At 42.9% G+C, this 61537-nt stretch overlaps 1 protein-coding gene across 1 annotated transcript; it reads left to right on the top strand.

Moving 5' to 3' along the window:
- Positions 1–808: 808 nt before the first annotated feature.
- On the top strand, positions 809–49715 carry HDX (highly divergent homeobox). The gene is made up of 10 exons (XM_082323178.1): positions 809–900; positions 9411–9557; positions 14131–15255; positions 20573–20626; positions 31870–32016; positions 37971–38178; positions 41570–41649; positions 44546–44629; positions 47207–47329; positions 48362–49715. The coding sequence occupies exons 2-10, from the start codon at positions 9411–9413 to the stop codon at positions 48485–48487; spliced, it is 2094 nt and encodes a 697-aa protein (XP_082179304.1). The 5' UTR covers positions 809–900; the 3' UTR covers positions 48488–49715.
- The last annotated feature ends 11822 nt before the right edge of the window (positions 49716–61537 follow it).

Here is a 61537-nt window from a genome sequence, read left to right as displayed (position 1 = left end):
TCGACGCAGCTGGTCGTACCGCGGACCCCCGCACCACCACCGCCTTAGGAGCGCGTGTAGTTTGTGCGGCAGTGCTCGTACAACCACCAGCGCCCACCGCCACACGGGCGAGGTGCCCGGCCGCTGCCCACCTGCGCAGACCGACCCTTCCTTGCGTCCCAGGCCAAACGCCTTCACCCCGCCCAACAAAAAGTTTATTTCTTGACCGCCATAGCGTTCACGGAATTTAAATCCCGGTGCTTCGTGGAGCTTTTCAGATTTTACCAGGCACACCGACTCGTCTGCCCAGAGCAGCACAACACACGGAGGTTGTAAAACACGGTGAATTTTATTTAGCCGGTCGTTCGCTGTTTATTTCTCTCTGGAAGCGCTGGGCTCGCGGTACAGGCGCACCGCCGCCACCCCCATGGCGCCCACCGCTGCCTGCCCCGGGCGGGGGCGCCGGACGGGCCGACGAACGGGGGGCAGCCCGGGCAGGTGGGCGGCTGGGAGGGAGGGAGGGAGGGCGCCGCCGGAGAGGCCGAGGGCGGCGCGGCCGGGCCGCTGCCGGGGCACGGGCCGGGCGGCGGGAGGGAGGCCGGGGCTGCGGGAGCGGGGCGGCCCGGGTGAGGCGGCCCCCGCGTGAGGCGGCCCCCGCGTGAGGCGGCCGCTCCCCGGCGCGGCCCCCGGGCCCGGCGGCGCCTGCACCGCGCGCCCCCCCGGGCGAGGGGCGGGGGCGAGCACTGTCCCGGCCGGCGCTGATCTTACGCTGCCATTGGCCGCTGTCTGCGCTGACGTCACGATCATGATGAGAATTAATGATCGGAGGCGCTGATTTCATTGTGTGACGCCGGGACCGACCCAGCCGAAACCGGCTGAATCCGGAGCCCCGCGCCCCCCGGACCAGCCCCGCGCAGCACGGTAAGCCCCGCGCGCCGCGCAGGGGCGGTGGGCGGGCGCCAGCGAGTCCCGGGGGGAGCAGCCGGGTCCCCTCCGGGAGGGGCGCGGCGGGCGGGCGGGGAGGAGGGGGAGGAGGAGGAGGAGGAGGAGGAGGAGGATGGTGGTGATGATGATGATGGTGATGATGATGATGGTGATGCCCCTGGGCCGGCGGCCGGGCGGGGGGGGAGGGCGGCCGCGCGGGCTCGCGCTCGCCGCCGCCGCTGGGGCGCGCAGGCGCAGGGCGCCTCCCCCGGCGGCCCCGCGGAGGCAGCGCGGGGCGCTGGGCGCCCTCCGCCGGGGGCAGCGCGCATGCGCACGGCCGCTCGCCGCCCGCGCCTGCGCCTGCGCCGCCTGGGCCGCGCCGCGCCTGCGCAGGGCGGGGGGGGCCTGCGGGCGCCTGCCCTGCCCGGGCCGGGCCCGGCCCTGCCGCCTCCTCCCTCTTCCCCGGGCTCCGGGCCCCCGCCCGGCCCCTCCTGTCAGGGCAGGGGCAGCTCCCGGAGGCTGGGCTGGTCCCGTTGAAGGCTTTGGGGCGGCGGCTGGGCAGGGGCAGGAGGAAGGCTTGTCATTGCCTCATGGCCTGAGGCCTGTGGCGAGCACAGGGGCAGGCGGGCGGCCAGGCACGAGCGGGGAGGAGGTGGCCAGCAGTAGCGCATTCTCACGGAACAACTCAAACCTTGTTTCCCCTCAGGAGTTCTACCTCTTCGAGGCCACATCGGCCCTGTTTTGGTGCCAGACACAGCCAGCCGTGGCGGCAGCTGAGCAGGGCGTCCTTTTGCTGGCGCGCCTTCGCCCTGCGGTGTTTGGAAGGGAATGAGGAGGAAGGTTTGCGCTGGCTGTGTGGCGGCCTGGAGGGGTGGCGGTGCCGGGGAGGCCTCGCCTCTGGCAGCACCTGTGTCCCACGTAGGCTTGCCCCGCTCTCGGGAACCCCCACCCTCTCCCCCTCCACTCTGTTAGCCTAGAGCTTCTGATCTTATAGGTAAGATCGTATATAACTAACCAAAAGCAGTTCTGTGTTCTCTGAGCTGGAGTCCTTGAAGCAGCTCACATCTTCAGAGTAAAACTGCATTTTAGTATTCCTTTCCTTTTTTCTGACCTAGATCTTACAAACACTTGCATACATGCTTAATTTAAAACATGTGGCTAGTCCAGTTGAAGTCAGAAGTCTCATTTGTATGAATAAAGTGGGATGGGATGCGTAAACCTGCAGAATTGTGGTCATAGGTTGTTGTGTTATTAAGTTACTGAGAGCTGTCTTAATTTGTCCCTAATAAAGGGCTGAATTTTATAGGTAGAACTGTAATACAATGTTAGAAATGCTGTGCTTAGTGGAGAGGGAAGCAGTTGTGCTGCGAGTTGTGGATGTTTAAATGTAGTTTAACGAGCTGGTCTGTATACTACACTTACCCAACCATAAGCATCGTATGCTGCACTTAGAGTTGTGTAGTTGTAACTATTTTGGCCTGTGTAGGGAGGAGTCCGCAACCTGCAAATTCAGGTTATTAAACGTTGCTTGATGTACATCCAGTGTCTCCACACATGGTGTGTAAGCTGGGGGGTTGCTTGGTTGGTTTCTTTCCATTTGGGGGGGTGCAAAAAATTGGGAGCTTTTGGCACCTGTGGAAAGTGAATTAGGTGAGCGGTGATACAGTTCAGGTTTCGAAAGCTGTGGTAATAGTGTCACTGCTGCAGTCTTGTTTTGTTTATATATGTGGTAGCTTTCTTATTAGAGTTGCAGTTTTGTCTCAGATTTATATTGGCGCTGAGTCTTGTTATTTTGTACCGCTGGAGATCTGTGGAAGGAAAGAAAAAAAGAAATAAATTGAGGAGTGTGCCGATTTTCTCATTGTACCTGTTATGGATGGACCAACTAAAACAGTAATAGGCTTACAGGCTTTTATAAGATGACTTTTTTCCCAAACAAATGCTTGGTTGGTGCTGAGGTTAAAAAAAAAAAAAACAAAACCCTCTCAGAAATTGCTTGTTCCCTTTTATCACTATGTTTTAAATCCTTGACAGTTTTGTAATGTTTTATACCATAAAGATTTTTATACTTAGTTACTTTGTGGTGGCTTGTATTCTGAGTGAATTTTTTTATTAATTATAATTTCACATCCAAGGCTGGTTTCTGTTACTGTTTGAAATGAGAGGAGTATCATTAAGTTTTTATTTCCTATTTTTCAAGCTAATTAGTATTAACATAGTATTCTATAAAGACTTACCTTGTAAGTAAGTTTACTTGGTTCAGCGATCTTAATATTTAGAGACTTTTTGACACTAAGACTATAATGCTATACACTGTAGGCAGACTTCTGACTACAGAATTTTTTTTCCCTTCTTATGCTGCCTTTTTTTTTTTTTTTCTTCCTTTTTTTTTGCCTCCAGGTCTTTCAAGTAGTCATTGCAGAACTGCTAAGTAACTTTTGAATATTTTTTTGTTTTTAACCAGGGGATTATTGATACAGGACTATTCACAGTTTCTTATTTTTGCTCGCTCTTTTGTGGTACTCCTTGACACCAAGTTGTTTTTGTTGGTTTCTGAAATCACATCTCTGGGCTTCACCAGGTCTCCCTGGAGAGATTCTTAATTTTCGATGTTGAATAAAGTAACTAGAGTGGAAGGACTAGGCATTTGCAGTAAACCGTGTGGGATAATTGTTACATTAATTAGCTGTTTCATGAAGCAATCGCACTACTACTTCAGAAGCAAACTTGGCTTTAGTTCTTCCATGTTCTCGCCTCTCCACTTGTTCTCGCTCTTGCCACAGAAAGGGAAAGAAGGTGGATACTGTGGAAAAAGTTGCTCAAGCAGCTAAAGAAGCCTAAAGAAGTTCAGCCGTAAGAATAACCTTAATTGCATCTGACGAGGAGCCAACGTGACGGGTCGCAGTGTGTTAGGAGGATCGTCCTTCGCGAGGCTCGTACTCAGCAGTCTTGGAGCAATTGAAGGGCATGGAGTTCCCCTCTGCGTTCTTACCACTTAACCAGCCTTAGATCTCTCACGTGTCCCCAGGGCCTGACTTAGCACTTGGACCGCATTGATGGCTCCTGAACCACCGCATACAGCGAAGGGATTCTTCTGCTACTGTAATTTTTTTTAATTCAGTTTAGAAAGGGAATGAAGAACAATATCTTGATGGGTTTGCAGAAGGTTGAGGAGTGGGAGACCACCAAAGTGGGAAGCTGAATGATGTTAGTTGGCCTAGTACACATAGCAGGGGTGGAAGGAACTACTTACAGGAAACCTGCTTTTTCATTTGCCAAAAATTGTTCTCTGCACTGCCACACAGACAGCAACATGCTTGGCCAAAGCTACCTTATTTTATTAGCAGAACAGGCAGGTGCTGAATCCTTAAAAAATCCTGCTTTGCCACCTCTATCTTTTATTGAAGTGAAAAAAAAGACTTACGTTCATGGAATTTCAGTTTGCATATTACTTTGCCTGAATTGAATTAATTTCAGAGTTCTTGTCTGTAACAAATTCTCTTTTCGGTGCCAATGTGTTGCCAACCAGCTGGACACCTGGCTTCCCAAAAGCTCAGGTGAATGTTTTCTAAGCTTGGCAAGTCAAGATTAAAACGAAATTATGATAAAAATCCATGTGGATTTCTAACGTGGAGTCTGAGGTTCACGGCAAAGGTGAGAAATCCTGATGAAACTGGAGTGCTTCGTAGGTACACGTATTGGGAAAAGGAGTTTATTTCCTTTGAAGTTACTGCGATTGTTCTGAATAATACTGAGACCACTAGGAAGGCGTACGACCTGCTGATTCCCTCGATACTAATGCGGCTGCCTTACTGCTTAGTAGTGGCAGCACTTTGTAAGTTATCTCTAGTTTGTATATGTTTCCACTGACTGTCAGGGATCTCCCCTATTAGAGAAAATGTAAGAATATCTTGTTTTGTATAACCTGTTTAGCATCAATTTTCATAGTTACACTTCTCAAAAAACAAAAAACAAACAAACAAACAAAACCACCAAAAAACCAACCAAACAAAAAACCAGTGTAATCCTTTGATGAATCTAGTATTAATCTGTATTAATCTAGTAACATCTAGTACTGTCTCTAGTAACAGAGGCAGTAACGTTATGCTCTCATAGATGTTTGAATGCTCAAGGTACTTAGTATAGATAAATTGCTAGGTCTGACGGGTGTGGAAAGTGAGCAAAACTTGTGACCTGTGAAGATGGGATATGCAGAGTCAGAGCTTCATGAATGGCTTTGGACTTTGTGGCTTTCTAGTGGAGCTTCCAAACATCCAGTAATTGGTTTATTCAACATAGGGTACTGGTTTAAATATTCTAAGTTGGCACTTAGGAACTGCTTATAGCAAACTGATTTCCATCTGGACTTTACAGATGACAGACTATCAGCGGGCTTTTAACCTGCAAGAGAAGGAATGTTGCCAAATGTCTTGCACACTAGTGTGCAATCGGTATGCCAGTTAGCGTTTAGTCCTACGGTATTGAGATCGAATGCTCGGAGATTGCGATCAGTAGTAGAAACAGTAGTAATAATCTTGTCATCTTTTATATCTAGTTAGAAATCGTTATGTAGGCAGTTAAAAAGCAAAAAAAAATCCTTATGATTCTTAATTTCCTTTCTCTTGTTCCGTGTAATCTAAGATCTTCATGCGAAGTCGTACCTCCTGCCCAGCCGCGGCCAGAGCACGCGTCCTGCGAAGCTGGGCTACATCTGCGACCCAGACAGCAAAGCCCACCCTGCAGCTTCCTGGGGGCCGGGGGGCTTCGTGGGAGTCCAGCTGTTGGTGCTGTACGTTGAGGTTAACTCTCGCTTCTGTGCTCTCCGGAGCTTGGCGTCTACTTGTTAATAACCGTTACACCAAGCAACTGTAGTGTAGTTCAAAGTATTATGGGATGTAATAGAATGGCTTGTTGTAGCGCACCTGTGGATCCAGTGGTTTGGTTAGTTTGCTTTGAGTTTAATATTTTGAGTATCATTTGGAGCAAGTTTTCTGATGGGGCAGATGTCGCTGCCTGCACAGCCCTGCTGAACATTACGTGTGCGCTCTGATTCATTCTGCAATTTACCCCTAGATTTCTGTCGCCTCTGGTAAAAGGCAGTTTCAAAAAAAACCATGGATAAACTAATTAGCAGAGCAGAATGAATAAGATTGATTTACATAGCAGGATAGCTAATGAAATTTTAAGAATATTTGAATGTCCCTTCTGTAGTTTTGGTAAATATACGTGTAGATAGGTGGGGCAGTGGGAAAGGGTACAGAACTGTATATTGACTTAGGATTCAGTATATTTAAAACACAGAAAGCATTAGTAAATTCTCACCTGCTTATTTGAAAGTTTAGATGTTGGAATGTAAACTCAAGTTACGGCACAGCTTCCATAACTGTGCGTTTGTAGAGTCTTGCGATCTGTTTATTTAAATCAGCTTCTGATGGCCTCTGCACAGATCCTCTGAGCTGTACTTTACTGGATTCAAGGCAGAAGTTCCTAAGGAATCTTACCAGTATTTTGGTTGGCAGGTGTAGTTTACAAGTGATTAAAATAAACTGCAAAAATGAGTTGTTTATTAAGCCAGACCATGTCCTTTCTTGAGCTTAGCTAGGCAGTCTGTCATGCAATGCATATAGCTTTATCTGAAGATGAAGAGATTTTGTCAAGATGCTCCATCCTGTCCTTATCTAAACTACAGATGTCAGATACAACAATGGAGGTATTTTGACACAGAAATGACTTTGGATACAGAAATCCACATAATTAAAAAATGTGTCAAGGACCTGACACGTCTTCATTTGCAGGTCATCAGGTTTGATTCTAAAAATTTGTCTTGCAATTGGAGGAGTCCTCATTGCAGCTGATGAACTATTTGGAGAGCATGCTTCTTTTTGATGAGCCTATGTATAGAAATGCTGGAGCTATTGGATGACAGACTTCATCTGGATCTGGAAAGATAGAAGGTTCATAACTATTTCTGATGAGGTCATTTGTGGGACCTGATCTCAACTAAATAAAACAGGACTACTGGTACTGAAAGAGTAGGAGACACAGGAGCGTAAGGTGGGTCCTGCCAACCGTGCAGGAGGAAAAAGAATCACAAAATCAACTCTTACATATTCTTTAAAAGTAACGTAAATCAGTTGGTGGCTGCATCATCGTGCATATCCACATGGAGATCTGAAGACAGTTCTTAACTTTATAAAGTAGATTTTTATGAACTTTATTGATTTGTTAATGGGCTAGTAATTGTCTCCTCTGTTGCTTGCTATAAATTTCCTTCAACAGCGGAGCATTCAGAGCAGGAGTCTCCTTTGCCCGGCTCTGACTGTGACTGAGTACACGTTCTGGGGGAGGCGTAACTCGGGCAAAGCCTGACTTGTAATGCAGCTGGTAGGGCTGCATTTAATAATGCACCAGATTGAGAGGGTAAAGAAGAATTGGGAACAGAGGTACAAACGTGACTGAAAAATCACCTTCTCTTTTAAGTATTATTTAAAAGAAAACAGTAGTTTTTACAAATTGGTAGTTAGTGATTTTTCTGTTGTCTGTTGACATATAGAGGAAAGTAAACTCTGAAGTCAAAGCTCTGGCCTACAAGCCTTTTACTCCAAATTCTAGATATTAATCTTTTTCTTTATAGAGGCCTGTCGAACTCTAATATCCATTACATAGTATAATCATCTTGATTAATAATATGAAAGGCGTTGAGTGTCTGCTCATGCTTTTGAGCCCTTAATTTCATTTGCTCTAAATTAGAAGCAGTTCTTGTGCACAGATTAAGTGCATTGCTCCTCTCCTCCTTTTCATCCAAAACTTCCAAAACCAGTCACTGAAACCTTGGTAGCTACAAAGGGTTCCCTCATCCCCTCTATGTTCCTACAAGGTGATGGTATGTTTTCTTATTCTTTAGTGTGTTCTGCATTATTTTGGTGCATGTACTGAAAGTATTAAAAACTTGTGGCTGGGGACTTTTTTGCTTTCCGAGACACAAAGTTGGAGGCAGGTTGTGCCTGGCCAGTGCTTGCAGTGTCTCGGCTGGCGGCCTCCTGTTTGGGACAAAATAAAGGCCCCGTTCTGGAAATCCTGTGATATTGGGGCTCTTCTTTTCTTACATATAACCAGAGGATTATATTCTTTGCCTGTATAGACCATATAACGAGAGCATAAAACTTCAGTTTGCCATTAGGGAGTCTGTTCTGTACTTAGTAATATTCAGCTGTTTGCCTTTTCCAAGCTAGGGCATGAATTTTCATGCGTCACAAAGCTGTGTCTGGTTTAACTTGTTCATCAAACTGCTGCTGAAGAGGCTGCCTCGTCCCTGGCCACCTCCTGCCTCTGCCGTGGCCCGGCGGTGAAGGGTCCGTCTTATGGCCTGCCGTGGGGCGATGCTGCTCGCCACGGAGGCCGCACCATCAGGTGCCCGGTGGCCTGGACGCCCAGCGGCCTGGACCGCAGTGGAGCGGCTGCCCCAGCTTGGGCTGCCCAGTCCCTGTCTGCCCTGTCCCCACACAGCGAAGCTCTCTCGTGGGGGAACCCAACGCTGAGCTGGCTCAGCAGGCTGAAAACAAGACCCGAAGAGTTGCTCTTAGCCTGGGAGGAGTGCGGGTCTCCTCACTCTGGTTGAGCGTGCGGAAAAACTCAGCGCTGCTTCGGACAAATCAAAGGGGCAGGAATGCATCCTGAGGTCCTGTAGCCAGCACTGGCTTGTACCCCTGTAAAACAACCCTTAAGTGTTCTTAAAAAGCCTGATTTATAGCCTCAGGGTACAGTTTCACAGTAGCTTGAACCCTTCTAAAGGCAGGCTATGATTTGGGTGATCCCTCCTTGCGTTATTATTAGAGCATTAGTGTTGCAGTGGGCTGGACCAGAGCTGCCCAGAGGCCTTCTCTTTGATTTCCCCCCCCCGCCCCGAGTTGGTCTTCAGTTCTGGTCCTTGATCTTCGTGACTTTGCAGCTGGGAAGTGCCGGTGCTGACACAGCAGAAGGAGTACCATGACCAGCCATAACAGAGTGTAGGATTTGCTGAAGTTGGAGATGGTGGAAACTTTAGTCCTGCCAAACAGTCACCTTTATTTTATCTCAGATTTTGTCTCCTTTTTCTGTTAGGGGAGGGGAAACAGACCTGCCAATATTGTTGGAGCTGCTGGTGTTACTCTGTTTTGCCTAATGCCTTTATTTTTTATTTTTTTTTTTTTTTTAAGGGAGAAACTTTTTCTTTGAAACTACAGGCTCTTGGACTTAGCAACACAACGTAATATTTATTTATTAAAGGCTGTCAGTGTTGTTCCAAACATGTAGTTCACCTGTTCAAGTTGAGTCTTATCACAAAGGAATCACTAATGCTGACTGTAACAGGTTTTCTTGGAAAGTAAGTAAAAGTGTTGGTAAAGCACTCTGTAAAGAAAACATGTCAACACTTAGCGTTATCACCACAAGCATAAATGAGAGCCTGTGCATTCTGCAAGTATTACACTTTTTATTCCAACTTTCAGAGTATCTTCTTTTATTTTTAGATGAATCTGCGTTCTGTATTTACTGTAGAACAACAAAGGATATTACAGCGTTATTATGAAAATGGAATGACAAATCAAAGTAAAAATTGCTTTCAGCTCATATTACAGTGTGCACAAGAAACTAAACTGGACTTCAGTGTAGTCAGGGTAAGTACTGAGGCCTTCCAAATTTGTATGTTAAAGTTATACACGTTCATTTCTTTACGTAAAATATCTGTGGAGGACTGGAGTCTCTAACTTCATACTTGTCTTAAATCAGACTTCAGTACGCGTGTGTGACATGTTCGTTTTTATTCAGTGAGCCTGTTTATAGTTTGTTTTCGCTGAAATGTCTTCACATGATTGCTGTATTTAGCAGGGGCCTGGATTGCACAAGGAGTGATTTTGTTTGTTTGTTTTGGGTTTTTTGGTTGTTGTTTGTCTTTCGCTGATGGTGTTTTCATTTGGGTTTTGGGTTTTTTTATTTATTAAATTGCAGATTAGATTGCCCTATAGAAATCTTGTGCAATGTATTGTATCAAAGAAAGGTCATGTTATTAGGAAATTATTCTTAAGTTAAACAAATTTCTATAACCTAATGTATTTGGGGGAACAAGTTTGGAAGTATTTCTTCTGACACACTCTGTTACGCTTGTATTCCATGTCACAATCATAAATATTGTGGTCCCTTATGGTTATTTACAGGGAGTACATTCTTTTCTTGTAAAAGAAGAATGTCACTGGTGCTAACAGGAGCTCTTCCAAAGTCTATGAATTCCATGGGAAAGGAATTAATAATCCCTTTGTGAAACAGTAGACAACAAAATGGCTGTTGTCTCAGAGCAGAAATAGAAATCACGAAGCATTAGCTGAAAAAATAACAACAGTAGTGGAGCTACTAGGAGTTGCTGCAACACTGAACAGGAAAAAATAAAACCAGTCTAGGTTTTTTTTAAGTGGTGTATCAGTGGTACTTTGACAGTGACAACCCCCCCCCCCGCTCCCTAATTCTTACCTGGATTCTCTCCTTCAAAATACTCTGGAAATATTAAAACTTACTTTCTCAGCTCGAGGTGGTGGGAAGGTCTGAAAGTCAGCCAGACATTCAGACTCCCTGGAACAGCCAAACAGTTGTAACAGGAATCTGGATGCTGCTGATGCAGTCAGGGCCTGGTTTTTCTATTTTTATTCTGATTGAAGGACCTAGAGGAGGCAGCCAGTCTCTCCTTTACTTGCAGTCCGCATTCACTCTCCGTCTTCATATTTTCCTTTCCCTCTCAGTTTCCCTTACAGCAATAAGGTATCATGGTTTTCTTCCCTTACTGAGCCCTTATTTGCAATACTTAAAACTCTCTTCCTACTTGTGAAGTGCAATGGAAACAGACCCAGCATTTGTTCTGCATCTGTCATGTTTTTTCATGATGTTACCTTTCTCTTCTTTACACCTCTCCTAATCCCCTCCTTTTTTCTTTTTTTCTTTTTTCTCCTATAAAACTCTTGGACAAAGATTAGTACTTCGCACAATGTCTAGCAAAATGATACTTGCGTTGCAGCTGGCACTTGTAGATATGACTATAATAGGAACACGAATTCCCTAAATGTAACTCTTATAATTCAGATGTCATAACTCTATGAATACAATCTTTCTCCAAATCAGGATTTCTATAGCCTCGTCCCATAGAACTACATCCAGTCTTTCCAATCTTGAACTGGGTTGGAAAAAAACAGAACTCCTATTTATGATTTGATGTAAACCTCTACAGATTATATTACTGCAATACATAAAAATACGTTCTCCCTTTCAAAATTAGGAAATGTGGTAGAGTTACTCCTGGGGAAAAAACCTGGCCCTCTTCAAATTTGAGAGATGTATTCTAGCTACGTCAGGTTTGCATGGCCTGGTTTTGTTCATTAATATTGGCATGCTTCTGCTGGTTCCTTTTTGTCTGCACGTGAAATGTGAGCAACGTGACTTGATAAAGTGCAAAACTTCTCCGAGTCTGATTTTCACAGTATCACTGAGTGCCGGAGCGCTGATCAGGGAGGTGGTGTGGGCTCTCCCCATAGTACAGCAGCAGATGTCAGAACAGTTACAGCTTCGTTATTCTTTGACACCTCTTGAAAGATTTCCTGAGGACGCTTTATTTTCAGATTTCGCGTGGAACTCCTGGTCGAAACTAATGGCCGAGCGCCACTGACCGTCCCTCTGTGGTGTGTATCTGGATTGTGGGACAGTCTGAAGTTCCAGCTCTGCCTGATTCAAACTGGGAATGTAAAATCGGGCTCTCTTAAATCCTAGTTAAATTTCTTAGCATCTGGATTTTTGATTTGTCATATCTTCTGGGAACTTCTTTTCATCCTAAATAAAAGTTAAGAATTTCAGTAATGCTTCCAGTGTTAGCGAGAGTGCTCCCCAAACTTACCCGTTGGGGAGCTTGATTGAAACCAAAGATTTGTGGCCCTTTTCTTAGGATATTTTGTGCTTAATGGCTGCTCTGTCACATCCCAAATTAATAGTATAACTATCAAGCTAGTAACAATGTGGAGCTTCCCTTTCAGTCTAAGAATATAATTTCACATAATTCTTCTCTGGGATAATGTCTCACAGTGCTAAAAATGGGAGGTTTTGTACTCTTTCCCTTCTGCCAGCTGTGCAATTCTTTCTCTTCTTTCTTTCTTTCTTCTTGTGCTGATCATCTCTCACATGTATTCAGAGGAACGCGGTTCAATTTGCTAACCTCACCAAAAGCTTTGTCTTTCCCCAGTTCAGTTTTATGCCTTTTGGGGGAGTTGCGCTCACTGATCCTTCAGGTGGGTGCTTTTGGTTAAATGGTGGGCGTAAGAAGCTGGGGATGTGATCAGAGAATGGGACTTTTTCAGCAGCGGCAAATCTAACTTGGGCTGTCTCATGAAACTGTACTTCAATCCCAACTGAACAGCAGTGCTAGTAAGTTGTTCGCATTTCTTTGAATGCATTTCTTTTCAGGAAAACCATGAGAAAAACTTCAGATTTTAGTATTACACAGTTGGTAAAGTTGGGGGTGAAATCTCTTTTCCTGGCCCAAAATTTGCAATGTCTCTATTAATTGTAATTTCTATCTTGAAAGTTTACTGACTGAGCAGAAATTAAAAAAAGCAAATTTGATGTTCTAAATTTGTTTTATGCAATAAAGGAAAGTAACTTGAGACCTGTGGCTGTAATTTGTGTATTTAAACTTGCTCTTGAGAAGAAAAAATTTATTGCTAGTAACAAGCTCTATTGCATGCAATAAATCATGCCTTGATGTAGGCATTTTATAAAATTTGACAACAAAAATGAGTAGAATGGAATGGAGATTTCAGCATACTTCTGTGTGGCAGGGATGTGTATTTTCCTGTAGAGAAATCTGTTTACTTCCTTGGCAGGTATCGGTATGTGAAGAAAACTTTCCTTTTTCCATGTGATGAGATGGAAATGCAAGATAGGTACTCAGTGCAGTTTGCTTGTTGTGGGGTGAGGGATTTTATTGATTAAATCAACCGGTTTGGGTTGCTGAATGAGATCTTGCTTTGATTTGGTTTTAGATGTGCAGCAGATGATATCCAGAGCGCTGCAGAAAACTGTTTCACCGTATCTCTATATGCGTATCTGATCCTTCTCATAACCCAGCATAAGCAGATGCAAAAGCTTATTTTTCGTTCTTTGGCACTTGTATCCTGCTCGCTTATGCCCTCACGTTCAGTACAGACATACTGTGGTGACATACTTGAGCAAGTCTTGTCTCTCTGATCGTGAAAATTGCCAGGAATATTTAGGTGGTGCTTACACCTCCAGTGTTAGAGCTGATGCTCCCACCAGATTAACTCTCTTTATCTTGAAATACTGAAGTTAATGTTTCCCCTTCGGATCTTTTAGGTATATCTGAACGTGTTGCTTGCAGGACAGGCTTCCCTGTGTGTTGAAAACAGCAGCACATTTTAACCTCTGCGCAATTGCCATAGTACCTGCATTTTTGAAATATTTTTTCCTCTACTGTCTTTTACACAAAACCATATACTGTCATTGTCACTTTCGGAAATGTCCATAGTAGCAAGCTTCTGTTGGAGTCTAATCCCGGTAGTCCTAATCTTGTCTATCAGTGTCTTTCAAAAGCAGGTTTTGACATCAAATCTTGACTTGTGCAGCTGGCAGGGGAGAAATGAGTCTGGGGGTCTAAATACTTCACAAAATTATTTTGTAATTGTCTAACAGAAAGAGTTCTTCGTTTTCTTCCTCTCATCTAAATTCAAGAATTGGCAATTTCTGTTCAAGGCCGTTTTGAAGGTCATATCTCTCAGTTATTTCGTTATAAAAGTTTAGCTACATACTTCAGTGATGGTTCTGCATCCCAAGGTGCTAAATATTAAAAACTTAATTTGGGGGGAATCAGTCACAGCGGTGTCAATGAAATACATCTTAAGGGTAACTTTGGGGCAGGAGGCATGATACAGTCTCAGGATTTTTGAGCAACTGGGGATTTGGAATGGAGACTGGGGTTCTCGTGTATTAGTGTGCGATTCCAAAGCACGAGAGACATAGATTTCCACCCTGTGTTGTTCAGACGCTGCATAATCAGTAAATGATTTACGTATTTGTAAACTTAGGTCTAAACTTGAACACTTAACATTTCATCAGATCTGCTTAAAAATGGAATTGCCTAATTTTTCTGCTTATTTAATGCTTTGTTTTGTGTTTGTTGTCATTGTTGTTTGTTGTTTGCAGACGTGGGTTGGCAATAAGCGAAGGAAGATGAGCAGCAAGAGTGCTGTAGAATCTGGAGGCACGCCCCCAGGGACTGTCCCTACTACTCCCTCAGTACCTCCAGAAGCAGCAGTTAGAAATGTGGTAAATATTGCTCGATCCCAAAGTCAGCAGTCTTCTTGGACCTCTTCTAATAACGATGTAATAGTTACTGGTATATACAGTCCTGCTAGTTCATCCGGTAGGCAAGGATCCGCCAAACAGACGAGTGCTTCAGTGGCAGAAATACATAAAACCTCTATTCCACGACTACCAGGAAAAAGCGATACAGAGTTTCGGCAGCAGCACATCCCTATAGGACGACAAGTACCACATTGTAAAAATGCTTCCCTATTGGTAGGGGAAAAGACTATTATTTTATCTAGGCAAACAAGCGTACTGAATTCTGCGAACTCCATATATAGTCACACTAAAAAAAGCTATGGTGGTTCGTCAGTCCAGACCGCAGAGTTGGTGTTACCTCAGAAACCGATGATATGCCACAGACCCTGTAAAGCTGAACCCGTGGGATGTCAGAGGTTACAAAAACCGGAACATGCAGCTCTCGTATCGCACGTGCCCCCTGGACAAAGGGCTAATACCAGGGACCCTTCTTGTAGCACGCAAAACCTGGAAATCCGCGAAGTGTTTTCTCTGGCGGTTACCGATCAACCTCAAAGAATTGTGGGAGGAAGTGCAACGCAGAAGCATTGCTCGGTGGAAGGCAGCTGTCTCTCCATCGCAATGGAAACTGGAGACGTGGTTGACGAATATGCTAGAGAAGAAGAACTAGCATCCATGGGAGCACAAATACAAAGCTATTCAAGATACTGTGAAAGCAGCAGTTCTATTCGAGTAGAGAACCAAAGTGCAGCCTTGTCTGGGCCGGGAAGAAATGTGAGCTGTAGTTCACAGATGGTGAATGCCAGGGACGTGCCTGACAATATTCTGTATCATAACAGAGACTACCACTTGCCTGCACGGACCTCATTACATACAACATCCAGTACATTATATAGCAGTGCTAATCCATCAAGAAGTACCTTTTCTCCTCATTTTACATCTTCAAGTCAACTGAGGCTGTCACAAAACCAAAATAATTACCAGGTAATCCGTCAATTTATCTCTGTCTTCAAACCTTGAAGACAAGGTTGTAGATAAGTACTGTTTTCTTTGAAAGGTGGTAGCTAGGAAGCGATAGGTTCACCTCCCTGCAGGCTGGGCTCCATTTACATCTTTCAGTAGAGGTAATTCAGTCTTAAACAAAAGTGCAGGTAGGACTGTAGCGTGGTAGCACTCCTAATCTGAGCCCGTGACTGCAGTGGGTAGTTGTATATTAAAGATCAGCGTGGGCTTCATAGCTTCACTACATAAATTTTGGTTACAAGAGGATCATCCCTACAACTGCTGATGCCTGCTCAAGCCTGTGTTGTCCTGACGTGGCTTGCCAGCGCATGTCACAGCGAGACCCTTGGTTGTTCCTCTGCAGACATACTTCGCATGTGGCACAGGGCAGAACATGGGATCGTGCCGTCCGTCATCATTTGTGTGCTGTGCAGTTGCTTGCCCTTATTAATGTCAGCTTGGATTAGCTCTTCCATCAGCGCTGCCTGTACCCCCTGTGCGGTTGCCAATCTCGTGGACCTGTTTTCTGTTAGGGATTAGGATCTCCTGCGAGGTAGTTAAGATGATGGGAGACGCTAAGTGAGCAAATATTCTTCCTCTCCCACAGCATCTAATTCAAATCTCGGTTTTACGTTCAATCCCATTATTTCCTCATCCTGTAATAGAGTCCCTTCAGTCATACTGAGAGGGGAAAATGAAATGCAGATCACTGAAGAACTAAGTTCAGAAGAAGCTACAACACTGACACACTTTTTAAAATTTTTTTGTTGTAACTAGAGGGGAGAGAGTTGTGCAGGAAACATCCAGATTGATTTTTTTTCATGGATTTTTATGCCTTCTGGCACGACATAGTCTGGAGACACTGAGATAAAAGTCTGAAGACTGACAGGATGTGATACTGCGTGTGTTACCTTTGTGCATTTGCCTGTTATTACCTTTTTAATTTATCCTGAAAGTGAACCATGTAAACAACACACCATCTTTTCTGTGCGTTGTTCGCTAGTATAGGGAACAATACTTTGTGAAGCGTTTCTTTTTCTTTTTTCTGCCTTGTTTCTATCTCCTGTGAGGATTTGGAAGAAAGCTTTTGAGTCTGAGTAAGTGCCACTTTTCACTAGAATTATTGCTTTTCTTGGTAAACCTGAGGTTTGAGGATCATACGTACTCTGGAGTAGATTCTATGCAGTAGATGGGACGTCTGCAATTCTTATTTATGGCCTTTCCTAAGCGGAGCACTTCAGATGAGCTGTTCTTTCCCTTTCTCCCTTCTCTTACATAGTCTGTCAGTATTTGCTATTACTGTTCTTTAAAATTCATTAAATGCTGCCTACTTTTGACATCCCACTTTCATAGGAGAAGCAAAGCTGTAAAGGTGCACATCTGTTCAATAAAGGGCTGGTAAAGCTGCAAAAGTGCATACGATAGAGTTAAGGAAATTTTTCTTAAGTTTCATGAAGTGAAATATATTATTGATACCTGCAGCTGTGTGCTCTCGGTACTTTATTGCACTCTTGAAAAAGCATCAGTGAGATTTATTTCTTACTGCTTTTTTGAATTTTTAAATGAAATTTGAAATAAGTTTGATGTGGGATTTTTTGGGGTAGGGAATGGTTCATGGTAGGTGACATTTTATCTGTCCTTGTGGTGTGATATGGATCAGAACAAGGAGATCTCTGTAACTTTGTTTTGTTTGGTTTTTTTTTTTTTTTCATTTTTTTACCCTGTTGCAATAACGTACCTATTTTTTTTTTTTTTTATAAATGAGGAATTAATCTATACCCCGTTTGAATTCCATGCCTGTCTCTCAGAGCCCTTGTTCTTTGGATTTGGGAATGCACCATGGATTGAGGCAGCTCCTGTTTCCTGTGGTACCCCTTGCCCTTCCACAGTTTTAAACCTTGGAAAACCTGGGCAGGTTGCTATTAATTCACTTATTGCTGTATTCATTATTCATGCTGTGAACCCCTGAGATGACACTCTTCGGTATCAGAGAATTTGTAAGGGAAGGCAAAAGCTGTGGGGTCGATGCATGTAGCGTCCTGCCTCTGTGGAAGCTGCAGAGGAATAGCGTCCTACAGCCTGGCCAGATGCCGTAGTACCTTGAAGAAACGACGGTGCTGATTTCTCCAGGTCGCTGCGTTCCTTGCTGAGAGGTTTTAGCGCGTTCCAGAACAATGCAGAAGTAAGTTCTGTATCTGAAGAGGTGTTAGCGTCTGACGGTGACACTTCCAACACTCATTTATCACAGTGACAAAAAAACTTCCCTTACTGCCTTCGAAGTCTTGGGTAACAAATAGCGTACCCTGCTAGGCTGGGAACGTATTTTGTCAAAATCATCAGTTCTGCACTAGTTTAACCCCCTCCTCCTAGTCCTCCCCTTAAAATTCAGCCCAGTATGACTGCTATTTCATGTAGACACTCCCCTTATATCTTAATAATCTTCATATATTAAACTTCAGAGACACAGATTTTGTAACAGGTGCTGTCTGAATTCTTGTAGACTTAGGCAGGATGACGCTTCTTTCGTATGCAGTCTGTTTCTGTTAATTTTATTGCCCGTGTTTAGCTAATTTGTCCATCAGCGTAGGAATGAAAATCCTTAAACTTAGGGAAATCTTCCTAAATTTAAAAGTAGATTAAACCTGAGCTACATGATTATTGGAGTAGTTAAACATCCAAGCAGATGCTTCTTCAAAGTCAGGACTGTGTGATTTGTGTTTTGATGGAGTAATTACTGTTGTACATTGGTGGGGTATCTAATTAGCGATTAGTTATAGCTTCCTTACTGGTTCAGTTAATCAAATTCATGTTAGTGTAACTTAAGAGTAAATTTAATAAAGTGACCAATTTTAATGCCTGAGCAGTTTCAGTAAACAAATTGTTCAACCTGCTTACTTTTCTTAGTTTGGCTTTAAGCGTATTGAACTAGAGAGGCTGTTCTTGCTGGTCCTTAAGGCTGAATAGTGATTTAGTCTTGGTTTCCTCCCCCCAACCCTAAGGGACGAAAATACTGTTGAAAGTATGTGTATTTTTAATGACTTTGTTACACACACTGAAGCACAGTTATCTAATTTAGCCCTGTCTTCTTCAAGGGAAAATCCTGAGCCTTGCAGCTAGTACGTCAGAATAGGATATGGATATAATATATATTTATTTAAGATTCACTTTAAGGGTACTGCTTTATATGAATGAGCTGCGAGTTTGCTTTATTTAAGGAAACGGGACTCCTTTTTTTTTTTTTTAATGCATCAAAGTGATTTGTTTGCTTCCCTAGAGACTTTTGAAGACAAGAGGAGGACTTCCTTGTTAACTTTGGGCAGCACAGCTTTTTGCTAGGGCAAGCCACATGGTCTTCTCTGAAGAGACTTGAACATTTCCTGACACTCATTCTTGTAACAGAAGCGGAGCTACCTTTGTCCCAGGAGTTCCTCCACTTTATTTCTGGGATGAAATGCTTCCAGCTGCGTGAGCGGGGAGAACCTGGGGGGCCCTGGGGAGGACGGCAGCTGTGAGCAGGCTGCAAAAACACTGCGTATGGCCTCGAGTAACGCCGGGACACACCGCAGCCGGGACTGGGTGGGGGCTCTTGGTTGCACTGAATTTGGGACAGTAATCTACAGGTGAATTGGGAAAAGATTACGTAGGGACCTCGTATAGTGTAACCACTTTAATTAAGGTACAGCGTTGGCAGTACGCAAGTGTTGCAGTACCTTTGAACTTTCTCGAGCGTCTGCCAGAGTTGCCGTTTCCGAGACAAGCATTTCAGGTTGTTATTTTTGCAACTCACGGTAGCTGTACCAGTTGGACTAGGCCTGGAGTTACACCTGTGGATGCAGGATTACTATCCATCTCACTCAAAAAATAACCCCCCAAAAAAGCCCCAGCCCTTGTGCCTTTGTCATAGAGCCAGTTTAGAATACTCCCATGCATGTTGTCTTTCAAGTAGTTATGTTGAGATAAACTTAATTGTATGTGGCATCGTACCTGTCAGAACTTGTGTGCATTTGTCTTCCAAGTCACCGTTAATGCTCTGCCAGACTGATTGCTTTATTCACACAGAAAAGCACTTTTTTCTGTAGCCCCACTTTAAATTTGTGAAGAGAAGCCATCTGGGCGGATACTGAGGACGCATTTACAGCGGATTCTGTGGTGTGAAGCTGTTGTGTGGGATATAGAATTGTAATAGATGTAACTCGTTTATACAGAATTTCTAAAATGTGTGTGTGCAACTGAGAAATTAATATTTTAACGCAAAAGCTGATGTAGACTTGCTCTTAGGAGGGGAGGGTGTTCATTTCTAGCTCCCCTCAACCTGCCCCGTCCTGTAATGAGAAAGTGTCTGACCTTAGGTAACCTCCAAGCGCTTCCAGCTAAAAGCTTGAAGAATAAAAGTATCTTATGTCCTTGTACACTAGGCATACTGTACCAGGTATTCTATATTTGGTTATGCTCATGCTGCAAGATTCATTAGTAGAGCACTTCGCAAATACAAAAATTATTAGCGGAGTTTGATACAGTCAGCAGAAGCGCGTAGATTTTTCTTCCTCACATATATAGTGTGTGTAATGACTTGGGATTGATTAATCTCTCAAGAGCTATGTTTAGTCTCTCAAGCATTGCTTGTCTGCAGGAGCAGATGAACATGGAATCCTAAATAAGCCTAAAACATTCCAGGCTGTGACACATTTCAGATGGCCAGGGAAAACAGTCCAAGATTATTATTTAATAAAGTCTGACCTCTGGGAATGGTGGCGAAGCAATGGGGATCAAGGCAGCTAACCTTTGCCTTCACACCCCTTCCCCTTCCTTCTCCCACCTGATGTCCCTAGTTTTTCTGCAAATCCCTAACATCCGACATTGAATAGCTCAGTTACTAACATGATTGTATTTTGTTCTGAAAGTTTAACCGACGTAATTGAAAAATATGTAATGGCAATTCTGTCAGGCATTGGCCCTTGTCTAACTCCAGGTTGCTGAACCTTACCAGTTTTGGGACAGATAGAAAGTGAAAACTTGTGTTCTGAAATGCAAGGTTTGAGATAGCAAAAGTACAGAAACACCCAAGTTGCCATCATGTTATCTTACCCTCACCCAAAGAAACCGTGTTTTGGTTTTAGTCGTACAACGGTAAGGCTAAGTGTGACTTTGTTTTGCTTTTAAATCTTAACCTGTTTTAAAGACATTCTTATCAGAATTGAATGCACAGTACTGAAGTCTTGTGAAAGCTGCTCAGAATTAGCTATCATAGCAACCTAAGCTGCTGTTGTTTTCTGTTCTGTTTCCTCTTTCCCCTCTACAGATTTCAGGAAACCTTACTGTGCCTTGGATTACAGGTTGTTCCAGAAAAAGAGCAGTAAGTATATTTCCATTTAAGTATCTAATGCATCAAGTGAAGGAATGAAAAGTTTATAAAAATGCATTTTTGAAAATGTCAGTTCTGTTTACCTTCTGTGGGGTTTTCTTCCCTTTATACTTGGACTAATACAAACATTATCTACAGATACAACGTTTCAGTTAGCGTAAAGCTGATGTATATCATCAAAAGCCAGTCAGGGTCATAATCCTGTGGCAAGTAATGTGATGCCCAGGTATGTGAATTGTGCTATTAGCTGAAATATAACATCTGAATTGATAAGGACTGAGAGTTTAGAGCTCAGAATATGTTTTTTATATTGAAAGTGAAATGGTTGTTAATTGAGGCAACTGAATGCTTAAAAGAATAACTCCCTCTTTGTCTACTCTGCGCACGCACAGAATTAGTCCATGCTATCTGTAGTAACTTTATCAAGTCTAATTTTATCCACATATATGTCATTTCACATTAGGCAGAATCAGCCAGGTTGGTGTCCTCAATTCACAAATGACTCCAAACCATAACACGAGGTATGAAACAGCTTTTGTCAGGAAAATACCTCTATCCAACTCTTTTTTGTTCGATTACTGTTCAGCATTTCCATTCAGGAGTAGTCTGCTAGCTTCTCTTTGAAGAGCACGTCGATTCTGCTTGCTTATCACGAAAATACACCCTAAACCTGCAGGTCGATGGTACAACCAAGCTTTCAAGAGGCTGTTACGTATGAGTCCAGCTGTATCAGAAGCAGTAACTAGGGAGATGGCTATCCCGATAACCAAACTTATCCCATCAAACCTCCCAAACCCTTGAGCTGTCCGTGTCCTGTGTGCTGCTTTGGCAATGATGTCTAGGTAATGGAAGATCCTTTCCTTGCCTTCTCCTCCCTGCTGTACCCAGTACTTCTTTCTTTTTTTAATATTTTCAGTTCTTCTGTTTAGTCTTCAAAAGATGCGAGTTTGGTAGCATTTTCTGTATAAGTAGGAATCTCAGGACCATCACATTAATTGTGTTTCTCTCAGACTTTTGCTAGGTCTCAACTGTAGCACACTTCTAGTTTCTGCAGGCTTTGGCAGTATCACTTATTTCTGTTTATAATAGAGAGCACTTTATAAGAGCATGTCCCAGAGGAACCAGTACTTTTATACAAATCCTGTTGTTGTTCGTTCCATCTTTTTTTCTTTTGTCCTAAGTCCTAGTTCTCTCGAATAGGCTTTTTTAAGTGTAGCCCTTTTCTGGAAGGCACCTTCCCTCTATCACTTAATGACCTTTTAAAACATCAAGCAGCTGGTGAGCGTCCTAGGGTACAGTTTCACTCTGAGCTGATCTCACAGCACATCGCTGTTGAAAGGGGGAGGCTTTTCCCCCCTCTCCCGCTGGTGCACTGCCACCCCATCCGCAGCAGCGGTGCTAGTATCTAATTGCAAGGTAATCCAGGTCAAGCGTCTGACCTGTCAGGTACATTTTCTTCTCCTGAGATTGTCTTTCTCCTGTCTTTGGTGAGTCGAACGTAGGGATCAGCTGAGTGCCAGCACCAGCGCAAAGGAGGCAGCAGGAGCATGTGGCTGGGCGCAATGAAGAGAGGGGGGCGTGATGCTGTCCCCTCCTTTCCAGCGCTGGATGGGTTGTTGAGGCATGGTCATGCTAGATACATGCCACAAGCTGTAGAAGAAATTTCCGCAATAAGTTTAAAACCTTCAAGGATATGGAAATGCCTGTTTATTAAGGGTGATTATTAGGCGTTTCGTTTTCCTTAGACCTTTACTAGTGTGTCTCTTTAATTAAATAAAATGCATAAATCCCATTAATACAGTCCAGTTCGACAACATCTCTTTCCAGCTTTGTGGATGCACTTTCTCCCGTGTGAATGCATAATTAGCCTTCTTAAGGAGACAAGTTTAGGAGCTGGCACTCTAAAAATGCTGCATACGCACAGGTGTAAGACAACAAAAAGAGAGAAAAAGCTCCTACTTCCTAGGAAACTTCAGTTTCAAATGTGAAATTCTTTTGAAGAAAGAGCGTGAGGGAACAGAAATAGAATGGATAGATTTGTAGAACTGCGATTATGGCAATTACTGCCATTCAAACAGTAAAAAGGCTAATCTGTATTTTGTTTAAAATGGAGAAGATCGTCTTTTAGATGCTCTGAATTTTTAATCTTTTGCCTTGATGTTTTGTTTTCCTTGCCCTGTCCTTCAACTGCATCAAGAGAGAAATAAAAACTGTGCAGTTCTGCAGAAACTCTTTCTAGTCCGCTCAGCTATGCTGTAAGATGACGTAATCCAGACTGCTAATGAATATTAGTCTAGAAATATCACCCTCTCAGTTATTCATGAGAATGCCTTTGGAAATTACAGAGTTCTGTATTCTGCCATGGTGCGTGTGCAATGCATCGGCCTTTACGAATGCATTGATTTTTGTTTTTTCACAGGGTGGTAAAAGGATAACAAGTGTTCAAAAATAGCAGTGAAGATACTGGTTAAAGAGAATTAAAGGGGGAAAAAATATCTTCGCTTTTGTCATTGCATTTAAGTCTTGAGTGTAGTAACTGTGCTTATGTCGTGTCATCTGATGTCTTAGAATGGTTGGTGTTTATAGTACATATAACTTAGCATGCTAACTATGAAAAATGTTTGTCACATAGGTGTTGCCTCTAGGTAAGCTGTCCCTGGCTTAGTTGTGAAGTTTTATTTTTTGAGGAGAGCAGGGATTTGCTTTCCATTCTTGTTTTTGTTTGGGTTTTTTTTGTTTTGTTTTTAGTTTTTAATTAGAAATAGTTTTAGTGGTCTTAATATCAAGTCTGAAACACAAAGTCATTAAGATAAGAGATTAAGGTCTTAGAATTATTTCTGCCCCTTGCCCTTCAGAAGCGCGCATAGTAAATCACAGGGTATGTAGCCTGCGTATTTTGGATGGGATTTGAAACGAAACTTAAGTTGTCTTTCCTGTTAACATCTGGGCTAGTTCATGCGAGGTTTCAAGGGAACGCTGCCCTCAGTGGTAAAACTCCCAGGGGAGCTGGTCTTGTTTTTTCCCTCACCTGGAGCAACGCTGCATTGTAGCGAGGGCTTTGGTACCTTCTTGAATTCTGTACTTCTGCGCTGTGGTGGAACCTCTACCATAGGTAGGTTAGCTGAGTCTGCCCAGAGCTTCAGCTTGGCGTCTCTGGCCTCTCAGTCTGGCGTGTATGTTTTAGGAGAAAATACCCGAAATAAGTGAAGGGTTCCTGTGGTAGATTTTGATTTTTTAAATTGCTCTTTCAGCATTGCCAATTTCAATAAAATTCTGGAGACAGTGGCATTAAAGCGTTGTCCTCAGAGTCCTGCCCGTCGCAGAAAGAGTACAGTAGACGCGCTTTGACTCAGGTGAAGGAGCTGATCCAAGCCCAGGTCGGTGCAAGATCTGCCACCAGTGGGGCTGGCACATCTGCGGGCACAGGGGAGACAGCTGGGTTGTGTGGAGGAGACTAGGTGGGGGAGATACATCAGTGTAACTACTAAAGAAAAACCTTGTCGGAGTGTGGCCTAAAAATCATATGAAAACTGTCTGCTGCCACAGTAAGCCTACGTGCGCTGGAGAAAAAGATGTTTAGAGTGGCTTTTAAAGTAAAAAGAGCACCCACAGGGATTAAAACTACCTAGAGTCAAACGGCACTTCAGTTGTACCTTTTGTTTTAAAACTATACCAATATTAACTTGTGAAGTTCCCTTCACCTGTGCACATTCCTCTCCTCTCCTAGAAGGGCAGAGGGATGAAAACTGTGTATTTTAGTCAAGTTGGTTAGAGCCCGTCTGAGTAAGAAAGTCAGAGTCTTCAGCAAGAGAGACAGACGAGCCAACCTGCAGATCTCCTCAGGACCGAATTGTGAATGCTGTCCTTGTTCATACCTTTTCTTCCATGTAATTTGGATAACCGGTTAATGTTTTTCTTCCTTCTGTGAAATATTTCACCACATACCTCAAGGTATTTCACTTTGTTAATATTTACATTAGATGATAATAACATGCATGTATGTCGTGACCTTCTTGCTGTGAAGAGCACTTCTTCACTACTGCCAGCACCAATCAGTTAATGCAAAGGGAAGGCAAGTCTTATCATCATTTCAGACAAAATACATCTTTTTCTTTATATGGCACGCTGCACCAAAGTTTCACAAATCACCTAGGCTTATTGTATGCTGTGAACCTGCAGGCTGGAAAGAATGTCATATCTGGCCAGGAATTGGAAAAGCAGATTTTCTGGTCAAATATGAGGAAGACGTTAATAGATCAGGTAAGAATCATGATAATTACAGTCTAAAAATCAGTTTACTTTGAGGCTGAACGTTCACTATTTAACAAACTAGTTTGAAGTCTCAAGAAGAAGGGTGAGTTGTCAGTTTGTGTGGATTTGGAGGTTGGTTTTAGAAATTGTGGAGTGAGATGACTGGAGTTTAGAGTGTAATTTTTGGCTAGACTATTGCACTGATCTCTCTTTTCTTTTTTCTCTCTTTTTTTTTTTTTTTTTTTCCTTCTTCTTAGCTGTGTTTGGTTTAGAAACACATATTAACAGAATATATGTAATCTTGGCTGAGTGTTGAAGCAGTTGCAGCTCTTTTCCAGCTGTGGTACTATGAAATATTTATCAGTCCTGCTTCCATCTGAGCAAACTTCAAGCTTACCCAACCAGTGGGAAAAGGTGCAAAAAGTCTCTCTTCCAGAAATCTAACAGCTTGTGCACTAATAGTGTGTTGGCAGTAATAGCTGAAGGGTGCCTTCAGATGCCGTGTGGCTTGCAGTCCATTTCCAAACACCTTTTTGCTTGAAGGCTGTGCAGCTTGCTGCTGTATCTTCTGCTCTATGAGTGAAGCTGGCAGTAGCAACCCACCCCTAACCTTTTTCTTTACTAGGGGCCTTCAGGTGCATTTTTTCATCCTAAGAACATTGAGGTTATCTTGTGGTGGGTACTTACCTGCTCATGTGACGAGAAGGGAACTGTCAAGACTTGGGGAAAGGCAGTGTCTAGATACCAGCTCTGAATCGCTCCGGTAGTTACAGGTTCCAGCTGCCTTTTATTTTTTTTCCTTGGGGAGAATCAGGTATGGCCTGGGAATCTTTGGGGCTTTACTGGGTGGAAGTGCGTGCAGCATACCTGTCTGCAGAAAGTACGGTTCTTGCAAAATGCTTCTGACTGCACTGTTCCTACGCGGGCAACCACCCTGTGTGTGCGCGTCTCCGTGCCTGGCCAAAGCAGCAGGGTGGGTTCTGTAGCAGGAGATGGGGTGTCACTGAAATGGGGGACAGCTTTGTGACAGTTGTGAAACCTGAACTTAAAACCTCAAACTGAAGGAACGTGTAATCTGGCGTAGCTTTACTGAGGCTAAATATTCTGGTAGTGTTCAGGGAAAATACAGACCTTCAGAATTTTGGAGTGAAATAAAGTGACAATAAAGCAAATTCCGTACTCGAGTCATGTGTATGACTGAAGACTGACCTGTCCTTTCTATAAAGAAGTAAACTGTATTAATCATTGGACAAGAAGATACAAAGTTTGCTAAGGAGTAAGAGACCTCATGTGGATTGGGCAGTGAAATCGAGAAATAATAAACCGAAGAGTAAGAATAATATTAAATGGTGCAGATGGGAAACGGGGAACATATGTAAAATAATTGATTCAGAAATAACTGTTATTACATACAAATAAGATCTTGAGATATGAATTGATAATCCTCTGAAAAAATCAGTTAGACATGTAGTAGTGTCAAAAGTTCAGAGCACTGCATGCTGGCACCATTAGGAATGGGGAACAAAGCAAAATAACTCTGCTCGTGTAGAAGAATCTAGGATTCGTTCATACCTTGGATGCTGTGTGCACTTGTGATCTTCCCATTCCTCCCAAAATACAACAGAGAAGCAGTAACAGTGATGAAAGGCACGGAGCAGCCAACGACCGAATGGGCTGTATCTCTGCAGACTTGAAACGAGATGACTGGGAGGGAGTGGAGGATTGTGATTGAGATCTTAAAAAGGATGTAAAGTGTGGAGAAGCAGATACGGACTCATTTGTTCCAGTGTAAGAGTGGGTATCAAATGAAGCTAGCCTTAGACAGGCTCAAAAGGGGATTGGATGTGTGTATTTAGAGTAACTTAAAGTAAGAAGTGTGTCCAGTTTCTAAGATACTGGGGTTGCTAGAGAGTATTGGAGGGAAGTGTCACCGTTTGTCCCATTCTACTTTTTACTAAACTTTAAATAACCTTTAAAATGTGCAAAAGAAGTATTACTCTGTGAGATGTCTTGCTGTTTCTCCATGATGGAGTATCTGATGGTAGTGACTAAAATTTGTTGCGAGGGGTTTGTTTGCTAGAAATAACCATTACCTTAGAACGTTTCATCAGAGCATCCGAACCGAACTGTTGATTTAATATGATTTCAGTGCAATTGAAATAAACATAACTTATTAACAACGTACAGCGTTTAGCTGCAGCATAAATGCAATAGCTAATACATTTATATTAAAGCTCTAGTTCTGTCATTTTTTAACATGTCTTCTATTAATAGTCTGAAGATTGTGTATAGCTTTCGTGCATGTGGCCTGAAACATTTTCAACTGATGCATAAAAACCGATCTAAAAAAGCAGGCTCTAATAAAAGGCAGGATAAGGACACTCGACTGCAATGCAATTATTCATACCCATTATAGACACTAGATTTGCACCACAAATATTGCATGCAGAGTGCGTATTATGAGGGGCTGGGCAAAGTGCCAGGAATGTCTATAATAAACTGGGTCATCTCCTATAAGAATGTTGTTATTACACTTGAGAGGTCAGGGGATAAGCAGGGTTTAACCTGCGCTCGGCAGAACTGCTGATTCAGTTTGCTCGCAAGGATTGCCTTTCATTGCGAGTTGATAGTCTGTTTTCTGCTGGGAGAAGCTTCTCTCTGCTTTTCAAACCATGGACAACAGAACTGGTAAATGTAAAGAATTCAGCAAACAGTTAATACTGCCGAGGATGGAGCCGAGCCTCGACTCAGCAAGCAGTGCATCTGAAGATAGGAAATGAGAATTGTATTCATAATAGTTGTTATAATGAAGTAAAAATACGAACTGAATTACTGGCTTGTCTTCAGCTGTGGAAAGTATTGTCCTAAATAGGAAGCTTTCCAATATTCTCTTTTGATATTTTTTTCCTATGCCAACTGATGCATAGCCATCAATGTTATGATATTTGTAGGACTGTAGTTTTTTTTCTCGTTTCCTCAGTTCCTCTGATGATAAAGTTATTAACTGAATTGATGGAAGTGTAGTTATATGTTCGGTGTAGAAATTCTACCCTTTATTTTTCTCACAAAAGACATTGGCTTTTATAAAAGCATTATGTAATTTTTGAGCAGCTTATAATGCAGGAGTCAAAGTTACGTATAATCTTTGTCAGGAGGGTGATCCTGTAATTGAATGTAGTTCGTGATTCCTCTAAGAAATTCATGAACAGGCATATGGCACGGTCAGTTATACAAAGGTAGTTAGTCTGGATCTAAATTTTGGACAAGCTGAAGTGTTAGTTACACCTAGTGAGTGTGAGGGTTGAGACCGCTCCCGTTGCGGCGGTGCAGCAGGCGAGAGCAGTGTAAACGATCCTCCTTTGCCCGCTCGGAGATGGCGTAAAGCGGCTCACATCCACCGCGCGGGCAGGCAGCTCCCGCCGTTCACTTGGCATGCGGTGACCTGCTGCCCTCTTAGCAGCTTCTTCGCGAATCGAGAATCTTTTCTTTCGGGGCACTGGTAAAATTTCAAGTCCAGTAACCTGATCGGTTCTGTCTTTCATTGCTGCAAAGACCGACCAGCTGTATCGCAGTCATTACTTACGCTGCCAAAACGTACCTTTCTGTGCTTTCCGCTTTCCCGGGGCTCAATTCCTGCCTGCTTGGCTGTGTTCAGTAGGTTACTCAGTGCTGATCTTGGTGGGAAAAAATGGCAAAAACAAGATACAGACTCCAAAGTAGAAAAGTTGAAGTGGGATGAGAAGTACTAATGGGAGAACACGCTGCGTTTGAGCCAGGCATCTCGGTAAGGCTGCTCTCCTCAGCCCTGGGGGGGACTTGACTTTTCATGCCATCTTCTATTTACATGCACCTGTTTTTCCCCTCGGTTTTGTTCCTGCTTTCTGGACTCTTCCATGTGGTGTGTGTTGTGGGTTTTTTGTTTTTTCTTTTGTATCAGTTGACTGAAAAAACTTGTTCTCCATTTCCTTCTCTGACCTGCGGTCGGTATCAGCGTGATTCATGTGCTGCTGCGCGAGCTCTCCAGGAGCGAGTGAAAGAATAAAGTATCTGGTGTGGCAGTAACTTCAACTGCGACAGCAACAAAAAAGCAAAAATATGTATTGCCATCTGAAACACTAGGGATTATTTTTGACAAGGAGGTAAAACAAAAATTTTAAGTTCTTTTTTCTTCCCCTCTCCATTTCCACAGTCAGTGGTTGCAGAAGACTTCTTTGGCAATGTAGCTACAGGAGAGTTCCCATAACTTTAAGACATCGACTTTGATCTAAGCTGTTGAGACTGACTCTACAACCCTGGTCTTGTAGCAAAATTATATAGCAGTTGTGAGGTGAAAACCGTTGAATAGTGATTTATCTAATAAGAATTTTATTGAAACATTCATAGTAGATCATCAGAATTAGCATACATCCCCCTAAAATAGAAAAGATATGACATTGCTTTCTTACGTAAATTTTGGAAGGCCAAGTGGTTTTGCTAAACACTGCTTTCTCCACTTAAAATCCTTGTATTTAGTAATAAAAGCTGAGCAGCCTCTGCACCCTTCCCGCAGTACCATCCCTTTGGTAACTCTGCCTATAGTCAGTTATTCTGCGTCTTTTGCCTAACGTGGGATCCATTTGCGTATCGCATTTTCTATTAGTGAGTATTCTTGCCCTGCATTCTTTCAGTAGAAGAAACATTTTCTTAGATAACTGGAAAATCATATGGCAAGCAGAAATCTGAACTTACTCCAGCATCAGCTGTACTTTTTTGGGGTTTTGTTCTAATTTGGCCGTTGCAACGAACCAGGTGAGAGGAGACAGCGCTAACCGGGATCGCTCCCGTGCCTTTGCAGTAACGTTAGGCAGCTTGCCTTTTGCTTCTCTCATTTCAGGCCTCTGCTGGGGAGGGGGAATTTCCACAGCATGTTCCGGGGGTTTCTTTAAGCTGTGCATATTAAATATGAAGAGATTTTCTGTTTTATTTTCCTGATAAGTGCAGATCGCAGGAAGCTGTGTGAGCGGTGGATTGCTGCAGCAGTGTAGTCAGTGTGAACTCCCCAGAACCAACAGCGAATGCTACTAATTTATTTATGTTTGAAAAACGCTCAGTATACTTTAGAAGCTGAAGCTGCCGTGAGCGTTCAGGAAAGTAGGATAGACCAGAGTGACTTGTTTCTCCGTGTAGTTTGAGTGTTGCTGTCACGCTCCTTTCTGCCTTCCCTTTCCTCGGCGCTTGGCTGCCGGTCGCCGACTGCAGAGCAAGCTCTTCCCATCACTTCCAGAAGTTACAATCTATTTTGCCAACAGCTATAAAAGGAGATATTGCTGCAGCGATTCAGGAGATAACTATAGTTTTGTTCTTTGAAAATGGCTTGTAGGTAGGAGCTGCTCAGGTCAGGCGTACCGGGAGAACTGGCATCCGTTAAGGGTGAATGGGCATCAGGGATTTAGCTTTGCTCAGCAGGGTGCTCTTGAGGTGAAGTCCGCTTACTGCACTTTGCTGCTCATCCTAGAGCAGCCTTGAAATGTGCCAGCTGGATTCCTTTTAGATTAAAATAGACTGCAGCGTGCCGTCTGGGAGTGCATCTCGTGTGCCGCGGCTGCTAATAGCCGCTTGGCGTGCGGGAGCGGAGGAGAGCCGCTCCCGGGCAGCGTGCGTGGCGTGCCCGCGGGCTCTCCGCACCGCCTGCCCCGCTCCGCAGGGAGCTCCTGGGGTCCAGCTTCTCCGATTCTGTTCTTGAATGTATGAAATGACAGCCAAGGAAAAAAATCCAAGTGCCTGGTGACAGTTAATAATGGACCGTATTTGAATATAACTGGTACATTTATTTTTTTTTTTACTGGACCACCTGGGATTATTTTAAGGAGACAAGGTTTTGATGCCCCTATTTTATATTCATATATTAAGGAGACTTAATTGCTGCTAACATTTTGAGAAATAGTAATTTTTAAAAGAAGAAAATTGAAAGGATTACCATATTCTGAAGATTAACAAAAGATAAAATTGGTAACTGTGCAAGATTGTCAAATGATTCTAGTTCTGCAGAATTTCTTTTTACTCCATTTTAATGTTATTTCATTCTAACTTTTAACAGTTTTTAAACGAGCAAACCCAGATTTCAGCTGTTGAAATCATGATTACGTCTTACAAAAGTCAACTGTTTGAAATGACAGATTTGGCACACGTGGCTACAGCTTACTAGTGCAGACTTTATCGTTGCATTTATGTACTCCTGATAGCAGGAGAGATGACAAACATGGGTTGGTAAAAAGCAACTGGAGATTTTAGTTAAAATTCTGGGCTAAAAGCTTTTGATAAAGCTTGTAAGTTCCATTAGCGAATGATACCGTATGCCCGCAACAGTGCAAGAAGTGGTAGGATGTCTAGGATTTGCTTTTCAGTGTTACTCCTTTTATCAGTAATCCACTATGAGATATATCGATAAATGTACAGAAAGAGTTAGGGAACTCACAAATAAACAGTGGAACCAATTTAAACTCTGAAGCTTACCAAATAAACATTAAAGTATTCCCTTAGGAACTCAGAATCCTTTGCATTATGCATGTATTGTAGTTTGCAGTAAGATAAAAGAACTTTAGGTGGGGGAGGGTGAGAAACTTGAAAAGCCTTAAGGAATAATTTGCATAAATTGGGTGGAGAGAGTAAACAGCAGAAGGGGAAAAAAGTTATTTTCAGTAAAGCCTTATAGAACGAGATAAAACAAATTAAAAAAATCAGGTGGAGTTGAAACAAAGCTGAAGTGCTTTAAACGTGCGTTAGCACTGCCATTGCCTCTAAAGCAAATCCCAGGGAACTCTGTACTGCCCTGGATAAAAAACCAAACTTTAAAAAAATAAATTCTGAAGGGAGAGTTAAAAGAGAAGAAAAGCCATGGAGACAGTATAACATGTGTGTCTTACTGTATGCAAGACCTCTGGAAATTAAATGAACAGCATAAGCAGGATTTTTTAAAATCTAACAGTATTTTTTTTATCTTACAGTTACAGGACCGCACACAATTTAGTGACCGAGACTTAGCTACCCTAAAGAAATACTGGGACAATGGCATGACCAGCCTGGGCTCAGTCTGCAGAGAGAAAATTGAAGCTGTGGCTGCAGAATTAAATGTTGACTGTGAAATAGTGCGGGTAAGAAATCTAGAGTCTTCCCCTGTCTTGTCGCAGAAGCAAAAATAGGACAGATGAAAGCCTTTAAAAATTTCATGAGGAAGCTTGAAATAGATTTCACGTGTTACATAATGAATGACCACGTTGGGAGGTGCTCTCTTGCTCTTTCTGCAGTCTATATATAGAAAAAAGCCTTCAGGTAAAAGAGTCTTATTGATCAGCAGCAGGAGTAGCACTACGAGCCGTTTGACGTTCTCTTTAGACTCAAGTAACATTTCAAGTAAAAGCCTGACATTTTTTAGGGATATCCTAGAAGACTGAAAAGTGCTATTTATATTGCTATTAAGAAACAAAAAGCCTTTCTAAAGATCCAGGGAAAATATTTCTCATTAATGCTTATAGGAAAAAATCATTGTAAACATATGAAAGAAAATGCTCAAAATTAGGAAAAAGTATTTTTCGAGACTGTCTTGAAGCCAGGTTGAGATGTGGTAGAGGGCAAAGGGTACTGCGAAGAATTCTGGGTCACTTCACTGTGATAGTCCGTATAGGTGTCGTTGAGGAAGGATTGCTTCAGAAAGGGCAGGTTTGGGGTAGATAACCTGATTCCCGAGAGCCACTCCACGTCATCTCTTCCAGAGGTCGGGAAGTTTGGTACAGCATCAGTTGTTGCCACTGTATTCCCAATTGTCAGACATACATCATCACTCTCAAACTGTGGGTGTCTCATTCGCTCTCTGTGTTTCCATTCTTCAGAAAATAGTCCGACTGTCTTTGCAGTCAGTACGAAAACATGATGAGAGTCTTCCTTTCCCTCATGACAGGCATGACAATTGTGACTAGTCCTTTCAGCCTTCATCCTTTTTCCACTTCTTTCTTAAAATTCTGACATCGCTACGGAAGCGGAACTAGGAGCCCTTGCTTGAAACTCTTCTTTTGTGGAGATCTCTCTTGGGTTGGTGCATCAAAATGGTACCAGAGCTACTTTCAGTTTTGAACACTAATCTGGTTATTTACTTGCTTGTTTTCCTGAGCACATGTGAATTATAAAAAATTAAATTCTACTTTTGGAGGCTGAAAAGAGTTACTCTGTTCTCTGTAGAGAACAAAGCTGCTCCATATTTTCCAAGCTCTTCAGTCTGCTTTCTGAAAGGTGAAGCTGTTTGCACTGACAGCATCTCAAAGTGGACTCCTGGGTATGAAATAGCATGTTCACAGGACAGTAAGACCGATACTCATGCTTCGTCTCCCTTACTTTGTTCCCTTAAGAACATCCTTATTGGCATGCACAGGCGGACAGTATGAAGTTCTGTACACGTCTTTCAATAGCATCTGCTAGAAATGCTTTTGTCTTCAGGGCAGATGTACTGGGCTCTGATCAACTCCAGAAGACTCTGGCATAACCTGTAGCAGAACATACACACGCAAATGAACAAAAAGATTTCTTTTCTTCATAGCAGCTGGAGGTGTTACCAGTATCTGTCCTGCCTCTGCCTCTGGTTCCTCTATATGGCAGGCTTGAGAGTTGTAACAGGAATTAGGTGGAGGTCGGTCCTGCACCATGCTCCACTATTTCTTTTGTTTGTAAGGGCTGAATTAATGCTGCAGGACGTGAGCGCGCTGCAGTGCTTCCTGTTGGCCTTTCTCTAAGGCGCGCTGTGCGTGTCCCAGCTGTAGGACAGGTATTTTCCATCATGTGCTTTAGAGGATCTGTCCTCTGTTTTGGGATCGCTATAGGCCCATCCTATCGTGCCTCTCTCCTTACCTGCCAGCCTGCATTTTCTTCAGTAGGCAGCACCGATGTTTGGAGGTCAGTGTGCAGCACGGTCTCTTTCTCCTAAGGAGTCAGGACACAGCAATGATGCAGTCAGCTGTAAGGCATGAGAGAACCACAGCATCGCTACCCTGTACTGCATGCGCAGCCCAGAGGAGTTGGACTGAGGGACCCTTCTGGGAAAGGCTTCCCACTTTCAGTACTTGTACTTCGTTGCCTTTGTATTTCACTGTACCTTGAACTCTAGGTAGTGTGCAACTAGCGACTGTTTCTCCATTTGTGATGTTAAAAAAAAAAAAAAAAAAGTAGCATATGTAAAATAGTAATAATTATATATATAAAAACCAAGTAAATATATATACATCAAATGATACACACAACAAATATAAATAATATAAAATAGTATAATTTTATGTAAATATAAGCATATACAATTGTAAAATATCTTCATATACATATCACTTTTTTAAATTCAATTAAATACATGTCCCCATTTTTCCCTTTTAATAGCTTTTTTTAATGGAAATTCATGATTTGTCCAGATAAACGTTGCTTTTCCAGAAGTACAAATGATTGATCCTTATGACGTCATACTGGCTTGAAAGATCTCCGCTACAAAGAAAGTATCAAATCTGTTCTCCAGTACAAGGAAAGATAATGTTTGCCACTGTGCATAGTTCAACTGGATTTGATCTTTTAAGGTTGAACAGGGCATTTTATTCCATAGTTTTTGTACTTCTGGTAGGAGAGTGGACTTGCAAAGTGACTGCTGGTCGTACCTTAGCATCATGCACATTTGCACCCTCAAATGTCTTTTGTATGTTCCCAAGACACCAAAAAAAAGTTATGTCATATTTAAATATGTGAACTCTGGCCAATGCTTCATTAAACTTACAATATGTCTTTTGCTTACGTTATAATTATTGCTGATTACATTTGTTTGGGGTTTTTTTGTAGTTACTTACACATTTTTGTTTGTATTTCTTGTGACTAATTTTATTCATTCATACCAAAATAGCATCTGAAAGCAGAATAGCCTTCTTGGCAGCGAGGCGTTAGATATTTGAGAAAGATGGATGACAACTATCAAACTCCTCAGAAATATATGAGGAATATAAGAAAAATGCATGACAATTTTTAATTTTTTTATTAATCGAACATAAAGCTTTCATACGTAGGAGGGCAAAAGCTGCTTCTAAGCACCTACCATGGGCTTAAGACGCCTCCTCCTGTTTCCCAGCAGCTCATCAGATAAAAGCTGGGTTACTGAAGGCAGTGCTTCAGTCTGAGTTTAGCAGCAAAATCAAGCAGCAGAAAGGCCACTCATTCTTCCCAGCTGACTAACGGCTCTTCTTGTTGGGGGCTCTAGGCCTGGTCTGGATCCAGCTTACGATTGAGAGAGACATTGGAAAAACAACTCTGAATATTCCATCTTGATTTTTTTCAGCTACGTCCGATTTCTGACATTCCAACCTAGAATCTTTCCAGCACGTTGACACCCTAACCTCAATATCTGGAGAGCTGTAACCATGCTTTTTAAGTGGCTCCCTGCCAGTCCACTTGCTTATAAGCTGCCTGAGGGCAGACATATGCTGGCTCCTTCTGTCTGGGCTCGAGCCTTTCTTCCCTCGCGCTTGCTGGTCACCTCTTCAGTTGAAGCTCGGGAGGTTGCTGCTGAGTTTGATAAGTAGGCTTAATGACTCCGATGACACGTGCTTTACAGATGTTGTTTGAAGTTGTTAAGGAGGTAATATTTTAGGGATATAATGAGAATTACTAAGCTGGATTCCTACGTAGAAATACTAGTCTGCTCTTACAGTCATCATTGTACTCTTCCAGAATACTCACTGTTAAATGTAGCATGCAGGTGATACTATAAAAATATGTTCATCTTCTATGACATATTCAGTATGTTGAATGAAAGATTTTCTGCTTTGAAAGGTACGTAAAAAGACAAGTGGGATCTACCTTTCCCAAGTGCCTCAATTTTTTGCTGAATTTTTTAGTAAAAAAGAAGCAGATTCACTTTTAAATTTTGCAGTTGTTAACACTACTTATTACCATCATAAGATTATGAGAAAATTTAATGAATGGCAATATACTGTTTGGGAAAAAGAGACATAGGTCTGAAAGGGGACGCTTGCGTGAGTTTTTCTCCCTTTTTTTTCCCCAACTGTATATAATATACAAAAATATCTAGGTAGCTCTCTGTGTACCTGTTTTGCATTCTTCAAAGAGGGAAATCAGGAAGCTGGGGAAGCAAGTATCGCCCAACAAAAATGATTTGTCAAAAATAGCGTTAAGTATGTCATCCTTTAGCTAGTTAAAGACATCAGCTGTAAAAAATAATTTTTTCCAAGGCTGGCAGAGCACGGAACTATCTTTAGTAGTTGGGACTGCTGTTAATATTTCTTAATTTTTCTATTTGATAATCAAGGTATTATAAGCAAAAAGTTTTTTACTAAACTTTTTCATGCTATGTATCAGAACTGTAGTTAAAGAAAGTGTGACAGGGAAGAGGAGCAATGCAGGTATTTCTGAAATAAGGCCAGAGTAATGTTTAGTGTACCTTTTAAAGAAAAAATCCTATAATGTTTTAATGTGTTTGGTAATCTCTGTTGGGACATAGACCTTACGGAAAGGATGTGCATTTTGCCATGCCCTGATCATATGTTTTCAAAAATAGGAACTACCCATGCTTTCTAGAGGTATATTTGATTTTTAGGAATCCAGAAAGTCCAGCACTAACCGCGATTCACAACCTAGTAACGGCCATGCTGTGCGTACATCATCATCACGGTAATCAAGCACACTGTATGGTGACAGCTTACATGGCCGAACTCCACCGTTATCCATCCTGGGCCAGCATGTGGTCAGGTCCTGGAACAATGAGGACGGTCCCACTAGTGCTGTCCGCGCTGCTGCTATTTATTGTGTTTTAGATGGTGTGGAAGGGGGAGGAGAGCCAGGTCAAGAAAACTGGAAGTTAGCAGTTGGCAAAGAAATTTATTCCTGGCTCTGAGAAGATTTTTGGATGCCAGTGGAGAACTGACTTGGATGGAACGAAGTGTCTGGGAACAAGAGCTGTTAAGTAGAATTGAAATTGGATGAGAAGCCAAAAGCCCGAGTAATGCAAGGGAAGGGAGAGAGTTAAGAGGTGAAGAGTTGCAGACAATTCTTACTACGGCATGCTAAACTCTATTTTGAGTCTTTAATAATTTTTAGCATAGACTTTATCAGAGAAAGCAAGTTAATTAACAGTTACACAGATCCACCTGGAGAATTTGGAATGTGATTGTTTTGTTTTTTTTTTTTTTCTTTTTTGAAACTGTCAGTTTTATTGATGTAAAATGAACTTCAAGCATCCATACCCATCTGATCACAAATGGGTTTCCAAGTTCCTTGGTCCTGGACCTGTTTCATCGGTTTCATTTCCCACCACTGTTTACAGTATGCTCTTATATACCTTACTGCAAGCAATGTTTCTTAAAGACTTGTCTTCCAACCAAAGAGGACTGAGGGATAATATTGCTCTGAACTTAGTTCTGCCAAGTTATGTTCTGTCATCCAAGTGGAGTGATGTAGAGCTACCACCTTGGACATTTTCTTCCGTGCTGTAGGAAATCCTAGAACAGGTGGGCCGTTTGGGTCATTGGATGCTTTAGTCCTCTGGTGGAAGTTGCAGAATGGAGAACCTGGATCACAGATCTTATGTTAAGTTCATTGGATAATTTAGGTGGGGAGAGACCTTTGCAAAGTCACCTAGTCCTACTCTTCATTCAGAGCAGGACTGACTGCAGAGTTAGGTCAGGTTTCTCAGGCTGTTGTACAGTAAAATGTTGAGTACCTCCAAGGTTGGAAATGTCAAAACTCCTATGGACAAACTGTTCCAGTGCCTCACTGTAAAGCATTTTTTTTCCTTAATTCAAGTCAGAGCTTCCCTTGCTGCCACTTGTGACTGTTGCTTCATTTCCTTTTGCTGTGCACCTTCCTTCCCTTTTCCCTTGTATTGGAGGACTGAGCCTGGGCACTGTGTTCCAGGAGGCGGCCTCACGAGGGTCAGATACGGGGTAATAATCACCTCCCGTGAATTGCTGGCTACACGCTTGTTCCTATCGTATAGATGTGCTAATTTCACTTGGTTGTGGGCCTGTTGCTTTTGTTATAGTTTCTGATAGCATTTGTTTATTTCTCTTACAAGACTTGGATTGGGAATCGAAGACGGAAATATCGTTTAATGGGGATTGAGGTCCCACCCCCTAGAGGAGGTCCTGCTGATTTCTCTGATCAATCTGAATTTGTTTCTAAATCAGCACTTAATCCAGGAGAGGAAACTGCTACTGAAGTGGGGGATGATAATGATAGGAATGATGAAGTATCAATCTGCTTATCTGAAGGAAGCTCACAAGGTATTTGAAAATGCAGTTACTACTGTGCATATATTTTAATTTTGTGCAGTGTGCATGCTTTGGATTCTCTGTTGTACACATTCAAAAATGTCTGAAAGAGTGTCTAACAGTCGCAAGTTATCTACCTTGGCCATACTGAAGGTACCGTTCGGTCTCTTTCTTCTACCTCTGTGAATTTTGTTGGGTTTGTTATCACAAAGCTTGCAGAAACCTTTTATCGTAAGACCTCTGTTTCTGCCAGATTCATTCAGAAGTTAAATGACAAGTTCATAATTTGCTGGTGCAACTGAGAGAGAGACAGGCAGTACAAACGTCTATGTCTCGCTTCCCTAGGAAGCCAGGTTTTAAAAAACGCTCTCTGTTAACTGGCCAGCTCTACACAGCCAGCTCGAGTATCCATTCCTGTTCGCCTGAATCGCACCAACAATTCCCATCTAAGCAAGCACTAATGCATGCGAACCTGCTCACTTTGAGCTGACCAGAGATACGTACTTAGAGTTTTCCTGATATTAAACTCACGCTGATGAGATACGTTCAGAAGATACGTTAGCTCAAACTTGGTCTTGAACTGAAAGAGCTTCACAGTATGTCAAAGCGTAGCAGACCTTCCGCCATTAGGCTGTCTGCGGTGCACATATCGTCTCCGACAGGCAGATACAAACCAACAGAAAAGATCAAAGTCAGTAGCAGGGGACTGCTCGGAGAGCCTTAGAACTGCACGTACGTTCTCAGTAAATGGCGTGATCTTGAGTGATAAGTGTCTCGAACTTAATTCCCTTTTACTCCACCTCCCAGAACCGCATGACCACATTAAATCAATCTCTCCCTTTCCCTCTTGTACGTTAGGACGCTGGGCCTAGGGCAGATGAACTGCCGCTCGGCACAGTCACTGGCTTCACAACCTCAACTAATTGCTCCCACTGCTTCTGATTAGAAGAGATCAATAAAGCCTTTGCTCTCTAAACTAAAAGAAAGTCGGATCTAGTGCATGCTATTGCAGCTTAATGTGTCAAACCTCATCTTGTCATTTTGTCTGAACAATTTAAAGGAAAGAACTAGAAAAATGGAGAACTGCTGGGAATGAATTTGTGATAGCTTTGTCATATTCTACTGTAGAGAGAATAAGATGATAGAGAAATGAGTCAAGTGACTGAAAGCCAAGGGAGATGCAGAATCGAAGAGTCCTTGATTTGCCCGAGGTGTGGAAGGAACTGGTTTAGTCAGATCTGCTTGAAAGAAAATGGTGACAGGGGAAGAGTGAATTCTCTGTAGCTTAAAGTGAGGAATAACACCACATTTATTGAACGAGGCTTTCATAAAGCAGGATAAGGCTGTAAGACTATGTGTAGATTAGTAGAGTCAAAGCTTAAGGAAGTGCAAGAAAACTATAGGATTTCCACAGCATCCAGGAATCCCACTTTCCTTCCTTTATTCCACCACAAGAATTATTTCTTTTCATTTCTCCAGTTGAAAGGAGCCGGTTTCACTGCTGCGGCTCAGCTTATTGCGAACATCCTGGAAAACATTTCCACCAATAATCATGTGTACTATTCGGTCACAGATATGGGATTGTTCTAATGTTTGAGAACTGTAACTTTTGGTCCCGATTTATAAAAACAAAGCAAACAAACAAACCAACAAACCAAAACAAACAAACAAAAAAAAACCAAACAAAAAATCCCACCCCCAAAAACCCCACAAAAACAGAACAAAAAAAACTTCTAAAAGACAGGAAAAAGATCTTTTTAGTCACCTGATTAGAGCGAAAATGTTGATGGCACTTGCTTTTAAAATGCAGTTTGTAAATATTTAAAAAAAAAAAAAAAAGGTGTACGCTGATGCAAAATGAAGCATTAAAGTTCTTATGATGCCTTACCTTTTTTAAATGTATGTTAATTGAATCCATACTTTGTGTAAAGGACCACAGCTCTGTGGAGGCCATTATAGCTGTGCCAGTTTATATTAGCTGAGGATGAATATTTAAAGAGTTGAAATTGCTGTAGGGAGTTGCTTCGCTTGACTGTTGAATCCAGGCGGTGACCGCCAGGGTTACCGAGCGGCGGGTGCTTCCGAGTCCCTGGGGTGCATCTTCAGCGACCGTCATTGCTCTAACGACGGGCTCGTGTATTGCTCCCCGCTTTACCGGTCTCCCATTTGGACCCATTTGCTTTTGCTGCCAGCAGAAATTTTCCTCTGAAGTTGTGGCCAGTGGCAGATTAAATTTATTTGAAACGACTTCAAACAAAATTTGCTCAGTTTAGCACTATTTTACTGGTAGAAAAGTTACTGAAAACAATAATTATCTCTGCACAGTCTGGCCTAAATATTACGCTCTCTTTGCAACTGTTGGTAATCTCCAGTTAAATCCTGTTACCCCTGTGTTTGTGTGGAAGTGATGAACCCGTGCATCATTATCTGCCCTCTCTTTCAGTATCCCACCCCGACATCTGCTGCCGTTCGCTCACCGTGCCTCCCTTCCTCTTTAGGTGCCACAGCTGGACTGTTTGACCCCTGTAACGCAAGCTCGGCCCTCAGCAGAACTGGGTCGTTTCACTGGCTCTCGGAAGCAGTGTATTTCCAATTCATAGCCTAGCTGTTAATGACATCATTCAAGTTTTTTATCATAGCTGGCTTGCCTCTGTGTTTCGGTTTATTTTCTGATTTGCTGTTTCTATCAACCATTTTCTTCTTGATAGTATGTTAAATGTGGAGAATTAAAGTAAATCTGAGAAACATACTTAATCATAGGGATGATTATGCTTATCTTGTTTTTTTCACACTGGCCATAGTCAGGGCTGACAGAATCACCTAGGGCTTGTGGTTGAAATCTAAGGGTAAGATTTGCTCTGTGTTCAAGTGTGTACTTTGCTTATACGTAAGAAAGCAGCTTAGATTCACTAGCAATAAACATTTCCGTACAGGAATGAAAGAATCTGCTTGATCAATTTTTAGTTCAAAACTAGTCAGTGCCTGCAAGGAGGAGGTGGGATTCCGATGATGTACCCTATCATTTCAGGGCATACAGGATTTTTCACATATTAATTTATTTTAATAAATAAAAACAGAGTTCTGGGCACCCCTGATGTGAAACTCTTCATCACCTTTGAATATTACAACCTGAACCTAAAAACAGGAAGGTTTTGGTACGTTGCAAGAGAGTAACTGATAGTTTTCCTGTTGTTTCAAGTAGCGATCGGCATGACTTTGCCCTGAAATACTTGTGATATCATGCCTTTTTTAATAAGACATACAGTATTTTTTATGACTAGACATTGATAATATGACTTTGCTTTTGTATCTAGCAGATGTGACATATTTAGTGGTAAAGACTACTAATGTTCCTTCAGCATAAAATTTGAATGAAATCTGAAAAACTAATTTATTTCTGCAGAAGAGACAAATGAAGCTCTTCAAAGCGAAGAAATCGGTCATAAAGATGATGACCAGAATCCAGTATCTACTGATAACGTGGTATGTATACCTTTCTTTTTCCACTAACGTGACCTCCTTAATGGCTAATGTTGAGGTTGTTGTCCAACACTAGTGTTTTTCACTAGGGGAAGACTTCAGTAGTGTGTGCTAAGAGTCCTTCCTAGTTGGTTGAGCACGAAAAGAAACTACTAAAAGTACTAAAACACAGAGCTATGCATGTTCAGTAGAAATTGCATTATATGGCTTTTTCTGTGTTATAACGATCTGGTGTTCTTTTTTTGGAGTGCAAAGCACAACGCTTGGGTAGTGCTCTAGAAGAACCTAGTATAGTAAAACAGTAAGAACAAAAAACCCAGAATAATAATTGAAAATGGTTTGCAGTAGCTTTATGAGAGCCAGATATCTCTAGTGCTTCCTCTCCATAGCTGACCTTGAATATGTGAGCTCAGACTGGGGTGGGTATGTACACTTCATTCCCATACCCTTGACAGGGCGTTATTCAGATGTTTCTTGTTTTCTCCCTTGCATTCACTTTGAGTCAAACACAGTTGTTCTTGCTGGTTTTAATTGACTGCAGTGAGACAAGGAAGGAAAGACAGAGGGAGGAGTCATGGCAAATAATGCAATGTATCCCCTTTGTTTAGCCTGCCTTCTCTCAAATTAGAAGAAAGGAGAGGAGGAAGAGGAGAGAAGACCCCAAGTGGTAGGGTAATTTTTATCTTAAAAGTTATCTGCAGAATGAACAGGTGATGGTTCCAGTTCCCCGTTGCCCTCTTATTGCAGTCAGAGATTAAACGACAGTAGCTCAGAACATGACGAGAACATTTCTGTTGCATTAATCACACAGAACCTGAAGTGGGGAAGCGAGCAGGAGATTCCCTTCCCTCTCCCTCTATATATAGAGGAGAGAACATTTTCTTTCTTTGGTTAATATATGATCATCTTTTGCGTAAACTGAAATCCCACGGCTGTATTTTCTGTGGTTGCCTGAATCGAAACAGCTGCCTTTTTCCTTTCTGTTTACCTTAATGGCCTGCTGTGACCTTAGATATAATCACTCTGAGTTTCAGGCTGATGGGTTGACCGTGGAGATGCAGAATGTAAAATGACGAAGGTAAAAGGCTTGCAGTGATGATGTCCGGGAGACTCAGTTCTCCGGTCTACCTGAACTCCAGCATTACAGAATTTGATATAATAAGAGGGGGGAAAAAGAGGAGCATTTTTTTCATACACTATTCTGAAAACACTGTAAAGAAAAATTTTTAGACTATATGCAGTTAAAATTGGACTAACATACATTGGACTTGCATAAGAGAGATGATTTTCTTATTTGAAATTCTAATCTGTTCTTTCCCCTACTATCTTAAAATGTATAATTATAAGAAAGATGGTGTGAATGTTTGGCATTTATTTAGAGACTCTTTCCTCAAGCTGAGTCTAAAAGCAAAAATATTGGAATCACAGTGTTACTCAGGGTATGATATAGCAGCAGATCTTTGTGACATTAAGCCTTTGAAATCTTATCACTTCAGCTGGGTTGTCAGACACTGAAGCACAGAAAATGTGGTTTACCCTCCCTGCCTTCAACACATAGTTGGGAGCTTGGTGGGTACTACTAGTGAGAGACTGTTAACCTCTCTTGAAGGATTTCTCCTTGCTGATTAGAAGGAAATTTCTGGCGACTGGTCTGCAGGCAGACAGAAGACACACACACATGCTGCAGAGAAGAAACCTCCTCTAAAATAACAGCTCACGACCTAATCGTTAGTGTATTGTGCCAGCGTGGGCCCTTGCCTACATTGTGTTAAACAGGATACCGAAAAACGTAGTAAAATTGCTTTAACTTACTATATTCAGTCTCATAAATGCTTACAACTGTCAGAACAATGAAAAATAGTAAAAAAACCCAAACCCCTCTTCTTACACTATCACTGCTTCCCTCTCAAAAATATACTGAAATTTATAGTTTCATCTGGGCAGTTAATCCTTCTGAGTTCTTGTTGGAAAATGCCATTCTTATCACTATCTAATTAAAATTCATTCTATCTGTTTGAGATCTAGCTTAGATATGAGTAAAAATTAAAATCTCATAGGTGCACTAGAAATGTGTACATTTTGTGTTTTCTCCTATTGAAATAACCTTTGAGTGCAATTTTCTTACATAAGAAGGTTTTCTGTTGGGAAGGAAAACAGAACATGCAAGTGGTAAATAATGTAAAAGTGAATCTTTTAAAACTTGAGATACGACTGGAATGTATTTCTAAGTCCTAAACAGCATTAAGCGTGGCCGTTATCATTGTACTTTAGCTATCTTTAGAAAGCCAATATAAAAAGCTCCCGAGAATTTTTGTGAGTTAAGTGAAAACGTCCACGTGTAATGCGTTTGGAACTGTCCTTTGTATCAACATCCCCTGCTGTTGCGGGCATTTGACTTGCACTCTGGCCGAAGAAGGCCAGAGGAGAGCTCTTCATTTTTTTTTAGGCAAGAAGTAGGTCAGTTAGGACTCGCCTGCCGCTTACCATAATGTCTGTTTTGCTCCAGAGGAATAAGCTTTCATAACCTTCTTCACCCCGCAGGAGGTCTTCAACCAAAGGCTTACAGAATAAAATGCAGGCTTTTGCAGGCGGTAAGGAGATGTAGTATGCAACTTAATGCCAAAAGCAGGGTGACACAGAGCTCCTCCTCTGTAAACAGCCCGAGTCACCATGGCAGCAGCTCTGAGTGCCGCAGTTTCGCTTTGGATTCCTCCTGGCTCTTGTGGCTGAGGTGCATGATTGCCATCTAATGGGGGCTCCGCAATCCAGAATTCCTCAGGAGCAAGGAAAAGGTCCTGTTACCTTCATCCTTTCGTGGCAGTTTGAGATACGGATTGTTGTTTCTGTGTCTAATCTATGCATTTGAATATTCGGAATGAACCGTTTACTTCTGTTTCAGAAAATAGAAATTATAGATGATGAAGAAAGTGATATGATAAGTAATTCTGAAGTGGATCAGATGAGTTCTCTTCTGGATTATAAGGTGAGTAACTAGACTGTGAAATGTGAAGCAGGACAGTCCTTCACAGGACGTTCAGATGGGTATATCCGTAAGGAATTCAGCGAAGGCATGTGGGAGCCTGGGACTCCTCTGCTCTGCACGTCATCCCCTCAGTCACGTCTTCCCATCCCATTTACAGCCAGATTACCCGTATTTCAACCCAGAGGGAGGCAGGAAAAATCCCATTTCCACTGAGCAGTTACATTACTCTAGCTGTAGCCATCTGCAGCTCCCACCACGTGTCCCAAAACAAAGCAATTTATTCAGCCTCTCAACCAAAACTTTCTTTTTGTGCGAGAATTGCTCTTTGGAGTGTTACGGCACGCTTTTACATGCAGCGTGATGCTGCCAGCTCTGGAAAGGGACATAACAGCTGGAATCTAATAAAACGGGGGGATCGGAGAAGAAGTCGTTCTCACAATGTAGCGCAGAACACGTCTGGAAGCAGTAGTTGTGGGAGGGAGGAAAAGCAGTTGGATACCCGACAGCCGCTCTCCTCTGCCAAATGGTAAAGGTTACGCGTGTGTTACTGCTCTCGTAAGAGTTGCCACAGTTCTGTGTTGTATATTGAGCTCGTTTTTACTTATGTAGCTGATTTTTTTTTACGTCGAAAACAGGTATGTTCTACTAATGATAATCAATTACCAAAATAATAAATAGATCACCTTTTCAGAACAAAAATTACCCCTTCAAGCAGTGTTTTGCTGGTAAGGGCAGTGGAAAATGAATATGGAGAGGGAATGACCTTTTCTTAATGTCACTTGTCACCACAGTGAAAGGCTTGTTGTGACAGCATGCCCTACAGAACCTTGTTTGTTGGTTTGTTGTTTGACATTAGTGATAGTCTTTGTGCCCGTGTGTTTTCTGCATAAATCTGAATTCCTTCTTTGGCTGGGCAAAATCCATTGCTAAATAGGCAACTTCTAAGTTTCCAGCTGAAGGAAATGCGTTCAGCTAATTGTCTTATGAAAGCCTCAAAATCGCAGCCCAAGTATTTCTCTCTCATTCTCAGAGCTGTTATAACCTGAAACAGTAAGGTAAGCAATGTTTTTACTGAAGAAATGTGAATTTTCTGGGGAAATAAACAAAACAAAACCAACAACCATTTTTAAAGGCTTGATACAAACCTTCCAGTCCATCACATAGTCTCACCTTTTCATGTCAGCTAAAGGTGAATTACAGCCAGCCTAGCACACGTAAGCGTGAATATCAGAGCACGGTTCTATGTTATTGTTAAAAAAGATATTTTCATCATTAAAACAAAATGCCAGCTTATAAGTTCACTATTGAAATTTGCTTATGTAATTATTGGCTGCCACCAAAGCCAGCCATCAGGGAACGTTTTGTATGCAAGCCTGCCAACCTAATTAATCATATGGTTGCATACGCAAGGGTGGGTTTTTTCTTGCCTCCGGTATCCCTCGGTAGATGCAACACTTAGCATGAATTATCGGTGAACCTAAGTGCTTACTTTCTGTGTGTATGGTGCATTGCTAACTATTTCTGTGTGCGTATTTTTGTCATTATTACCTTATGGAGGATGTACATTTGGCGCTAGTATGCACACCTTTTGCAAAAATGCACAGTGCCTTTGATCTTGAAAAGTGAACTGTTTATTTAGGTTACGTGATCTTAGCAAAGGTAAATAGCCAGAGAAAATGAATTTTAGCTCTACAGTGATCAACAGATTTAGCATTTTGATCATGCGTACCAATCAGTTGGTAAGTTTGAAGGAGAAGAGAAATTTGGAATAAACTGAAGTACTTATGAAATCTGAATTTTTAGTTAAGAAGTTTGTTATTTTTGTATTAAGTGATGCAAGTGTAGTAGCACATAGTTATGCAAAGGTTGGAAAAATGCCTTTTTAGCCACAGCATGCACATTAGGGACATTTCTCCCGTTTTGTAAATACATTCCTATTTATTCTGTAACCCGAGAGATCTTTTTAATTTGTGGGAGCTTTGAGGAATTTTGAGGTTGTTTTCTCTGCTCTTTGTGTCAAATCTCCTGCTGTAATAACGGAATTTAGTTGCTGTCTCTTCTCACAGTCAGCCTGCCTTTTCAGGATCACTTCTAGGAAGAGACCTGGGCTTTGTTTTTCTTTATTTTAAAATTGATTTAGAGGTCATCCTTACAAAATAAAAAGCAGTGCTTCTTTAAAAGGTTCATGTAAACTTTGGCTCAAGTCGTTAATGCTTTAATGATAGTCAGTAATCCTGAAATGCCTTGTCTGCATGTAACATGGTTGGCTATCGGGCGTCTCTTGTGGAGGATGATGAGAAATGAAATGGGGTGGGCGCTTGCAGGTTTAGTGTGACGCTGCTGGTCCTTCATCAGAAACTTCTGTTTCTATCCAAAGTTTGTGTGCATTCTTCTGTAATTCTATAATTTAGAACTTTTGGCTGTACGTAATACTGGTTTTGGCAGGAATCACGATGAACACATTTTCACTCGTTTTCACTAAAAGCATTTTGTTTTAACACAAGTATGTTTAGCTGTCATTAAAGAGATGCAGTACTATTTATTATTTCCAGAACTCTATGTAATTTTCCCCCACAGAATGAAGAAGTCAGATTTATTGAGAATGAGTTGGAGAATCACAAACAGAAGTATTTTGAACTACAGACATTTACTCGGAGTTTGATACTTGCTATTAAATCCGATGATAAAGAACAGCAGCAGGTAAGTCTTGAAGTAGGATTTAGCAACGGAAGGCGTTTGTCGCTTTGTGTTCTGTCACTCCCTCGGTTTTATTCCGTAGTGCCCAGAGGCTCAAATTATGATTAGGGCAGCGTTGTGCTGAACGTCTTACAGGCAAAGAAAAGCCGAACTTTAAACAAAGATCTTGCAGTCTACCCAAGCAATGACATAGACAAAGAAGGGTGCCTTTGACAAAGGGACAACCAGTGCAGCAGGACACACGATGGACTGGGATTTGTCCTGTGTGAGATCTAAGATGCGAGACCTAGGAAAAAAAGCCAGGCTTCTTCAGTTTTCCTGCACCGCATTTAATACATAGCACTTCTTTTAATGCTTGGTTGGATCATGTCTTGTATGAGTAACATTCTGTGCTTTATTTAGGAAGAGGTTTTGTTGCTTTTATTTTTTTCCCTTTGCCTTGACAATCTGCACTTTCGCAGGTATAAAAATAGAAACTGTAACTTGCAAGAAAAAAACTTGGAACACTTTTACATCCAAAATAAATTTGGCTTATGGTTGTTATCCATAATTTTTTCATGAAACCATGTGAACTGAATATAAAGAGTGAATATAAAACTTGAAATCTTTGAGATAAATCAATAAATCACTGTAACAGTTACGATCTTGTATGCAGCATCTACTTATGTCACCTGCGTGATCACAGTATAGCATGGTTATATATGTTTTAAAGCTTTTGCATGTTAAAAATATATGAATGAAATAAATGAATATAAATCATTGGTTTTGGGCGGTTTGGGGAAAAAAAAATCGTCTTTAGCTGTTTCCACAATAACTTCAGTAACTTCTGGGATTGTTGTGATAAGGTACATCATCTTACAACAATGTTTTTTCTTTTAATATCTAGCAATACTGACCTTTTTTTTTTTTTTACCCATCCAATATCGACACTGACCAAAAAGCTCAACAAATTTCTTTCACTACATGTTTAACAGACATTTAATGCTGACATGAAACACATAGCTAATATTGTATTGTAATATTTTTTACCTACAGGCACTGCTCTCAGACTTACCTCCTGAACTAGAAGAAATGGATTTCAATCATGCATCCCCAGAGCCTGATGATACCTCATTCAGCTTGTCGTCTTTATCAGAGAAAAATGCCTCAGACAGTTTGTGATTTATTTTTTTTAATTGACAAAAAAGGAACCCTGCGTAACGGGTAGGTTTCAAGAGAACGGCATTTTGCTATCCAGTGTTCTTCAGTCCAAAAAAGAAAGCCCAAGGTGAAGTAGACCTTCCTGAAGGACGACTGTAGTATGGCATGGCTACAGTTTGCAGTGTCGAGAAATTGCGAATGGTGTTTTTGGTAAATGGAAGAACTGTGTGAGGAAAGGTTTCACTTTTAGCAGTTTGGCCTTGATTAGGATAACTTCTGACTTTCCAGGATAACTCTTGCTCTGTAGCAAAGTCTTTTTGAGCAGGGATCCAAGAATGGAAAACAAATGTCCTGTTATACAGACAGCTAATTCTTCAGAGTTGCTTGCTCACCAGTCCTGTTTATTATTTTTTTCCCCATTTTTACTCAGGTAGGTGGACTAAAAATTGGGGATCCAAATAGAATAACGGGCTTTTTATGAGTTGTGCTTGAACCCTTTTGAAAATCTGAAATTAAACTAAAGTGTTTTTCATTATGTGACTTCAGATTGTTGAATCTTCCATTTTCTGACCAAAATAGCTGAAAAAACTTTGAAAGGCTAACTGAAAACTTTGAATTATCATCAATAAATTATTAATGTAAAGAAGCACTCATAAGTGTTGTAACAAATCAGATGGATATGGCAAACCTGATAGCTGCAGAACGCGACTTTCTGATATTCTCACAGTAGCAATGGGATTAGATGTTTACACTACTACTTAGGGTTTTATGAATGTAGTTACAGTTTTTATTTGTCAAAGTCTGAATGCTAAAGTTCTGTTCATTGTTTCAAGTATTGGTTATATATTTTTCCACAAACTTTTGCTCCATTTTATCAAGACACTGTCATAAATCCACAGCTGTCGTTGCGTCCTGAGAGGTATTCGAGTGTTGGGAATTGAGTTTTGCAGATCTTCTCTATGTGACCTGTTTTTGAAGTAGGCCCTGTCTGATGAATTTTTTGGCAACTTCCAGGTGCCATTTCTAAACTGTGAGCTTGATTGCAGGCAGTGGCTGAAATGAATTTCTTCTTTCCCAGCTGTCGTTGGCATTGAATCCCTTTACTCATCTGATTAAATGGATGTGGAGACACATTCAGATAAATTTAGTAGGGCATGTAGGTGCATGCCCATATTGTTGATGCTCTGTAACTTCTAATCTGAATACTCCTCAGCAAGCATTTTTGAAACAGATACCTTCACAGTCTGGTAAAAAGCCTGATCTTTCAATTTTATGCCAAATAATAATTTACCCCGGTGAATCCTTATTCATGCAGTACAGTAAGTAATCCCCTTAATTTCAGTGGGAGGTCCAAAGTGTAGCTCAGAAAATCCAGAGTGTTGGGGAAATAACACCTTTCTTTCCCCTGCCCGCCCCCCCCCCCCCCCCCCCCTTAATACTGGGATTAACTCAATGATTTTAGGTTTTTCTAAGTCTGGTCTGTTCCTCCCTAATCACTTCTGCAGCTTTTTTTTTTTTTAGTATCAGTAGTGAGCTCTGTTCTTTCAGGTTTTTTTCTGTCTCTGTGTTGTCCTTGGGCATGGGAAACTTTAACAATATTGGTAAATGCCAGCTGCGTAAAGGATAGGAGCAGTTTAAAAAGCTGTTTTAAAAACCAAACCAAAACAGTTTCACAGTTCTGGCTGCTGTACAATTCAGTTAGTTCCCGAAAGACCTCTTACCATCTATTCTACAGAGGGACCCCGCAAAAGCAAGCTGTTGGGCTTGTATTTGAGTTCAGGCGTTAAACCTGAGAGCAGGATCCCAGGAGAGAGGGAAGGCACTCGGTGTAAGCGTGGGGTAAGTCGTAGGCTACTCAGCCTTTCGCTGCCTGAGCTGAAATGTCGCGTCCTGGCTGGCAGGCATGTCCGTCTAGCCTTACTCAGAGGAGGAGCGGTATTTTACAGGCCTGTTGAAATGAGCACCAATCTAAAATTAATTAAGGTTTGTGAGCAAAGATCGTTGTACTATCCTTCAACTGTAAGACAGAGCTCAACTGTAATTCTGCTCACTCTGAAAAAATCATTTATAAAGGGTTTTCTATACTGGTTTAACAATGCTTTCTATTACTGTTCTCTCTAGATAGGAAATTTGTGCCACTGACAATGAAACCTCTTGTTTTCTGTGAGCTTTGCTGAATTAAAAAAAAAATAGTACTGTGATATGCCACTATTTGGACCCTATTTTCCTGCTGCTTCCACTTAAATTCCCATGGCAAAAGGCAGGATACTCTTAATGAGAGTTCTTGATTTCATCGGCAATTAAGTCATCCACCTTTAATATGAGAAAAACTTTCATTGATGATTCATATTTTGCTATGTCTTGCTTCTATTTCATATGCCAAATAAATCAAAGGAATTAATTTTGAATTAACTCCTACCAGATGGAAGCAATTGTGTGAGTCCCTCTTCGCAAGGGAGCTGGAATCCTCTTTAGGACGTGCAGCTGAACCTGTGGCTGCAGTCGGCGCCCACGCCGCCCCGGGGGCACGTTGTCCTCTGGCCCTTGTTGCTTGGCGGGTGACAAGACAAAACATAGCGAAGTAGTCATGTTTTCATACCCTGAAACACTTGATAATATTGCAGGATATTCAGGAAGAAAGAGTATAAATTATATTCCTGTATAACAAAATGCTATATAGGATAATATTGTACAGCTGTTCTGCATTTTTTTTTTCAATATCAGTCTATATTTTCTGCCATATGTAAAACAAAAATGCTATATTACCATTACTGGTATTTTAAATGATTGCAGCACCAATAGTTCTGCAGTACAGTGGCTGAAGAGCAGCTTATGAGGTCCTGTAACAACACTTAACCATCCCTGAGTTATGAAAATACATATCCCAGTGTCGCACTTCAGACTAGCGCTGCACATGTGCTTTGTAATTTAGGCGGTTTTTTGGTTTGCTTGCGTCCGTAACAGGCAACATAATGTCTTAATCGAGTTTGCAGATTGCATCCTGATCGGTGTAACTCGTTCAGCTGGACCTTAGAACAGGATGAGAGAATCGGGCCCATTCCTTTCCAGCTTCTCCTTGGTAACTGTCTGACAAGCATCTTACAGACAGGCAGCGCGTTCCCGTGCGCGGTCACCGGGACGCTGGTTTGCAGATGACGCTCTGAAAGTCCTTCAGATGATGGAGGACGGTGGGGATGGCTCTCTGGGCCCCTGGCCTGTTAGGATTTGGTTTATGGTTATTTCCTCTGTTCGTAGGATGCTAACGAAAGCCCACAGTCAGTGCTAGTTCATCATTTGCAGACTTTCCATGACAGATAAAGCTAGCGTTGTGGTGTGTTGCGATGACAGAAATAAGCCCCCCTTGCTGTTCCAGTGGCTCTGTAATTCGAATAACCGCTACGGCAGAAGTGCCACCTATTGATGTTTTTATCGTCTTCCTTTGCTTTGTCCGTGAAAGATGACTTCCCCAGCGTTGTTTATTCCTAATGCATCTGTGGGAACATGAATGATGAAGTATGTCTTTCCGGAGAAACCAAAGTGGAAAAGGGTAGTTCAGAGCAGACGCTTTAAACCAGAGACGGGACGCGCGCTCTCCTTAGGGAGCAATGAAAGTCTTTGATGCTAGCAAGCTTGCTTATAGTTATGAAAGCTGTTTCCTGAAGCTATGCCTCCTTTCATTTCCCTGCAGATGATGCTTCTGTCAAGTCTATAGGTCTAACAGGAATGAGGAGTAGTAAATATTCTAATAGGTGAATTTTTGGCAGATTTCAAAGCACACGAACAGATGTACCATACAAGTGTCAGTTTTCTTGAGTGCTTGGTTCTTGAAGCAGCACTGCACTTTAATCTTTCCAAGTATTTCTTTTTCGCTAAGGCAATAAAAAGTCAGAAAATGACAAGCGGAGCGTGGGCTTTGCCGTCCTCTGAGTGAGAAAAGGAATGTACCGGTTATGTCTTCATCTTCTTAACTTGGGAAGCGGCTTATCAAGGCCATTCGCCAAACGGAGACAGCTATATCTACTGTTACGGTCGTACAGTTGAAATGATAGGACAAAGCAACAGTATGATGAACATCCTTATTGCGGAGATGGAAATTACTGCTTAAAGTCGATCAGCTATCCGATTCGGGATCTCTCTTGCACTACCGTATTAGTAACGTTAAAAAGAAACTAATGCACAGCACTAACTTTTCCCTAGGTACTCTAGTCGTAGCTGACTGTTGGTCTCAGGATACTGATAGCGTAAGGAAAGACAATAATATGTGTAAATGGAATAGCACAGAATATCTGCAACGTGAAGAATCCGTACCTTGTAACGTTACAACCAAAAGCTTGATTTACTACCTCCAGTCCCGCTGCCCGGATCCTTCAGGTCAGCCGGGAACTACGAGGCTGCTTTACGTGCTAGAAGGACTGGCAGCTGTCTGACCTGCAGCTCGCATTCCGAGATTCTGCCCGTTCTGCCCCAAATCCTCATAGGGTTGAGCAAGTTGCTGGGTTGTGAGATGCCTGATCAAAGTTCGAGGGTGGTTAGTGAGAAAACTCCAGCTCGTTATTCGAAAAAACAGAAGCTGGTTCATGGTGTTTGCTTGCTCTACCCCGTTAATATTTTAGCACGTTGGCCAAATGTCAAATCTTCAAAGTTAGGAGCAAAAAAAAGAAGAAGCGGTACTACAAAATTGTTTTTTTCCATGGCAGAATAGGGTTTTATTCTGATTAAAGAGTATTTATTTGTCTCTGAAAGGCAGCAGCTGACATTTTGGTCAGAAGACGACAGACACAAACGGGGCAGAAACTCGGGCTCGTGGTGGTTGTTGTTTTTAAACAAGTGAGCAATCCTCTTCGATAAAAGAGACGCTCAAGAATGTTCCTGTAAGGAAAATGGTTTCAGGTCAGTGCTTTGGCTCTGGTGAACATTTTACTGTATTGCTGAACGAAGTAAATAATTCTTTTCAAATTCTGTATTACATTTTACACACACTACCTCTGAAACGTGACACCACCTTTAAAACCACACAGAAAATGTGAACTTAAACTTTTTTTTTAACGTTTTCTAGGCAATAAATTATTTCCAACACGCATCCTTCAGTTTTGTGCTTGTTTTTCAGTTGAGTGTGAGACATTCGGTTTGGTTTTTATTTTAGTACTGGTTTTATGTATTTGTCTTAAAACACAACCTATGGACAAGGAAATAATAAGGATGTAATATTAGGGAGAAAAGATTAGCGTATCTTAATGGTGGCAAATCTTGCTATTAAAGCTGAAGGATGATGGAGGAAATGGGCTAGCTGTGCTACCGCAGTGCAGCTCCTGTCAGGAATGGATGTCACCCTTTATTCCGGTACTAAATGATTGTTGTCACATTTCTCAATATATCATAGATTAATTTATCAGAGAAAACAGTCAAATAAGGAGTCTCAGCAATGTAATGAAAAGGAATAGGATTTTACATTCTCCGAGACACAGCCGTTCATAAATACGTCCTCATATTTTTATTGCAGCTATTGTTTCTTTTTTCTTTTGCATAACAATATGTATAAAGACCATGTAGAAACCATTTTGATTTGCTTGTAAGCAAGTGTTAATTGAATCGGTAGCAAGCTAAGGTTTAAATGTCAATGTAGACCATGTTTTGTAGTCACGTTTCATCTTAAAAGAGTCCCTATAATTTTCCCCCCTCGCATCTCCCTCTCCGAAATCCACGGGGGAGGTTGACAGAATGTGCAACCCTCTTCAGCCCGGGCTGGGGGGAACGAGGCGCGAGGAGGCGTTGCGGTTGCGTGGCAGAAATGAAGATCCTGGGGGTTTAGGCAAGAAAATGACAATAAACTAAAAAAAATCTACACCTTGGAAGGCACGAGCTTCTACTTTATCTTCCAATTTTGTGAAATACAGTTCAAAAAGTCATTGGCAAATCCGCTGAATTGTGTTGGGGGAAAAATTGTATTCTCCAACGGAAATTATATCGTTTCTATGATTATTTCTAGAGTTACTAAGTGTATATGAATACACGAATGCGTATTTATAATGTGCACAGATATACTGAACTTGATCATCATCCTAGCATCTACAAAGGTATTTTCACTTAAAATATGAATGTAATTCTTCAGAAATATATTTTATTTGCTCTCATTTTTATGTCTTACTATATATTGATTACATAGTTTTGAAATTTAGTCAAATACATCCATACAAATATTGTTTATAGTTTAACTCCTTGCAAAACTGATAGTTTTTAGGCTTGGAAATTTATTAAAATACCCATAATAATGGTGTTTCTAAGTGGTCTTGGCAAATAAACAAACTGCTGTATTTATGAAGAGAGAATGACTCTTCTGCCGTGATAACTTCTGCTTTAGTTTCACTAAAGGTATCAGTTTGATTTAAAACAAAATGTTCTGAAAGTTTAAATATTATTCTATAACTTGGATGTTTTCCTTAGCCTCCAAAAGATAAGATAATTGACTTATCTTAAAACTTGTATCATTGCTTTCTGGGCCAATTTGTTCAGCTTTGTAACCTGAGTGTATTACTGAGGTTCTCTGTGAAAATCAATATTTATATTGCATTTTTATTATTTGTATCAGGATGTGTAGCAAAGAAACTACTACAAATCTTAAACTGAAGTACCTCCGCTATGGTCCGGGACGTATGATCTTGGCGTATTTGACAGATGGATGCCTAGTGAAATACTCCATACATTTGTATTGATTTTTTTTTTTTGCTGTATATATAAGGGTATTTATAATCTTGTATTAACAGAGTCATCATGAGAAATGCTTATTTCCTTCTTTAGAAGCCTGCTCAGCTATTTTTATATAAAATGTTGGTCTTCACCTTCATTTTTTTGTGAAAAGTTGTGCCATAAATATTTTAACTTACCCCCAGACAGTTTCCAGAATTTGCTTTGACTTGTCTGTAGCTAATTATTTTTTCCTCAAATCATCCTACATTGTTTTCTCCTCCAAACGCGTCTCAAGGTTCTTTCGCTTTCTTAATTTTTTTTTTTTTTTTAAAGTTTTGGAAGATACCTTCATATGCATGCTTCGGTAGATGAAGTTTTTCCTCTGTAGTTTATTGTTTATAGTTTAGCAAAACCTTTCATTGCAAAAACAAAATGGAAGTAATGCTTGTACAAATGTACCTAGAACGGCCCAAACGGTCAGAGTAAAGGGCTATTTAGCATTGGTAAATTTGTCTACTAGACTCAAGGATATTTTTCTACGTCTGTCGAGTTTGGGACTATGGAAAAATGAAATAAAGGTTAACTAACTCCTTTTCCTATATGAAGTTCTCCGTTTCTGTATTTATTAGTGTCTCGTGAAAGCTCAGTCCTGTTGAAAGCATCAGGAGTGGCGCTGACGCTGGGGCCCGGTGGCAGCGCAGGCGCGCTCCCCGTCCGCTCCCCCTTGGCTGTAGCCCTGGGCGGGCGGGATTTCGGAAATAACGCCGTTTTCCCGTTCTCTGGGTGGAATTGAAGAGGCGGCGATGTTCACGGCAGCGATGTGCAGCTGAACGCAGGCGGCGACTGGCAGCGAGCGGCCGCTTCCTCCCGCTGCGCCGCAGTCACTGGGCCTTAAAAAGAAAATAGTTCAGCTTTACGGCGGCACGGTTCTCAGCAGCTCACACGGGCCTCTGCGTTATAGAAACGACACAGAAATCGGGGAAACAACATAACTTCTAGTGGAGTTTTGCAGCAACCTGTAAGAGAGACCCTGGATTGACTTCAGCCGTTCTGGGTAATGAGATTTTGTGCGTTTGGAGCGGAGCCGGGCCCTGCCGGCGGTGCCCGTCGGTCGGCGGTGCCCGTCGGTCGGCGGTGCCCGTCGGTCGGCGTGTCGGTCGGCGGTGCCCGTCGGTCGGCGGTGCCCGTCGGTCGGCGGTGCCCGTCGGTCGGCGTGTCGGTCGGCGTGCCCGTCGGTCGGCGTGCCCGTCGGTCGGCGTGCCCGTCGGCGGTGCCCGTCGGTCGGCATGCCCGTCGGTCGGGGCTGCCCGTCGGCGAGGATTTGGGGGGAGCAGAGGCGGGAAGAGATCTGCTCTGTATTGGGCGGAGCGAGGAACATCTTCAATGGATCCGTTATTACTCTATAGAGAGGGGTTCCAGAATTCCATTCAGAACTTGCAACCCTCTGTCCTGGGAACGCTTCTGAAATGCTCTCCCTTTCCATAACGTGAATTGATGTCTAATGAAAGCAATTAACATACAACACTAACGACAGCTCAGACTCCTTCAGGTGAACCATTAACGCTTAAGTGTTTTGTGTTGTGGGGTTTTTTTAAGTTATTTTAAAGGTAAATGTGAGCTCTCTACGTTGCTGTTAATCATTGTATCGTTTCTTAGCACTTACTACCTTGAAAATCTCCCGAGCAAAGTACTGTGGCCCCTGACGGCAGCGGGCAATCCGAGCCGTCGGTCTGACACGCTGGTGGAAACCTGGCAAAAATGGTTGGTGCCCACTGCCGCTTGCTTGTTGCGCAAACGTAGGGGAGGAGAATACCACCGCAGCCGTCCTGAAGAGCTTACAGCGGTGCCGCGGCTACGAGAAAGAATTCAAAGTGATTTCAAGACCAGGACAAGCCCCAGAAAACCAGCGGCAAGCAGCCCCATGTGAAGCGGCTTCGGCGCTGGGTGCTGCGCGTTCAGGCCCGGCTCCTGAGACGAGGCCGCATAAGCCAGGCTTAGCCTAATCCCCGCTTTATTCCAGGCTGCTCTGGTTCCCAGATGCTGCCAGATGGCAGTGTAGCCACATCCATCCGCATCGTCTGGGCTGGCAGGCGCTCACCTGGCTCTTTTCGCTTGAACTGCGATACGTATAAACCTACTACTAATAAAATTCTCCGTGCTCTGAAGTCAACCGAATTCATGCAAAACTTGGAGCTAAGACCACACCCAACTTCTGAAGTGATGGCTGCAGAGAAGGAGGTTAAAAAACAGAGGGAGAGAAGCAGATGAATGACGTAAATCTGCCTGGCACTGAAGTTTTAGTCACAAATTTATGGGTGAGGCTGAGCGTGGAGGTTTTGGGGGACAGCAGCCCCGAGCGGGGCTGGCGGCTGGGGCTGCATTGCCACCTGCTGGCGGGAAACCCCCGTAATTGGGGGAAAACCGCCTGAAACTGTCCCCACGCTTCGTATTTCAGATCGAGCAACTATTTTAATCTAAATGAAAAATAAATGTGATATTAAAATAAGGAATCAGGCATTTAGTGCTGAGGAGATTGAGAGCAGACTGAATGCGCAGCCTTAGCTCTGCCCTTTGAGTTATGAATATTACAGTAATGTGTGTGTGTGTGAGGGGATAAAGGCAGAAAGGTTTGATACGGAGTTCTGCATCCTTAGTAATACCTTCTGATTTGACTTGGATCTTAAGCTTTGCTATGATCCTCTGCAGAAGCCGAACCAGCGCGTTAAAGTAACCAGGTCAGCGTAAACTTGTTTGGTTTTTTGTTAATTCAGCGCTGTGCAGAAGTAATAACTAATTAGGATTTTCAGGACGATATCTAAAGAGACCCGACACCAGTATTTTTGCGAAGCCAATGAAGACCAAGCAAGCACCTATCGGGTACGCAGAATTCCCTGGACCTGTTCAAACCCGAAGGAAACTCTTCCCAGAAATTGAAGTGAAGCCTCCAGGGACTTGCAGCCCGACCCGGCGCCTGCCAGCCCTTCGTATTCTCTCCTGTCTGAGCGTCGTGCTGCTACAAGAAATGCCTGGACAAGAAACGCTATCAAAAAAGAAGATATAATACTGTCTGCAGCCACCTGAGGAGTCCTGCTGAGGTGTATAAAGGTCTGAAAAACTTCCATGACTGTTGGCTTCGGCCAGAGGGAGGTTTTTCCGCCGGGAAGAGGCTGGTGCCTGGGACTGGGGAGTTGCTCTGGAAGAGGGCGATGCGCTGACCCTCTGGCCGGGATGCCGAATACGGCTCGGGAGCAGCAGAAAGCCTCCCCGTGCCTGGTGCGAGGGCGGGCGGCTGGACCAGGCTTCGCTCTGCACCACCCCTGCTCTGCCCCGAGGGGCTGGAAGCAGCCGCTGGGGGCACGTTCTGCCGGGTAGGTTTGGGGGGACCACAGCCGCCCCGCGAGACGAGGGGACGTGCGGGAAGAGGGGCGGCTGCTCCCCCCCCGGCCTCCCGCTGCAGCCGGTGAGGGGGAATGGTACGGGAAGGAAAAAGAGACACAGGAAAAAAAGGTGTTTTCTGGGTATTTACTCACAGTTGCTTGTGTTATTTTAGTGGGGAAGAAAGGAGGAAAGGAGAGGCTCTGTTTTCCTGCTGGGGAAATCTGAAAATTTTCAGACTTCATCTACTATTTTATCTGGTTTTTTGGTTATTTTTCACTGGAAATCTGGGATAATCTTGGACTGTGTGAAATTTTTCGCTAAAAAAAGCTTGTCTGACATTATTTGAAAGAAAACCTCTCACTAGCTCCTGTCTTCCTGCATCGGTCTCCTCCTCTTTTCTGTTTAATGTGAATTTTCTATTAATGGTCTGTTAGCTCTTTCTTCGGAAGGGCTTTGGGCACAGCTGACCCCATGCTGCGGTGACGGGGGAGAGGAAAGGATCACGTACGGACGCTTGCTTGAACCAGCCCTGCCTTTTGGTCTGGAAGGCCTGAAAAACAAGGCTGCAGTGTGATTATTTGGGCGTGAGGCCAGCTGGATCCTCTGCCCGCTCCCGAGGGACCCAGCCCTGCGGGCTGAATGGAGGAGCTGTGTCCGAAGCCCCGTCCCAGGCAACAGCATCGCCCGTTTTCTGGAGGGACGCGCTGGATTTCAGCTGTCGTGTCCGTGTGAGTCACGCAAAAGGTGATCTTTCTCCCATATCGCTTCATTACCCAGCAAACCCCTCCGCCACGCTATATACATCACGCAGAGAGCACGCGTTTGCTCTCTACTCGGCGGCTCTGTGTTTTCATGCCTCGGTCCCTGCAGCAGCCAGGCTTTGCGTCCCCCCGCCGTCCCGCGCCAGCTGGAGAGGTTTCTCAGCTCTGCGGAGGCCGGGAGCAATGCGAGGGCAGCGCTACCCTGGCCCCTCGAAGCCAGGAGCAGAGCTCCCTGCAGCAGGGCCGGGCGGTAGCGCCGCTGCCTCTCCTGTGCCAGGGCTGAGCCCCTCCGTCGGCCGGGGCCGGGGCCGGGAGGGTGGGCAGAGCCCGGGAGCGGAGGTGGGGAAGGGGAGCTTGGGGGGCACCCTCCCAAAACAGCTGCTTAATTTCAAATCGGAGGACGTTGTCTTTTCTCCTTAAGCTAGGTTTGCTTCCCAGTAGCTGAAGCCCTAGTTAAAAACTTGCGTGCTGGTTTGAGGCTTACAAACGGGGGCAGCTGGTGGCAGCTGTGTCTCCTGGGGACTTGTCTCATCTTCCCCGGTGACCGCTCGGTTCAGAAACCCCAGGCCATGGCTGCGTAACGGGCGCTTCCTTCCCCGGGTGATGTAGCAAGTGATGCTGGTGTGAGGCTAACGACAGGCAGGTTCTTCCCCAGGAGCATCCATCCCCCCTGGCTGGCGTTGGTTTTCCAGGGAGCCCCGGGTGCCGGTGAGGCACCGGCCCCGTGCCTGGAGCAGCGGCTGCTCCCAGGGCTCCCTCCTGGGGAGCACAGAGCCGGTGAGAGCAAGGCCAGGGGGGAAAACGGCAGCGAAGGCTAAAAGGAAAGGGAATATAGATTGAATGGGGGAAAGAAAGGAGAAACGGAACAAAGCGTGAAAGATGAGAAAAGTGAGAGGAGGTGGGGATCGGGGGGGAGAACAAAAACCCCATGGAAGCACTGCGAGCAGAGGGGAATTTAACGTGAATTCAGAAAAGACAACCAGCCAGTACAGCCCCAGCCGAGGCGAACGGAGCCTGCGGCAGGAGAGCGGCAGCCGCACCAGGAGGCCGCGTCGGCGGGCGGCCAAGTCCTTGAGATGGCACCTGAGAGCAGGCGCTCGCCGCCGAGCGCCGCGCCCCACAGGTACAGATACTCCTGCCCGGCGGAGAGCGCAGGTTCATTTGCCTGCGTTTAATAGTCTGTTAATAATTTCACTCTGTAATAGTTGCAAACCCATTGCAACCCAAATCCCTTAGACCTTATTTCCAATAATAGCAAGTAAATGGCTCACTGTGATCTGAACTATAAACAGATTCTATGAATTCTGCCAGCAATTTAATATTGAATTATTCCTTTATGCCCACATGTCTTTCCTGGATTTCTTAATTCTGCCAAATATTTAGCTCAGCACTCTCTTCTCTCAGCAACCCACACTCTCCTAGCTACATAATCCCATTTTTGGACCTTTATTTAAAATCTCAGCATTTTTACAGAGCTGGCCAAAGAAGCAAAACTGGTCTGAGAGGAATAAAACAAATGAACGTGTTCAGCCCTGGTTTGTGGACCGGGTTCTTGGCTCCTCACGTGAACCCTGGGCTGCCAAGCAGCAGGGCCGGAGCCCGGCCAAGGCAACGCGAGGGAGCCCCGGCCGCTGCCCGGCCGGCCCAGAGCCGGGGCCCAGGCTCCCTTTCACCCTCCGTGGGTGAATCCCCTCCGAGCGTGCCGTCTGCCTCCCCGCTGAGCTCAGGGCCGCGAGAAGAGGATGGATAAGTTTTTGCATGCCCTGTGATCACATTGCAGAATATATGGGTTTCATTTATTTAAAACATTAATTTACCTGAAATTTCTTCTTATAAGACCCTGAGTGCTGGGCTGAAAATGTCATTTCTTGCTGCCGTCAGTGGGCTATGAGCTCACTCGACGCCTGCTATGATCTGTTTCCTCAAGAAACAGGTTGAACGCCCATGGCTTAATTTTCAGAGTATGTGTTCCTTATTTGTCTGAATGACACGTAGAAAAAAACAGAGAGAAAATAAGCCTTGCTCAACAATCGGGTAATAAAAAACCCCAACTTTGTGCAAACGTTTGTAATGAAGAGTTGTATCACCTTTATATATTATGTTTCAATTATTTTTCCGCCCTTTAAACCAACTTTCGGCTGGAGAAGCCATCTAAGAGCAGCGACGTTCCGTCAGTCGCCGTGGCTGCTCGCTGAGGCGCCCTGCCGCAGCGGGGAGCAGGAGCGGCCGGGGCCGAGGGAGCCGTTCC

This window comes from Platalea leucorodia (genome assembly GCF_965183815.1).
Source record: "Platalea leucorodia genome assembly, chromosome: 10".
In the NCBI taxonomy this organism is placed as follows: domain Eukaryota; kingdom Metazoa; phylum Chordata; class Aves; order Pelecaniformes; family Threskiornithidae; genus Platalea; species Platalea leucorodia.
Note: the sequence above shows the minus strand (reverse complement) of the source record. Positions and strands in the feature narration are given on the sequence as shown.

Excerpts from the sequence above, each read along its gene's own strand:
- HDX (XM_082323178.1), top strand. The coding sequence starts at position 9,411 with ATGAATCTGCGTTCTGTATTTACTGTAGAACAACAAAGGATATTACAG. Across the intron at positions 15,256-20,572 it reads AAAACCAAAATAATTACCAG|ATTTCAGGAAACCTTACTGT; the intron begins GTAATCCGTCAA and ends TCCCCTCTACAG. Across the intron at positions 20,627-31,869 it reads GTTGTTCCAGAAAAAGAGCA|TTACAGGACCGCACACAATT; the intron begins GTAAGTATATTT and ends TTTATCTTACAG.